This window comes from Muntiacus reevesi, chromosome 18 (assembly GCF_963930625.1).
Source record: "Muntiacus reevesi chromosome 18, mMunRee1.1, whole genome shotgun sequence".
In the NCBI taxonomy this organism is placed as follows: domain Eukaryota; kingdom Metazoa; phylum Chordata; class Mammalia; order Artiodactyla; family Cervidae; genus Muntiacus; species Muntiacus reevesi.
Genome location: NC_089266.1, coordinates 45968510 through 46039638, shown reverse-complemented (window position 1 = coordinate 46039638; position 71129 = coordinate 45968510). Strand labels below are relative to the sequence as shown.

General features: G+C 45.2%; 2 protein-coding genes and 1 long non-coding RNA gene across 4 annotated transcripts; 1 reads left to right on the top strand and 2 right to left on the bottom strand.

Moving 5' to 3' along the window:
* The first annotated feature begins 44570 nt into the window (after nucleotides 1–44570).
* On the top strand, nucleotides 44571–47243 carry CCL1 (C-C motif chemokine ligand 1). The gene is made up of 3 exons (XM_065910839.1): nucleotides 44571–44704; nucleotides 45886–46000; nucleotides 47103–47243. The coding sequence occupies exons 1-3, from the start codon at nucleotides 44629–44631 to the stop codon at nucleotides 47191–47193; spliced, it is 282 nt and encodes a 93-aa protein (XP_065766911.1). The 5' UTR covers nucleotides 44571–44628; the 3' UTR covers nucleotides 47194–47243.
* Nucleotides 47244–48217: 974 nt separating this feature from the next.
* Nucleotides 48218–54904, bottom strand: LOC136149884 (uncharacterized). 2 transcript variants are annotated; one of them, XR_010659718.1, is made up of 3 exons: nucleotides 54838–54904; nucleotides 52652–52761; nucleotides 48218–48759 (listed from the first exon to the last, which is right to left on the bottom strand). It is a non-coding gene; the product is annotated as an uncharacterized lncRNA (long non-coding RNA). The 2 variants fall into 2 exon arrangements; XR_010659717.1 differs by having other exon boundaries at nucleotides 52652–52801; nucleotides 54838–54883.
* A 9444-nt stretch (nucleotides 54905–64348) lies between these two features.
* On the bottom strand, nucleotides 64349–66367 carry LOC136149441 (C-C motif chemokine 8). Its single transcript, XM_065909689.1, has 3 exons — nucleotides 66203–66367; nucleotides 65281–65398; nucleotides 64349–64874 (listed from the first exon to the last, which is right to left on the bottom strand). Exons 1-3 carry the CDS (start codon nucleotides 66276–66278, stop codon nucleotides 64769–64771), a joined length of 300 nt encoding a protein of 99 aa, XP_065765761.1. The 5' UTR covers nucleotides 66279–66367; the 3' UTR covers nucleotides 64349–64768.
* Nucleotides 66368–71129: the final 4762 nt, after the last annotated feature.

Here is a 71129-nt window from a genome sequence, read left to right as displayed (position 1 = left end):
TATAATTAAGGTTTATTCTACAGGTACAAATGTGGGGGACAAGGGGCATGAGTGAACCTCAACTAAAAATCACAGCCATGAAGCGTGGACCCAGAAAATATACCCTTATCTGGGCTCTTTCCACTGCACTTCACTGCCTCGGGGAGTTAATTGTCAGACTTTCTCTGCAGTCTGCTAAACACAGAAGGTGAATGTAGACAGTGTACTATATCCCAAGGGGGAGGTTATCAACTTCCTGGGTAATGTTGAGACATTTGATGATATCCTTAACTGTTACAGCAGTACAATATGATAATTATAAACATGAATTTTGGGAACTAACAAATCTGGGTTCAAATCCTCACTTTGCCACTTCCTGGATAGATGACCTCGATTAACTAAATTTCTGAGTCTCAGTATCCTTCTCTGTAAAACGGGGATCATTAGAATTATAACTACCAATTGTGTTTGTCATGAAGTTTCACTGAGATAACAGTGCATGCAAACACTCAGTGCTACATGCCTGGCATAGAGTAAGCACTTCAGCTCAGTCGCTAAGTCGTGTCTGACTCTTTGGCACCCCATGGACTGCAACACCCCAGGCTTCCCTGTCCATCACCAACTCCCAGAGTTTACTGAAGCTCCTGTCCATACAGTCGGTGATGCCATCCAACCATCTCATTCTCTGTCGTCCCCTTCTCCTACCACCTTCAATCTTTCCCAGCATCTGGGTCTTTTCCAGTGAGTCAGTTCTTCGCATCAGGTGGCCAAACTATTGGAGTTTTAGCTTCAGCATCAGTGCTTCCAATGAATTTTCAGAATTGATCTCCTTTAGGATGGACTGGTTGGATCTCCTTGCAGTCCAAGGGACTCTCAAGGGTCTTCTCCAACACCACAGTTCAAAAGAATCAATTCTTTGGCACTCAGCTTTCTTATAGTCCAACTCTCACATCCATACATGACTACTGGAAAAACCATAGCTCTGATTAGACAGACCTTTGTTGACAAAGTAATGTCTCTGCTTTTTAATATGCATTCTAGGTTGGCCATAGCTTTTCTTTCAAGGAACAAGCATCTTTTAATTTCATGGCTGCGGTCACCATCTGCAGTGATTTTGGAGCTCAAGAAAATAAAGTCTGCCACTGTTTCCACTGTTTGCCCTTCTATTTGCCATGAAGTGATGGGACCAGATGCCATGATGTTAGTTTTCTGAATGTTGAGCTTTAAGCCAACTTTTTCACTCTCCTCTTTCACTTTCATCAAGAGGCTCTTTAGTTCTTCATTTTCGGCCATAAAGGTGGTGTCATCTACATATCTGAGGTTATTGATATTTCTCCTGGCAATCTTGATTCCAGCATGTGTTTCATCCGGCCTGGCATTTTGGATGATGTACTCTGCATATAAGTTAAATGAGCAGAGTGACAATATATAAAACTTTGACTTACTTCTTTCCCGATTTCGAACCAGTTTGTTGTTCCTTGCCCAGTTCTAACTGTTGCTTCTTGACCTGCATACAGATTTCTCAGGAGGCAGGTAAGGTGATCTTGTATTCCCATCTCTTTCAGAATTTTCCACAGTTTATTGTGATCCACACAGTCAAAGGCTTTGGCATAGTCAATAAAGCAGAAATAGATGTTTTTCTGGAACTCTCTTGCTTTTTTGATGATCCAGCAGATGTTGGCAATTTGATTTCTGGTTCCTCTGCCTTTTCTAAATCCAGCTTGAACATCTGGAAGTTCACGGTTCACGTATTGCTGAAGCCTGGCTTGGAGAATTTTGAGCATTACTTTACTAGCATGTTGAGATGAGTGCAATTGTGTGGTAGTTTGAACATTCTTTGGGGTTGCCTTTGTTTGGGATTGGAATGAAAACTGACATTTTCCAGTCCTGTGGCCACTGCTGAGTTTTCCAAATTTGCTGGCATATTGAGTGCAGCACTTGCACAGCATCATCTTTTAGGATTTGAAATAGCTCAACTGGAATTCCATCACCTCCACTAGCTTTGTTTATAGTGATGCTTCCTAAGGCCCACTTGACTTTGCATTCCAGGATGTCTGGCTCTAGGTGAATGATCACACCATCATGGTTATCTAGATCATGAAGATCTTTTTTGTATAGTTCTTCTGTGTATTTTTGCCTCTTCTTAATATTTTCTGCTTCTGTTAGGTCCATACCATTTCTGTCCATTATTGAGCCCATCTTTGCATGAAATATTCCCTTGGTATCTATAATTTTCTTGGAGAGATCTCTAGTCTATCCCATTCTATTGTTTTCCTCTATTTCTTTGCACTGATCACTGAAGAAGGCTTTCTTGTTTCTCCTTGCTAGTCTCTGAAACTCTGCATTCAAATGGGAATATCTTTTCTTTACTCCTTTGGCTTTTGCATCTCTTCTTTTCTCAGCTATTTGTAAGGCCTCCTCAGATAACCATTTTGCCTTTTTCTTGGATGGTCTTGATCACTGCCTCCTGTACAATGCCACAAAACTCTGTCCATAGTTCTTCAGGCACTCTATCAGACCTAATCCCTTGACTCTATTTGTTACTTCTACTGTATAATCATAAAGGATTTGATTTAGGTCATACCTGAATGACCTAGGTTTTCCCTACTTTCTTCAACTTAAGTCTGAATTTGGCAATAATGAGTTCATGATCTGAGCCACAGTCAACTCCCTAGTTAAGGCTATGGTTTTTCCAGCAATCATGTATGGATGTGAGAGTTGGACCATAAAGAAAGCTGGGCACCGAAGAATTGATTCTTTTGAACTGTGGTGTTGGAGAAAACTCTTGAGAGTCCCTTTGGACTCCAAGGAGGTCCAACCAGTCCATCCTAAAGGAGATCAGTCCTGAGTGTTCATTGGAAGGACTGATGTTGAAGCTGAAACTCCAATACTTTGGCCATTTGATGTGAAAAGCTGACTCATTGGAAAAGACCCTGATGATGAGGAAGATTGAAGGCGGTAGGAGAAGGGGATGACAGAGGATGAGATGGTTGGATGGCATCACTGACTCAGTGGACATGAGTTTGGGTAAATTCTGGGGGTTGGTGATGGACAGGGAGGCATGGTGTGCTGCAGTCCATGAGGTTGCAAGGAGTCAGACATGACTGTGGACTGAACTGAACTGAACTGAACTGAACTGTGGGGTCTCTGGGTCCTGGTGCGCACAAGGTTTGTTTGAGCTCTCCGAGTGTCTCTGGTGGGTATGGAATTTATTTCTAAAAGTGATTTTGCGCCTCCTACCATCTTTCTGGGGCTTCTCCTTTGTCCTTGGACATGGGGTATCTTTTTTGGTGGGATCCCACATTCTCCTGTCGATGATTGTTCAGCAGTGAGTTGTAATCTTGGAGTTCTTGCAGAAGAAGATGAGCACACAGCCTTCTACTCTACCATCTTGGAGTCTTCTGACTCCACCTTGGAGTAAGCACTTGGTGAGGACCTTTTTTTTTCCCCATTTATTTTTATTAGTTGGAGGCTAATTACTTTACAATATTGTAGCAGTTTTGACCATACATTGACATGAATCAGCCATGGATTTACATGTGTTCCCCATCCCGATCCCCCCTCCCGCCTCCTTCCCCATCCCATCCCTCGGGGTCTTCCCAGTGCACCAGCCCTGAGCACTTGTCTCATGCATCCAACCTGGACTGGTGATCTGTTTCACACTTCATAGTATACTTGTTTCAATGCTGTTGTCTCTGAACATCCCACCCTCGCCTTCTCCCACAGAGTCCAAAAGTCTGTTCTGTACATCTGGGTCTCTTTTTCTGTTTTGCCTATAGCGTTAGCATTACCATCTTTTAAAATTTCATATATATGCGTTAGTATACTGTATTGGTCTTTATCTTTCTGGCTTACTTCACTCTGCATAATGGGCTCCAGTTTCATCCATCTCATTGGAACTGATTCAAATTAATTCTTTTTAATGGCTGAGTAATATTCCATTGTGTATATGTACCACAGCTTCCTTATCCGTTCGTCTGCTGATGGGCATCTAGGTTGCTTCCATGTCCTGGCTATTATAAACAGTGCTGCAATGAACATTGGGGTTCATGTGTCTCTTTCGGATTTGGTTTCCTCAGTGTGTATGCCCAGGAGTGGGATTGCTGGGTCATATGGCAGTTCTATTTCCAGTTTTTAAAGGAATCTCCACACTGTTCTCCATAGCGGCTGTATTAGTTTGCATTCCCACCAACGATGTAAGAGGGTTCCCTTTTCTCCACACCCTGTCCAGCTTTTATTGCTTGTAGACTTTTGGATAGCAGCCATCCTGACTGGCATGTAATGGTACCTCATTGTGGTTTTGATTTGCATTTCTCTGATAATGAGTGATGTTTAGCATCTTTTCATGTGTTTGTTAGCCATCTGTATGTCTTCTTTGGAGAAATGTCTGTTTAGTTCTTTGGCCCATTTTTTGATTGGGTCATTTATTTTTCTGGAACTGAGCTGCAGAAGTTGCTTGTATATTTTTGAGATTAATCCTTTGTCTGTTGCTTTGTTTGCTATTATTTTCTCCCATTCTGAAGGCTGTCTTTTCACCTTGCTTATAGTTTGCTTTGTTGTGCAAAAGCTTTTAAGTTTCATTAGGTCCCATTTGTTTATTTTTGCTTTTATTTCCAATATTCTGGGAGTTAGGTCATAGAGGATCCTGCTGTGATTTATGTCAGAGAGTGTTTTGCCTATATTCTCCTCTAGAAGTTTTGTAGTTTCTGGTCTTACATTTAGATCTTTAATCTATTTTGAGTTTATTTTTGTGTATGGTGTTAGAAAGTGTTCTAGTTTCATTCTTTTACAAGTGGCTGACCAATTTTCCCAGCACCACTTGTTAAAGAGGTTGTCTCTTTTCCATTGTATATTCTTGCCTCCTTTGTTGAAGATAAGGTGTCCATAGGTAGGTGGATTTATCTCTGGGCTTTCTATTCTGTTCCATTGATCTATATTTCTGTCTTTGTGCCAGTACCATACTGTCTTGATGAATGTGGCTTGTAGTAGAGCCTGAAGTCAGGCAGGTTGATTCCTCCAGTTCCCTTCTTCTTTCTCAAGACTGTTTTGGCTATTCGAGATTTTTTGTATTTCCATACAAATTGTGAAATTATTTGTTCTAGTTCTGTGAAGAATACCATTGGTAGCTTGATAGGGAGTTCATTGAATCTATAGATTGCTTTGAGTAGTATACTCATTTTTACAATATTGACTCTTCCAATCCATGAACACAGTATATTTCTCCATCGATTTGTGTCCTCTTTGATTTCTTTCATCAGTGTTTTATAGTTTTCCATGTATAGGTCTTTTGTTTCTTTAGGTAGATATACTCCTAAGTATTTTATTCTTTTTGTTGCAATGGTGAATGGCATTGTTTCCTTAATTTCTCTTTCTGTTTTCTCATTGTTAGTGTATAGGAATGCAAGGGATTTCTGTGTGTTAATTTTATATCCTGAAACTTTACTAAATTTGTTGATTAGCTCTAGTAATTTTCTGGTAGAGTCTTTAGGGTTTTCTATGTAGAGGATCATGTCATCTGCAAACAGTGAGAGTTTCACTTCTTCTTTTCCTATCTGGATTCCTTTTATTTCTTTTTCTTCTCTGATTGCTGTAACCAAAGCTTCCAAAACTATGTTGAATAGTAGTGGTGAGAGTGGACACCCTTGTCTTGTTCCTGATTTTAGGGGAAATGCTTTCAATTTTTCACCATTGAGGGTAATGTTTGCTGTGGGTTTGTCATATATAGCTTTAATTATGTTGAGGTATGTTCCTTCAATTCCTGGGTGAGGACCATTTTTAAGATGATGATGGTGATGGTGATGTTGATGACGATGACCAACACCAAGTTATTCATCTTGGCAGAATCACTGTGGCCTCCAAGCGGTTAATATGAAGCAATCCTATTCAACAAGTAGCCTGTTTAGTTTCCTGGCAGCTAGATATTAGGACTGTGAAGGAGATGGTACTGACGTGTGCTGTGGGGTGGGAGTGGTTGGTCCTGAGTGTCTTCATATTGTCCATTTATGTTTGCCTTTGCTATTGTTCATGGTAAAGACCTTTGGGGAGTTCCAGACAGCTAAGGTGACCAAGCCTTGGAGAACATCCAGAATGGCTTTGCAGAAAAGATTTTACCAGATGCTCTGCAGCTCAGCAGAGTCAGAATTAGTGGTGCTGTAGATAAGGCAGAGACCCCACTCAGACTCCTAGAGTCTCACCAAAGCATGTTTCTTTCATCTAACAGCAGAATCTCACAGCCCCCTGGGTTCGTTTTGGAAGCAAATCCAGTGGATGGGTCTTGTCTGCCAAGCAGTTGCTATTATTGAATAAAATTGCCACAACGAGGGCAAGTCAACTTCTCATCTTCTTTGGTGCCACTTCATGGAGCTGAGGATGAGAGTGCCAGGAGGGAGTCCCCACCTGAGGAGTGAGGTAAAACCCAAGCCTGGAGGCCAATCCCTAGCAGATCCCAGGACAGAAAATAATTGGATGTATGTAAGGGGGCTGTGAATGAGAACTGTCCCTCAGCCTGGACCACAATGCCACAAACGCTTTAAAGGTGGCTACAAAGGGAATTTTTTAAATCTCAAAGTTATTATATAATTTTAAATGTTTAATATTATGTACAATAAAAACCATATATTATTAATATTTAAATGCTGACCTTTTTCCTTATAAAGTATCTGGGAGAGAGAGAATGAGAGAGAGAGGGAGAAGAAGAGAGAGAAAGAGGCAAAGATAGAGACCAAAGCAGGAAGAGAGAAAGCTTTCAAATATCATTTAACACCTAAATGTCACAGGCTTAAAAAATTCAACAGAATTCTCATGAATTCTTTCCCACAGGGGGCTACCCTTTAAACAATGACCTTTCAAAAAACCCAAGCAAACAAACAGCCCTCATTCTGATGACGTGTGTTCTTTTTCAGCCTGGACATTCTGCTTTTGACAGGATGAATTTCATCAACCCAAATGGTCAGTGTTTGGGGTGGTTGATCAAGGGATCTAACAGATTCTTGTGAACTACATCTGTCTGGAGTAATTGAGTTCCTGGTTCTTTCGAGATAAGATGATTTAAATAATTATCTTTCCCTCTGGTTGTAAAAATTCCATCCTGCCCTTCCAGCTACTGTGATTTATCTGAAGACTCTGGGAGGCAGAGTTGGAGTCCAGAGTAAGCCATAGGAAAATGTATTAATTACATTGCAGGTGTAACTTCTCCAAAGATCTCAAAAAATGGCTCAAAAGGCAGTGTTTTGCTGTGAAAAAAGATAAAAAGGCATGGTACTTGAAATCTGAAGGTCTGGCTTGTTTTAGCATCACTAATAAACTCCCAGAGGGAACTACAGAGTGGCCAGACAGAGAAGTCTTTCAGGTAATTGCAGATCTTTTGCAAGGCTACTGGAGATAGTAACCCTCTTGAGAAAATAAGTAGTAAGAACTCTGCTTAAAATAAGAACTTTGGACAGTTGCAGGGATTTCCCTGGTGGTCCAGTGGTTAAGAATCTGATTTGCCATGCAGTGAACTTGAGTTCAATCCCTGGTCAGGGAACTAAGACCCCACATTCTGCAGAGCAACTCAGCCGACAAGCCACAACTACTGAGCCCACGCCCTCCAGAACCAGCGCATCACAGTGAAAGATCTCATGTGCTGCAACTAACATCCTACACAACCAAAAATCAAACAAATGTTTTTTTAAAAAATTGTATACTCAGAGACTGATAAATCTCTATAATTAATATTAAACATGTTTATATGTGGAAGTGACCTTCCCAACTCAGACTGGTGTAGAATCAGACCAGTTTGTGCCAAGTTCAGCAGATCCTAGAAATTTACACACAGAAATTCTTTTCCTAGCTAAGGGGTTCACAAGCTGTTGGTTAGGAGGACTGGAATTTAAGTATCTGAAGTTTGCTCTGTATGGTATGATTACAATTCTATTCTCAGTCCTTTGCCAATCCTCAAATATAGCAACCCTTTCAGGTATTAAGAGAAAGGTAAGCTCTGTAAATAGTTGTCCCTACTGTCTTCCATTGCTTTCTTCCATCCTCTCTTGAATCCATTCTAATAACTTTTCAAAGCCCCCAGGGACCAGTGATAAGTCCAGTGGTCAAGTCTCATACTCTCTGAACTTTCAAAAGCATTGGCTTGGTAGATCATCCCTTTCCTTCCTGAAATACTTTCTCCTCTTAGCTTCCAGGGACCATGGTCTGCTGGTTTTTCTATTGCTCCCCCACCCCACCCGCTTGCCCCATTCCTCCTTAGTGTCCTTTCCTGGTTTCTTTTGACCTTCTTGACATTTAAACTGTGGAGATTGCCAGGGCTCAGCCAATAGACCTTGTCTCTTCTTTGCCTACATCCAGTGCTTGGTGATTGAATCCAATGTAATGGTTTGAACAACCATCTCTAGGTTGATGCATAAGAAATCACTATTTCAGGCCTTCCCTGGTGGTCCAGTGGTTAAGACTTGGTGCTTCTAATGTAAGGGATGCAGGAACTAAGATCCCACGTCATGCAGCCAAATAGTAGCAAATAAATAAAAGTAGCAAAAAACTGTTTAAAAATAATAATAAATCTTTAGTTTAATAAAATAAATCACCATTTTATAGGTCCAAGTGGTTGAATATTGATACTTTCATATCGTTAAACCTAATAAATCCCAACATCACCACCCATGAACTCTAGATATCTTTATCTACCTGTGTATGGGGCTTGATATTTTCTCTAAATGTCCAAGACACATTATAAGCATAGCACTTTTGCTTATTTCTGTTAATGACAATTCCAGTTTTTGGAGTTGTTCAGCTAAAAATCCTTGAGTCCTTTGTTCCTCTGACAACCAACAAAGAATCCACCTGCAAATCCTTTTGATCAAATTTCAAAATATATCCAACGCTGACAACATCTATTGTCCCCTCCAAAAGTTGGCTCAGGGTGTTATAATCTCTCACCTGGCTCATGCCATGTTTTCTAACTTGTATCCTTGCTCCCTCCTTGCCCCCTATAGAAGCAGAGAACTCCTGTTAAAACACAATTTAGATCATGTCAATTCTTTGCCTAAAACCTCTGACTTAGAGTCAAAGTCCTTGCAATGGCTTCCCAGTCTCTGTAGAGACCTAGCTGCTGTTTTCTCCCTGGACTTAATCCTGAACTTCTCCCTCTCACCCATTCCAGGCACACTGGTTCCTTGTTCTCCTGGATAAGCTTCTGCCTTAAGACCTTTGCACTGGTTAGTTTTTCTGCCTGGAATGCTTCTTCCCTGGATAGCTATATGGTTCACTTTCCTATTGTTCTGTTTTGGAAAAAATAGAGATATTTCCACTACCTATTGCTATGTGTCTGTCTGTGTGCCAAGTGCTACGGATACAGTGACAGAAAAGCTATACAGTTCCTACCCTTGTGGAGCTTTTGCTTAATGGGGGAGACAGATACTAACCAAATAATCACATAAGCATGCATAAGTGGAGTTCAGATGAGTGCTGTAAAAGAGAGATACTCCTGCAATGAGAGCTTCAAGGAAGACTTCTCCGAGGAGATGATACTTGAGCGGGAAAGATGGAGGGACATGGTTCTCCTGGTGTGCTGACTGGTACAGATATGGGCATGTGACTCTTGCTGGGCCAATGACCGCTGCCAGGCCTCCATGCCCCAGGGGGTTTTCTAACAGGATGTGGGAGAAAGTGATCCCTTTTCTGATAGGCAGCCAAGCCTTTGGCTGTGACCCAGAGGGGCTGGTGGCTACATCTCTGTGGTGGGAAAGATGATTCCTTTCCTGCTGATAGAATCAAGACCACATTCGAAATAACTTAGATGAGCTGGATGGAGAGCTCTGACAGCTAGGGAGGCTGCTGGTCCAGTGTCCCCAAATACAGCTCTCTCCCTGGGTTACAGGAGCCATTAAGCTAGTGGGGCAGGAGGAGAAGGGGACAACAGAAGATGAGACGGTTGGATGGCATCCCCGACTCGATGGACATGAGGTTGAGCAAATTCTGGCAGTTGGTGACGGACAGGGAGCCCTGGTGTGCTGCAGTCCATGGGGTCGCAAAAAGTTGGACACAACTGAGTGACTGAACTGAAGCTAGTGGGGCATTTTTAGCAAGTTCAGTTTAGGGATTTCTGTCCCTTGAGATGTGGGCATCCTGACAAATCCTTTTCTGTCCCTAAGAGGAACAGAGGGTGAGACTCTGGGAGGAAGAGCCCAGCTTGACAAGATCCAGGGCTTCCTTCAGGTTCTCTCCTCCTCCTCAGCCTCTGGGGTCTCTTCCTTACCAGGGCTGGGCCAGGAGGGAGGAGGGTCATGGCTTCTGGGGGATTTGAGGAAAAACCCTCACAATGAACATGGACAGAGCTGAACCAGGCAAGGCCTCAGTTGCTTTTTCAAGAGGTCTCACCTTTTCTAAAAGGGGCAGTTAAGGTCCAGAGAAAAAAACTCTCTGAGCCCAAGACTAAATACTTTTCACATCATCTGTGGGTACCGACCTGTAGCGAACAAATGAACCTCCCTGAGCCTATAGCCCGGCCTCAAGCCCATAGTGTGCCCTTCAATCCGCCTTCAACAAACCTTCCAATGCCTACACTCTGATGGGAAAAGGTTAAATAACTCCACGTCTGAATTTCGCTCTAGATTTCCTCTGGGTCAAGGAGAACCTAATTACAAAAATGTCCCATGTTTCACTAGACACGGAAAGACATTAGAGGAAACCAAGACAATGGAGAAGTCTTTCCAAATAACCTATTTTAAAAAATTAGGGGTGGAGTTGCAACGAACAGATTAACTTCCTTTTAAAATGGAGCTGAATTTCAAAAGGAGAAAGGAGAACTGAGCCATTCAATTTTAGCAGAAGCTAAAGGAATCTGAAAGCAACATGAATATTCCGGATGCCATTTACAACAGGAAGTGGAGAGAAGTCTAAAACCCAACAACAATTAATACTAGATTAGTCACTTTTTAAAAATATGCAAGTATTTGAAACAAGAATATTCTGTCTTGTATTTCCAAAAAAAATACTTATCACAAAACGTTTCCCTTTTTTTCCCTTATCTCTTACTGTAGACCCTTCCTGGTATAATATGTAAGAAGCTCTTAGGGTAAAAACCAAGTCTTTCTTTTTCTCCTCAGGTCATCAGTTCCTCTCCTTAGAGATAGTTTCTCATGAATCCTTGCAGAGGGATTTTATACAGACAAGTGACTACATAAATCTGAGCGCCTATGATTCCACACACCTTCCTGCTATGCACACTCCTCTGTTTCTGACTCTTAGTACTTACTGTATTTTGGATATCCCTTCATATAAGTGCACAGTAAAGCTGCCTCATTCTTCTCATAAGTCCCAGAACATTCCACTGGGTAGAGGTAGATGTGCCTAACCTGCTTCCCAATTAATGGATTATTTCCATTACCAACGCTTTCCTGAGTGTTCAAAAAGTGATACACATATCTTTCAGTCTGCATGCCAGGCTCTCTGTAGAGTAAATGGAGGATGTTTTCCCTTTAATTTTCATTTTGTCCTTTTCTGGATCTGCAATACAGTCTTTCCCTTAGTCCAGAGAGAGAGTGTAATAATTAGAAGCAGATCATAGAACAAGTGATGAGCAAAGTCAGAATTGGGGCTTCCCAGGTGGCGCTAGTGATAAAGAACCTGCCTGCCAATTCCAAGAGATCCAACGGATGGGGGTTGGATCCCTGGGTCAGGAAGATCCCCTAGAGAAGGGAATGGCAACCCACTCCAGTATTCTTGCCTGGAGAATTCCACCGATGGAGGAGCCTGGTGGGCTACAGTCCGTGGGTTTACAAAGAGTTGGACAAGACTGAAGCGACTTAGCACGCAGCACGCACACAAAGCTGGAATTATAACTCAGCCATTGGATCTCCTCGTCCACCCAGTATGGCCCTGCCCACCTCCACGTGCCGCCCCCGCCCCATCACCGAGATAGAAATTTTAATATGGCGCTATAGAGATAGTACCACAAGGGAACGATGAAAGAAAAAAATTAAAGTACAAAAAAGCAGAGATTATCCTTTGTACCTTTTGCATAATGAGTTAACTAGTAAAAACTTAACAAAATGAATTTTAGCTAAGTACCCCGAAACCAGACGAGCTACTTACGAACAATTTATCGAGAACCAACTCATCTATGCAGCAAAATAGTGAGAAGATTTATAAGTAGAGGTGAAACGCCTAACGAGCCTGGTGATAGCTGGTTGTCCAGAAAATGAATATTAGTTCAGCTTTAAAAATACCAAAAATATAAACAAATTGCAATGTATTTTTAAAAGTTAGTCTAAAAAGGTACAGTCTTTTAGAAACGGATACAACCTTAACTAGAGAGTAAAACTTGACACATACCATAGTAGGCTTAAAAGCAGCCACCAATTAAGAAAGCGTTAAAGCTCAACAATAAAACAACATTAATTCCAACAATAGACAGTCAGTTCCTAACCCAATAGGCTCCCCAGAGAAGCAGGTAACAGTTGCTGAGCTGGGGACGGTGCAGGAGTGGGGCTGGGGTGGAAGGTGATTACACTTCAAGCTATTGATAAGACAGGGCACCAAGGGTGTTCAGGACCTGGGGAAGGAGAGGCTGAAGGTGCAGGGCCCAGAAAATGAACTTAGGAGTGAAAACCAAAGGCAGCTATCCATTTTTCTCTTTTAATATTGTAACAGAACTTCTAGCTGGGTTTATAGACATGGGAGGAAGGGGAGGAGGGGATGAATTGGGAGATTTGCTGTTGTTGTTCAGTGGCTAAGTCGTGCCCAACTCTTTGCAACCCCATGAACTGCAGCAAACCAGGCTTCTTTGTCCTCCAGTAGCTCCCGGTCCATTCATGTCCATCGAGTCAGTGATGCTATCTAACCATCTCATCCTCTGCCACCCGCTTCTCCTTTTGCCATCAATCTTCCCCAGCACGTGTGAAATAGATAGTTAATGGGAAACTGCTTTGTAGCACAGGGAGCTCAGCTTGGTGCTCTGACAACCCCACCTAGAGGGGTAGGATGGAGGTAGGTGGGGATCTAAGAGGAAGGAGACACATCTAAACATATAGCTGACTCAGTTTGTTGTACAGCAGAAACTAACACAAGATTGTAAATCGAATCTACTCCAATTTAAAAAAAGAAAGCAACTAGAGTGTAAAAGCTGGGCACGTTTTAAGTTTCTTTGTGTAGTTGCATTGAAACTTACCTGATGCCGAAGGCTGGCATGGTTGAGTGTGTTGAGATTTTACGATCCTGACAGTGGATTTGTCCTGGGCTACCTGAGCTCCGTTTGCTAGATCACCTGTCAGCCTTGGTCAGAGTGTAAATGGAGCCATGAGAGTGCTGTGGGCAGGCCTGAGGAGTCAAGACCCCTGGGTCCTCAGCTGTCTCTGCTGTTGCCTATACGTTACGTGGATTTATGCAAAGAATTCCCTTTCCCCGGGTCTCAGTTTCCTTATATCCAGAAAATGAGAAGTTTGAATCAGAAAATTTCTTTTTTTAAAAAAAATTTTTTCCATTTATTTTTATTAGCTGAAGGTTAATTACTTTACAATATTGTAGCGGTTTTAGCCATACATTGACATGAATCAGCCATGGATTTACATGTGTTCCCCATCCCGATTCTCCCTTCCGCCTCCCTCCGCATTCCATCCCTCTGGGTCTTCCCAGTGCACCAGCCCTGAGCACTTGTCTCATGCATCCAACCTGGGCTGGTGATCTGTCTCACCCTTGATAGTATACTTGTTTCAATGCTATTCTCTCTGAACATCCCACCCTCGCCTTCTCCCACAGAGTCCAAAAGTCTGTTCTGTACATTTGTGTCTCTTTTTCTGTTTTGTATATAGGATTATCATTACCATCTTTTAAAATTCCATATATATGCGTTAGTATACTGTATTGGTCTTTATCTTTCTGGCTTACTTCACTCTGCATAATGGGCTCCAGTTTCATCCATGTCATTGGAACTGATTCAAATGAATTCTTTTTAATGGCTGAGTAATATTCCATGTATGTACCACAGCTTCCTTATCCGTTCATCTGCTGATGGGCATCTAGGTTGCTTCCATGTCCTGGCTATTATAAACAGTGCTGCGATGAACATTGGGGTGCACGTGTCTCTTTCAGATCTGGTTTCTTCAGTGTGTATGCCCAAGGGTGGTATTGCTGGGTCATATGGCAGTTCTATTTCCAGTTTTTAAAGAAATCTCCACACTGTTTTCCATAGTGGCTGTACTAGTTTGCATTCCCACCAACAGTGTAAGAGGGTTCCCTTTTCTCCACACCCTCTCCAGCATTTATTGCTTGTAGACTTTTGGATAGCAGCCATCCTGACTGGCGTGTAATGGTACCTCACTGAGGTTTTGTGAATCAGAAAATTTCTAAAAGTCCCTTCCAACTGTGATGCTCAGAGCTCTGGGCCAGATGTTTGACTGGATCTCCCTCTCTTCCCAACTCTCTCCTCTGAACTCCCCATGGCATTTCAGTGGTCCCACCCCTAAACCACTGTCAAATTTCACCTTTCATCTCTCTTCTCCTTGAAGTCCTCTGAGGTCAGACTCTCAGGCTTCTTCCTGTCACGTCCTTGTCTAGCTTCTAGAATAGCACCTTGGGTATGATGTGTGTTCATACACCTTGTCAAATAGATGATTCTTGGGTACAGACATGTTCTAGTTCCAGACAGAATGGAGACCAAAGTGTAGACAAAGGTCTGACCATGAAGGAAACACTCTGTGGGGCTCTACTGTGGTCGGTCTGACAGCACTGCCTCCAATGACAGATGGGTTCCTGGGGGTCCTTGTGTAAAGAAAGTGTTTGGGGAGATTTAGGAGTTTGGTGGCTGACTTTATTTTTCTGGGCTCCAAAATCACTGTAGATGGTGACTGCAGCAATGAACCTAAAAGACGCTTACTCCTTGGAAGGAAAGTTATGACCAACCTAGACAGCATGTTAAAAAGCAGAGACATTACTTTGCCAACAAAGGTCCGTCTAGTCAAGGCTGTGGTTTTTCCAGTAGTCATGTATGGATGTGAGAGTTGGACTATAAAGAAAGCTGAGCACCGAAGAATTGATGGTTTTGAACTGTGGTGTTGGAGAAGACTCTTGAGAGTCCCTTGGACTGCAAGGAGATCCAACCAGTCCAACCTAAAGGGGATCAGTCCTGGGTGTTCATTGGAAGGACTGATGTTGAAGCTGAAACTCCAATACTTTGGCCACCTGATGCGAAGAGCTGACTCATTGGAAAAGACCCTGATGCTGGGAAAGACTGAGGGCAGGAGGAGAAGGGGATGACAGAGGATGAGATGGTTGGATGGCATCACTGACTCAATGGACATGGGTTTGGGTGGACTCCAGGAGTTGGTGATGGACATGGAGGCCTGGCGTGCTGCAGTTCATGGGGTCGCAAAGAGTTGGACACGACTGAGTGACTGAACTGAACTCAACTGAGGAGTTTGGTATAAACAGATACACACTCAGTTCAGTTCAGTCGCTCAGTCATGTCCGACTCTTTGCAACCCTATGGACTGTAGCCCAGCTGGCTCCTCTGTTGCTGGGATTCTCCAGGCAAGAATACTGGAGCAAGTTTCCATGCCCTCCTCCAGGGCATCTTCCCAACCCAGGGATCAAACCTGTGTCTCTTGAGTCTCCTGCCTTGGCAGGTGGATTCATTACCACTAGCACCACAATTTTTAAAAAAGTGTTTTGTTTTTTTTTCTTAGAGAAAAGAAAGAGTGTATGGCATTCAGGTCAGATGGGCCACTCTGTCCCTGTGCCAGCTGCTGGCCTTTGATGAACTTCTTTACACATTAGTGCAAGGAACTTTCTCCTGGGGGAATGTCAATACCTGCTCTCCATGTTGCTGCCTTGATGACGAGGCTGATGTCAAGCTTTTATTTTAGCCCCTGGCACATGACAGGAAAGTCCATTCTCTTTCTTCCTATATCCCAAAGCATCCTTGCAACATCTTGTTGGGGGAGAAAAAGGACCCAGAGGCAAAGCCCAGAGCTGCTTGCTTTCTCCTGGGGAGGGCTGTGCTGTGCATAGTCGCTCAGTCGTGTCTGACTCTTTGCAACCCCGAGGACTGTAGCCCGCCAGGCTCCTCTGTCCATGGTGATCCTCCAGGCAACAATACTGGAGCGGGTTGCCATGCCCTCCTACAGGGGATCTTCCCAACCCAGGGATCGAGTCCAGGTCTCCCACATTGCAGGCGGATTCTTTACAGTCTGAACCACCAGGGAAGGGGAGAGTTAGGGTCACGAGTAATCCCTAGAAGGAATCTTTCTGATGCACCTTCCGCTTGCACCTCAACTGGACCTTTTGGAGTTCCCTATCAACCATGATCTCATGCTTCAACACACTGGCAGACAAAACAAGCTGCATTTCAGATGATCTGGCTGCTAGATCACAGATATGAAGTTCATTCTGGGTCATCTACTTCCTCCTGTTAGATTACCTGCCTTTCTGTCAGTAGCATGGGCGTGTGTGGAACCAGCCAGATGCACGAGCCAGGAGCAAGTAGCAATCAGGGTCAGGAGATCACATACCTGGCTCCTCTGCTGACAGCCCCTGAGGCAGGGGTCTACACCAGGAATCTTGGGTCCCTGATCAAGCCTGGGGAGTGATACCAGCCACCCCTGGGGATGGGGTGGGGGCCAGGGGAGGGACTTCAGAGGGGAAAATGAATTACCATTTCTCAGTTTCTGTATGGCTCTGAAGTATCAATAAAGCCCCACACACCTAGGGTCTGATATATAGTTGGATGTTTACCAGCTGTGTGGTGTGGCCAAGTCCCATAACCTCTCTGCGCTGTTCCCTTCTCTGTAAATGGGAGTGAAAGCAATCACGTGGCAGGGTTGTTGTAAAGATGAATGAAATAACATGCACCCTGGCCTGTCCCAGGAGGTACTGTTCTTACAGCTGTGTTTTCTCCTTCCAGCTATTGAGAGATAGCTTTTATCATCCCATTTCAGAGGTGAGAAAATAAAGGCTCCGTCCTCTACAGCACATGGAACTCTGCTGAAGGTTATGTGGCAGCGTGGATGGGAGAGGGTGTTTGGGAGAGAATGGGCCCATGTGTGTATGTATGGCTGAGTTCCTTCATTGTTCACCAGAAACTACTACAATGTTGTTAATTGACTATACCCCAATACAAAAAAAAAAAGAAAGGCTCAGGAAATGTGTCTTGCCTACAGCCACACAACTGGAATATTTTCCCAGATCGTTCATGCCTCGCCGCCCCCCGCCTCCACCGCAGTACATTGTGGTTCCACTCTGTTCCTGCGGAAACCGGCAGAGAGCAGGGGGCCCGGGATCCGTGGTCCACACCCACCTTCCCCCGGCCACAGCCCTGCTTCCCTCCGACCTGCACCCACGCAGGGTTTCCCTGCTCCACCCTGTTGCTAATTTCAGCGGCATCCCTGCTCCACTGGTTGCTAATTTCAGTCTCTGTGGCTGGGCCCTCCCCCGATTCACCTTCCTGTGAAGTCCTCCTGTGGCCCCCACCTCCCAGCAAGGGCCAAAGGTGGGGAGATACCATTGAATTCCCCACCTTGGAGTGGGAGTTCTTTGCTGAGGCCTTCTGTCTTTCCTTTCCAGTTCTTTCTTCCTATTATCGTCATCCCTCCCACCTAAGAGCTTTGTGGTCATCCCTTTCTCTTAGTGGGGAGACCAAAAAGAAAAGGAACAGGGTGGGTGAGCAACTTCCCTCAGGTTTACACAGTGGGAAGATCTCTGCAGGCTGCCTTAAGCAGAAGATGACAGAATAGGATAAAGACCCCGATCCTGTAAGGCTCCCACTCATCTTTGCTCTGTGCCTATCAGAATCTCTCTCTCTGTGGCTAGGGAAATGCCCACTTTGGTTTAGCAGGAGGGTTTGGATCTTTCTGGGCATCTACAATTTCTTCCGCGCCCCTTCCCCTCTCCTCCTCAAGGCCCACAGGTCGTCAGTCTAGTCCACCACAGGGAAATTTCAGGCCCTTCCTCCGGGTCTCTGGCCCTTTCTGAACCATGCTAGGGGCTGTCATCTGCACGATGGGCCACCATTACCTTGCGCCGTCAGCAGCATCACCACCCTCATGCTAGAATGAAGGTGCTAATATTCGGAGACATCTAGTGACCTGCCGAAGGTCACACCGTGGGTAAGGCAGACAGCCCGGCTCTGAACTCAGGTCTTTAGCTCCCAAATCCAGGGCTCTTTCCTCTGCAGCCAACACCAAGTGGAGGGCGCCAGGCTTTCTTCCACTCTCCCGAGGAGTGCCTTTTCTGGAGAAGAACACGAGCTCCTTCACTGACGTACATGGAGCACTTACCCTGCACTTGGCTCGGCTCGAGTTCCTTCATTCCCCATGACCCCCTATGTGGTGGGTACCGCTACTCTCTGTGGTTTACAGCCAGGGAAACTGAGGCTCAGACAGATGGGCCCACAGTCCAAATTAACATAACTAGCCGTTGGCAGACGTGTGAACTCGAACCCAGGACTGACAGCCCCAGTCCTTAAGCATGGTGCTGACACTGACATCAGTCGCTCAGTCCTCTCCAACTCTTTGTGACCCCATGGACTGTAGCCCAGCAGCCTCCTCTGTTGATAGAATTCTCAAGGCTAAGTTCTGGCCCTGGGCTCAGGGTAGAGGCTCAGCCAACTCGAGTTCCTTTCCTCTCTTTCTAGGCTTCAGCGAGGGTTCATTGACCTCAGACCACGAAAGAAGGATCTTCAGTGAAAGTGAAGAGGATGTTCTACTGACGTTGGAGCCGGTTTCTCCCCAGGGCCAGGCAGCTTGCTCTTTTCATCTTCCTAGACCTCGCTCCCAGGGGGCGGTGGGAGATCCTGTGCCCCAGATCTCCCTCTGTTTCCCAGCCTGAATGTAATCTCCTCACCTCCTTGGCCATCCTGGCGTCTTCTTTGAACCTCCCACCGTGGAAAGACCCTTCTGCCCAAACTCCTATCTGCTTCCTGTGGTTAGTATCGGGGCAGGTTCTCTGATGGGAACATTGCCTGAGTCACGGTCCCCTCCCCAGGACCCACTGACTCAGCATTGCGCTTCCCTTCCTGTCCCCATCCCCACCAAAGTGACCTGCTCCCGGCTCTGCTCTGACCGCAGACTCCTCCTTCACCAGACGCCTCTGAGAGGAGGCGGGGCCCAATTTCAAGACCCCAGTCCTCCCTAGCATCTGCCCTGAGCCAGACTTTGTGCTCAGCCTTTTCCTTACATCATCTTATTTGACTCTCAAAGCGTTGCTCTGTGGTCACCATTAGTTAGTGACTGTTTCCTCTTAGAGGTTCAGGGAGGTTGAGGAATTTACCCCCAAGTCACATAGTCAGGTGGAGCCACTACACAAACCCATGTCCGGCTGACTCCCGAACCCAGGTTCTTAAACACACTGTCCCGCCACAACTAAGCCCCAGTGCAACCAAATAAATAAGTCAATAAGTAAATATTTTAAAAAACACAAAATGCACTGTCCCGTGTGATATTTGGTTCTGAAGCAGAGGGAAAGACAGATAGGAATCCTTCTGCCTGGGAGAATTTGAATACCTCCTTGCTCACTCAACTTGGGGGGAAAATTTGACTCCTGGACACCCACTTAGAGGCCAGAAATTGCCCTGGGGTTTCCCAAAGGCCAGAGAGGTCCACCACGTGTGGGAGGGAGGAGGTGTGAATCTCCAGGGGCCAGCAGGGTTCTCAATGCTTGGAGTTCTCAGTGGTTTGGGGCAGAGTGGGGAGTGTTCTCGGCTCCTCTGAGGTCTGGGTTTCCTGGACTGGGCTCTTCATTCCCCATCAGGCCTTCACAGAGAGCCCTGCACAAACTCACACTCTGCCATCAGGGCCTTTTGGGTATCACAGGAGACAGACATGGCAGCAAGCGTCGGCAGGGCTGGCGGCAAGGTCTGGGATGAAAGCAGGAGAGAAGGGACTTAGAGCCTTGAGGAAGGCTCTGGAGAAGGGCAGGGACCCACACTCCCCCAGGCCTAGTGTAGTGTGATGGAGGGTGAGAGAGTGCTGGGTTCAAATCCGGGCTCTGCCGCTTCTGATCTGGGGGACCTCCAGCAAATTTTCTCTGAGCCTCAGTTTTGCCATCATGAAATGGGGCTAATCCCACCTACTTCACTGGGGTGTTGTGAGTGTTAAATAAGGTGGGTTTTAAAGCACCGAGAGGTATCAGAGGCTACTCCCTCTTTCCATCCCCACCTTGTCCCATCATCAAACTAACACCTGCAGGAACCATCTTTCCAGCAGCCATGGTTGCTGTCAAAGTCAGTGGCTTGACCCTCAGGTTAGACAGTAGCTCTGGACTCTGTTCTCTTGTCCAGATCACAGAGGGTATTAGATAAGAGACTGAGGAAGACTGGGGGCCACTCACACACCTCTTCTTAAAACAAAGGGAAACAAAACAAAAAACCCCAACCCAAAAAGGTGAGTGGTGCAAGGTCTACTGATGGAGATTCAGAAACTTTAAATCCAAACAATACCACTTAACCCTCAAACTGGGAGGCTTAAAGGGTGGGTTCAGAACACAGACTCTAGAGCCAGACTACCGAGGTTTGCTTCTTGGCTCCATGATGTTCAAGCTGAATGAAATTGAGCACACTTCTTTAAAATCCTTTAAATATCCTTTTTTTTTTTTTTTTTTTAATCCTTTAAATATCCTTTTATGGGTGGCCCAGGTGGCCCAGGGACAAAGTGTCCGCCTGCCAATACAGGAGATGCAGGAGATGCAGGTTCAATCCCTGGTTCGGGAAGGTCCCCTGGAGTAGGAAATGGCACCCCACTCCATGGAAAATCTTATGCACAGGGGAGCCTGATGGGCTACAGTCCATGAGGCCATGAAGAGCTGGATATGACTGAGCCTCTAAGCACACACGCACATCCTTTCATCGAGTCTTGTATTCCTCATCTGTAGAGTGGGGATTCCAACAGTACTATTAGGGTCTTCCCCATGGAAAACACATGAGGACAAAATGAAATAAGATGTGTCAGGATTTAAGTACAGAACCTGGAGTAAGGGAAGCTCTCATTAAACAGCTGGTTTGTGACTACTCGGAAACTGTGCCTTCGAGTGTGGCTGTGCTGGCCAGACTTTGGGGTCATCTAGATGCATGGTTTTCACCCAGGGGGCTCCAAGGTATGTGGACATGTTCCAGGAGCCCCTTGTCAGAGTCAGAGATGGGGAGTGGGCACCACACATTTTCTACCTCTGCCCCCATCTGTTTCATAGTTTGGGGTTCCCTGTGAAAATAGTTTAGATAAAAGTGTGTGTGTGTGTGTACGTGTGTTGCTGGGGTTGAGGAGTGGCGGTGGGGAAGTGCTATTGGTTTTTTAGAAGTCTGAAATCTGCAGATTTGTCCCAGTGATTTCTAGCTCCCTCCACCACATGAGAACTTTGAATATCTTTTCATCATAAGCCCCGTGGTTTGAAGAGTTTGGTCTACCTCCAAACTGCACGTATTCAGCAATGTGAGATTCAGTTTGAAATTTTTTAGCTCTGATCAAGGCAAAATTTTAGAAAGACCTTTGGCAAACTTATAGTTCGGAGCCTTCATTGTCTATTTCAGGGTCTGAGAAGAGACTGGGTCCCTGGATCTGGGACCTGGATCCCCTTCACTCCTTTTCTTACGGGGGCCGTGTCTTGTGAGCACTTTCTGTAAGCATCATCTTATTTAACTTTCACAAGCATGCTTTATTCTGATCGCCATTTTAGATTCAGAGGACAGAGGCATGGGTGGGGATTAGTGGTGGTGGTGGTATGTGGTCTGCGCAGTATTGCTCATTTGATAAACATTTTTCAAAGCCCCAGCCCACTGAAGCGTTATCTATTTTCTGTATGAAAATTAGAGCCTTGTAGGATCCATCTACTCTTTTTCCAAATGGTCCCAACTCTCCTAAACATTTTATTGCTATTTGGAATTTGTTAATTTGTTCCCTATGTTAGCAAAGCTATGTGAGAAGGCGCAGATGAAAAATTTGTGTTAAGTCAAGAGCAGTCTGTGTTTGATTTCGATCCTTATATCACATCCATGATCTTACACTACAGTTTATTCACACATACACAGGAGCATATTCCAAAGACTATGTGCTCAGAAACTCAATGTTTGCAGCAGACCCCAAGACATATAGACTCCACAACACATGTGTTCTTTGAATCATAAACATGGAAGAAGATGCACAGAGACGGTCAGATACTCAGACACATATATGTATCCAGGCACACAAAACCATATCTACGCAGCATGCACACACATACACAGACACCCTGTGTGTGTGCTCAGGCGTGGCCGACTCTTTGAGACTCTATGGACTGTAACCCACTAGGCTTCTCTGTCCGTGGGATTTCCCGGGCAAGAATACTGGAGTGGGTTGCTATTTCCTTCTCCAGGGGATCTTCCTGACCCAGGAATCGAACCTGCACCCCCTGCATTGCAGATAGATTCTTTTATCTCTGAGCCAACAGGGAAGCCCACACAGACGCACCAATTGAAATGAATTCTCTTTGAAAGCCAGTTTGACAAGATGTCTTTGGGAAGAAGAAGGGATGTAGGATTTACAAGTAAGGAAAATGGCAACAATAACAGGGTAAACTTACATTCTCAATAAATTGGCAAAACAAACAAACAAACAAAAAAAAAACAAAAAGCAGGAGGAAAGTGGAATAATGATACCCAATCCTGAGGGCTACCTTTTATAAAACAAGTGTCTTTATACATTACCACTAACAAATTGCTATTTCTTTTTAGAAACATCTATCTTATTGCTCCAGTAGTCAGATGTGTTCAGACTCTTTTCCTGTAACTCCACTTCTAGGGAGTTGCTGTAAAGAAAAACATCAACAAAAAGAAAATGTGACTTACAGAAAAGTAGTCACAACATTATTATTTAGGAAATACTGGTAGCCAGATAAATACCTTCAATCAAATCAAATGTCAGTTTCAGGGAATATTTTCTAGCCATCATCATGGCAATTTTGAGGACTAGGGGGCATCACAGAAAATAGTTATGATAAAACCAGTGAAAAAAAGAAAAAACACAAAATTGGGAGTCACTGTGAATGGGATAGGATGAAGATTTGTGTATAAAGAACTAATGAAAGTGAGAAATGAACAGTACTTTGAGGAAGATATGACTACTATTGACTTGGTTTTTTTAAAATTTTTGTTTACTTTAAAGTTGCTATGATAAAGATTTTGGTTCCCAAAGCTTTCTGTAATATAAAAGATAAGCCTAAGGTAAGCCAATCTGAAACCTGCAGTAGAGATTTAACCTACTTGCAGATAATGGACCTTTAGCAATTCATCCATGAGGGCCCGTATACACGACATGTGTATCTCTCAGAATGTCACATGTACATTGGAACTGGTGATCCTCCCAGCCTCAAAGTGTCATTTAAGTGAGTCCATGGTGCTTCACAGACCTAAGTTTCACTCTGTTATTCTTCTAAGCCCTGGATTGATTATTTCCAGGTAATATATTTAATACCAATATCTGACTTTGCAGCTAATCTTTCCAGCTGGGAAGCTCTTGATCCTTGGAGATAAAGCTCAGTTGGTGGGAAAAGTTATCCAGGAGGGCCAGAGACCAAGAAATGCCAGGCCTTTCCATGAACAAGTTCTGTGACCTTTGACCAAACTTGCTAGTGTCCATTGAGAATTGACCAAGTTGGATGCCATGGTAGATGCCTCTATATCAGTGATTCTCAAACTTCCGGGGCACCAGAATCACCTGCAGGGGGTTTCTTGTTGACACAGACAGAGATTACTGGTCCTCACCTCCTGTGGTAAGACTCAGAAAGGGACTTGCCTGGTGCTCCAATGGTTAACAATCTGCCTGCCAATGCAGCGGACACAGATTAGATCCCTGGTCTGGGAGTATCCCACCTGCCACAGGACGAATAAGCCTGTGTACCACAACTACTGAGTCCATGCTCTAGAGTCCAAGCTCTGCAGTAAGAGAAGTCACTGCAGCGAGAAGCTCACGCAAGCAACCAGACAGTAGCCCTCACTCACTGCAACTACAGAAAGCCCGTGTGCAGTAACAAAGACACAGCACATCAAAATAAATAAATGAATAAATAAAGGGTTAAGGAAAAGACTCAATAAGACTGGAGTGAGGCCAAAGAATTTGCATTTCCAAGTTCCCTAGTGATGCTGAGCCTGCTGACCTACTATGGAGGGCCACCGCTGTACGCATATTTTGCTCAAAATAACCTTGCAAATGAAGTACCTTAAATATTACTCCCACAAACCAAGAGCATAGAAAAGGTGGATGACTTGAAAAGTCTTTTAGCCTTCTTGGTATAATAAGATTACCTCCTTTAAGAACTAAAATATAGAATGAATGTGACAAATCAAGATATTAGTCATTTGCTGGGATGTGAATACCAACACAAACACACAAACCTCTCCTCTATTATGGAGACTCATCGCCAGAGTGCTTTCTTCTTTAAATATGAACCATGTCCAGGTGTCAGGGTCCTGCCTGTTTTGGGTGTTTTCTTTTCTTTTTAATCTGATGAGAATGAATTGACTTACGTGATCAACTTGGACTTAGAAGCTGCAGTTCCTGTTGTGCCCCGGGACCCTCAGCACAGAGGCAGCATGCAACGCCTGTGGCTCTGCAGACCCAGGGTTTGTGGTCTCAGGCTTAGCGGTGCATCCACCACGCTGCCTGGGGAGCTGGGTGCTGGGAGCTGCAGAAGCTGCTGCTTTGTAGCTATGGACCAGCCGTCCGTCTCTGCATCTCAGCTGCAGTTACGGGGAAAACAACAGCGACCTTCATCGGGTGATGGTGAGGGTTCAATGAGCACATATACAGAGCACAGCCTGGTACCCACCAGAGATCTTCCTGGAACTTGATGAGATGGCTCCAAATTTGACAAGCGAGAGTAAAAGGGTGAGCACAGCCAGAACACTTCTGGCTGAAACACACACACATGCACAAAAAGGGGGGGAACTTACTGAACCAAGTACCGTGACTTATTATGGTCAATGCAGTGATAAGCTATGAAGAGAAAGCCTAGAAACAGAACCATGTAGGTCTGATGCAATGGTATGTGATGCCAGGTTCACGTGTCACCTCAGTTCAAGAATTAGGCCTGGAAAATTGGCAGTCAATAAAGAAGAAAAAGTTAAATCAGATCCTCATACATATACCATATACAGAAATCAACTCCAGGTAATTACATGTTAAAAGTAAGTCCTTGAAAATTTTAATAGAAAACCTTAATAGAAATGTCTTTTGAACTTTGGAGAAGGGAAAGATCTCTTAAACATAAGGTACAAAACTGTTGACTCTAAGAGAAAAGAGTGATATATTTTTCTGTATTAAAATTGAGTTTTATTTCTTAGACAACTTGAAAATAAGCTACAAATAGAAGACTATATTGCAGTATACACCCTAACAAAAGATTATATAAGAATGTATCAAACGCTCTTTCACATCTGTGACAGATTATATTCTCATTCAGAGTATATTGGCTTACATCATTGGCTTTGGTCTTGGCCATATAACTTCCTTGAGTCAACGGAATGTAAGTAGTTAGGACGTGTCATAGCTTAGCAGAAGGTTTAAAAGCATTGCACGTTTCTTCTTCCTGGATCTTCTGACATACCCTAAACTAGAGTTATTCCTTTAGCCTGGGCCTAGAAGTGGGAAGACATCGAGCAAGGAGCTGATCCACAGTTTGGAGCAGAGATACAATTGACCTGCAGACTTAAGAACAAAAGAAAATACTCCTTGTTATAAGCCACTATTTGCAGGAGTTAGGGGATTGTTTGTTACTGTAGCGAAAGCTGATCGATATAGAAACTTAGTACCTAGAAGTGGGATGCTGTGCTAACTAAAGAATAGAATGTGTAGTTTTGGTTTGGGGGCTGAGTGGCAGACAGTGAGGTAATTATTATAGGGGGCTGGAGAACTATCAAGCTATGTAACGCAGTAGGGAAACATTTGGGGACATGGTTACACGTGATCATTTGGAAGGCAGAAAATATACCTACTGAATTCATGGCTTTGGGAGAAGAAATTTTGAGACAGAATGTTGTTCATGTGAGTTACTTGTCCCTAACTACATTTCATCAGATACAAGGAAGAGGTGACAGCAGGTAAGACTGGCTCCTTTGCAAGCAGAATTGAGAGAGAAAATAATAAGTCTTGAAATTCTAGAGTTTGCAGAATGGATAGGTGCAAACATCTGTCATTTCAACTTCTGCAGCCTGCAAAATATCCTCAAAATAGAAACCAGCTTTAGGGGCAAATTTCAAAACAAAAGTATGACCTGGGGTCAAGACCAAATCAAATGCATGACTGTCACTCCATTTGTTAACACCTCTGACAGTTAACACCTCTAACAGTCCCAGGGAATGAACGAGGTGGCACAGTGGGAAAGAATCAACCTGCCAATGCAGGAGATGCAAGAGATGTGGGTTCCATCCCTGGGTCAGGAAGATCCCCTGAAGTAGGAGATGGCAACCCACTCTGGAAAATTGCATGGACAGAAGAACCTGGTAGGCTACAGTCCATGGGGTCCCAAAGAGTCAGACAAACTGAGGGACTGAGCACGCACACACACACACACACACACACACACACGCACACGCACACACACGCACAGGAAATGGACAACCTCATTTCCTGGAAAAGAGACTGAATGAATCTCTTTAATCCTGATAGTGTTCAAATACTTAAAGAGTTACATCTAGAGACAGGCAGAGAGGTGTGCCTCAAAGCACACTGTGGCTACATACACTTCACAGGAAGTTTTTTCTTGTTCCATTGCCAGAAGTGCTACTGTTGTGAATTAAATAAGGCTGACTCTTTAGGACATAAAGCGGTCTTGAGCTCTGGCCTTTACAGGCAGGAAGCGCTCTGATGGTACTGATAAGAAAAATGCAGATACCCAGAAGAAAAATAGTGACAAGCAGGAACAGACGTTACACCAAAAAAGGAAGCACTCATGACTGATGGACAAGCAAAGAAAAGTTTAGCTTCATTACTGGTCAGGGCAATGCAAATCCAAACCAAAAAGAGATCTCAATTCAAAATAATTCGGCTGGCCCAAATGGGAAACTCAGTTGATACCTAGCATTGGAGAGAACGTGTATCTACATGATCTCTTACAGATGGCTATCTTCATGCAGCTACTTTAGAAAAAAGATTGAAGCTATCTCATAACAGCGGCTATCCTAAAGCAGCAACTCCACTTTTTTATATATAATAAAAGTCTTGCCTATACAAAGATGTTCATAGCTGCACTGTTTACAATGGCAAAGATCTGGGAAAACCCTCAAATGCCCTTAAGAGAGGGTGAATGGATAAATAATGTGTTTAACCAATACATTTAACAATATATTTAATGTTTAGCCACTCATTTTAACAGCAGTTAAAATGAACTGCAGTGCACACTCCATAAAATGGATGTATAATACCAAAACATTCTTGGCCAAAAAGTAAGTCCCTACAATTATAAATAGTATGATACACCTTTTTTGTAAAGCAAAAATATACACAACTTAGACACACATATCGATGAAAAACAAATAAGAGAGTTTAGGATGTTGGTTACCTTGGACTAAAGGAGTCAGGGTAAGTTGTACAGAGGAAAATATGGTTAGAAGCAGGTTATTGTCAAGGTACTAGCTTTTGTTCTGAGTAGTGATTCATATGGAGAAGGCAATGGCACCCCACTCCAGTACTCTTGCCTGAAAAATCCCATGGGCGGAGGAGCCTGGCAGGCTGCAGTCCATGGGGTCACAAAGAGTCGGACACGACTGAGCGACTTCACTTCACTTCATTGCATTATCAGAAAGAACTGCAACTTAAAGAAGAGATCGTTTTGAATACTTTTCAGAAATATTTTATTTTTTGCAATCTTTATAATATTTTATTGCTTTTTATGTCTAGCTATGATGGGTCTTTGCTGCTGTGCAGACTTTTCTCTCACTGCGGAGAATGGAGACTACTGTCTAGAAGCAGGGTTCAGGCTGCTCACTGCCGTGGCTTCTGTTGTTGGGGAGCACGGGGTCTAGGCATGGGGGCTTCAGTAGTTGCGGCTCCTGGGCTCTAGGGCACAGGCCTCAATAGCTGTGGCGCATGGGCTTAGATGCTCTGCGCCACGTGGGATCTTCCCTGATCAGGGATCAAACCCATGTCTCCTGAATTTGGCAGGTGGATTCTCTACCTCTGAGCCACCAGGGAAGCCCCCGTTTTGTTTTTAATTGATGTACAGTTGATTTACAGTGCTGAGTTAGTTTCAAGAGTACAGAAATGTGATTCAGTTATAAATATATATGTATATAGGTGATTGTTGTAGAGTCATAGACTATTAGAGGTAAAAGCACCCTTAGAAAGAAGTCAGTTAGTTCTATATTTCCCAAATGAGGAAACCAAGGACCAGATTGGAGGAGTGACTGATCCAGGTTACCCAATTCTTGAGTGGCACAACTTAACCTGCTCCTCTTGTAATCCTCCTACTTCAGGGCTCGTATGTTCAAGCCAGGGCTTTCTCTTTCCTCGCTCTCCCCCACGTCTCACTCAGCCCTTGTTCTGTTCTGCTCTGCTATGACACTCCTGGGTCCATCCACCTTGCACAGCACCTCCTGCCACCCAAAGCCACTGTTATCTCTCCCCCTCCACTTCTGCTAGTGCCTCCTGATTGGTCTTCCTACGTTCTCTCTTGCATGCAACTGAGAGAAGGATCTTCTTTTGTAAAAAAAGAAAGTCAGTTGTTATCTCTGACTGAATTTCTTAACTGTCTTCCCAAAGCACCTAGAATAAAATTCAAACTCATCACGGCTTCCCAGCTTCACCTGAATTGGTCTCTGCCTTCCTCTCAGGCTTCACTTCCTATCATTCCACCCCCACCGCAGTTTTATGTAGCACTCTCACTGACTTTCTTTCTGGACCATTCTAGCCTGGTCTCTGCCACTCTCCAGCTCATGTCCCTCAGCTAGGCTTTTCCATCCTAGTGCACACAAGCCGACTTCAGCCATGGAGGACAGCTCTGCCCATGAGCAGGCAAGCACAGCAGTGCCAGGGAGCAGGCCTCACCAGCGACAGACAGCAACTGGAGTATAAATATCCCAACTCCCTTGCTCTTAGGGGAGATAATTCAGCTGTGTGCTCTATATTGCATCTCAAAGTGTCCCTGGGGAGTCAGCCCCACCACTCACAAAGCAGCTGGCCTGATAACATGTTCTTTATTAAGTCCTTGTTTTGCTATCTGGTTCCCTTATTCATCTTTCCAGTACTTCCCAAATAAATTACTTTCTTTAAATCTTTGTCTTGGGTCCTATTCAAGGGTCATGTTAAAATACCACATTAGATCTTTGCACTCCCCATTCTCTCTGCCTAGAATAATCTACCTCTCCAAATCTCAGCTCAAATGCCAACTCTTTAATTCTCCCTCTTGTCATATCTCTTTGTTATGTGTCTTCATTGACTTATCCTATTTGAAATTATCTTGTTTATATAATTAGTTGAAAATTAATGGCTCTCTCAGGGGGTTAGCTCTACGAGGCAAATGTCTTGAGTATGTTGGTTCCCAGCACAGGGGGAGAGCCTGGCACATAGTAGGCACCCTTGAAATATTTGTTGACTTAGTTAATGAGTAACTTTTGCCAGGAGGGATGTCAAATACAGCATCAAGGGTAAGATTTATAGTAGTTGTTTGAGCTTATGCATTTCTAATTGGCAAGCAAATGGCTGGCGTGTAAATGGATACTGCTATTGTGTTTGAGTGGTGGATTCTCTTTAGTGGGTTTAATCTGCTTCCAACTACTCTAAAGTGTTTGCAATTGCTGTGCTAATTACGAATCCTGATAAACTCTCCATTAAAGTCTATCTTCTAAGTACCTTCAAAACAATAATACTGTTAGAAGGAATTATATATGGTTGGCAGTAAGAGAACCATATTTATTTAGTAATGGTCTTAAACTCAACTTGCCTTTCCATTGATGTAGCTGAATAAGTGAAACTAGACTACGTTTACCTGCTTGCTTATTTATGCAGGTAAGATGTTGGCAGAGGTTTGCCCTGGGGGATAGAGATGTGGACACCAGAAGGAAACTACATGGCGTTTCCTTGGAGAAAACTCCATTGGAGAAAACTCAATTCTTATGTGGCCTTGGCCCATCTCATGCTCACCTGGCATGAACACAAGGCAAGCAGTCATTTGGATTCATAGGGCCCAATCCTTTGCTGGGGGCATTTGAGTGCAGACCAGTGTGTGTGTATGGTATTAATAATAATCTCTATGTTTTTATTTCCTCATTTGTAAAATTGATTTGTAGGAACCCCTTCATGCCTTATTGTGATGCTCAAATTAACACAGAGTGTAAAGCACCAAGGAAGCTATAAATAGCTGTGAACACATAAAGACCTATTGTTGTAACTGGCAGCCACTGATTCCTATTTGGAGACAGTCCTGTCTGTGAAGCATGTCCTCAGTTGTCTCTTGTTTATAGAAAAGCTTTAGTCTCCCAGGCCTCCACTGAGTACCAAAAGGCTGGCTCAGGAATTAATGACTGGAAGAGTATGGACATGTAGTAACAAAAGACAGTAATTGGGCCAGGAGAACAGGTAATAATTTAAACAACAGATCAACTATATAGTAGAGTCACAGAAATCTTTATTTCCTCCCTGACGGACTTAGATAACAGTGTCTGACTCATATTCCTGAGTTGTCTTACAGACACTAAAACCCCCACTACATGGAAGGAGCTAAATGCATGATAACCATGAACACAGAGCCCCAAGATTGGGTGGAATTGGCAAGTTGATGATATTGACTCCTGATTAACCACCACTGACCGATCAGAAGAATGTCCACAACCTAATCAAACCTCACAAACCTGTTCCTTAAGGATAAGGGATCTTTGAAAACATTGTCCTCAAATGAGATCTGAGGCCCTCAGAATGCTAGCTTCTCCCATACTCCTTGCTTGCCTTTCAATAAATGTTGCACTTTGTTTCACCACCACCTGGTGTCAGTAGACCGGCCTGACTGAGATTGGGCGAATGGACCCAAGTTTGGTTTGGTAACATCAGGTTCCACTGAGACACAGGCCAGGTCTTTAGTTCACCTAAACATTCACCAGCAGGATCACATGTCTGTGTTAAGCCAGGAGCTCAGAGTCTAGACAGGAAGGCAGGCTCAGGAAGGGACAGATTACATCAGAAGGCAGTCTGTGCAAGCCCAGAAGGGAAATCATGGTGTCTGGGATCCAGGAAAGAAGGAGGGTTGGGAGAAAGGAGAGAAGGCTTCACTGAGGAGGTGATTTTGAACAAGAGTGGAACTCACCACATGAAAAAACAGCTCTCCTTAAAGAAAGGAGCATGTGCAAAGACCAGAGTGTATCTGGCAGGAGGGTGTGGAATCCAGTGTAGTGGCACAGAGTATAAATATGGGGTTACAAGTGATATAGGTTGTGGCCACATTAGGAGGCAGATTGCAGGATAAGCTAAGATGCTCAGGCAGTACCTGGGAGTGAACCTGCTGAGAGGCAGTGTGGAGTTCTGGTTCAGAACTGGAGCCAGAATGTCTTGCTTTTGAATCCCACCTTCCCGGTGACTAGCTGAGTAATCTTGGACAACTTCTCTGTACCTTGGTTTCCTCATTTGTGCAATGGGTGATAATAACAATAACTACTTCCCGGGCCATGAGGAAGAAAAGACAGCTTTAAATACATGAAGTGCTTAGAGTAGCTTAGCACATGTGAAGTATACAGAATGATGTTAGCTCAAAACTGCTGTTTTTCTATGGAGGGGCAAGATTAAGGGATGACCAGGAGCCTCTAACCAAGTCTCAGAAGTAACAACTTAGACGTTGGAGGAAAACCATGAGGGCCACCTGTCGTAGAAGCTATGGCAAGGGGATGTTTCCAGGAGGAAGGGTCAACAGGATCAAGGGTGCTAAGATGCCAGGCAAGATGGAAGCCAAGGTGGCCATGGATTTCGCAACAATGAGGTCACCAGTGACTTTAGCCATTGCAGCTTCTGGTGGTATGGTAGAGACAGAAGCCAGTTTGCAGTGTTTTGAAAGCATAGAGAGGGAAGAACTGGGGAGAGTGGGGCCAACACTTGCAGTTGTTTGCCTGTGGATGGGCCGAGGTGAGGGGCAGCAGAGGCAGAGAGACAGTAAGGCTGGTCACTCTGTGCTTTGCCAAATACCCACTACATCCCACCATGGTCTCCTGTGCGGCTCCCAACCTCTGATCGGTTAGCCAGGAGAAAGATCAGAATCAATAACTAATAGATGAGGACACTTCTGGTAGAGATCAAGAGGGGGCAGAACTGGGACTTCCCTGGTGGTCCAGTGGTTAGGAATCTGTCTGCCAATGCAGGGGACATGGGTTCAATCCCTGGTCTGAGAAGATCCTGCATGCCGCGGGGCAACTAAGCCCAAGGGCTGCAACTACTGAAGCCTATGTGCCCTAGGGTCAATGTTCTACAACAAGAGGAGCCCCTGCAATGATAAGCCCATTCATCACACAGTAACTAGATAGTAGCCCCTACTCATAGCAGTTAGAGAAAACGTCTGTGAGCAGCAATGAAAACCCAGCACAGTTGAGAGTAAAACAACCTCAATAAATAAATAAATAACATTAAAAAAATTTTTTTTAAAGAGTGACAGAGCTGGGACAAAGTCCAGGTTACTCATTTCCTCTCTTTTCATGATGTGATTGTGGGCAAGGGAGGGCTGGGCAAGAGGAGGCAGGATGCTCAGCACCATCTACCTGCTTTATTACATCCGGATCTAAAGGATCCATCTGTTGAAGGTGGATGGGGGCAGAAGAGACCGGTGACAGAGTCCTTTAAACTAACACAGGCTGGTTAAACATGCCCCATCCTACTGCATCACCTCCTATTGGGGGTGGTGGGAGAAATCTTTGGTTGAGATTGGTTCCAGCTAGAAACAGTGGGGCAGGATGGATCCCAGATCAGCAGAGGGAACAGTGTCTGTTTTCCACACCTGCCCCTTCTCCACAATCAATTCTTGGCCATTTTAGATGAATGTGGTTTTTCTTTGACTCTGCAGTTGGGGAGTTATGGGTGACTTGGAGCCTGATGAGTCACTCAGAATAGCAATGGTTGTGGGAAGAAAATGCATCCTTCTGATTTGTTTGGGCAATGGCTTTAAGTCAAAGACTTAAGAATGAGGAAACCATCACAATGGGATTTTGGGAAATCATGTTCCAAACCAGGGCAGAGGAGACCTAAAGAGGGCAGTGGGAGATTCCAGGGAATAAACCAATGGATGTCCATCCAATATGAGGCCGAAATATGGCAGGAGGGCTGAGAGGGGCAGGGCAGCCTTCAAGGCCTATGACTTGTGCAGTCTTTGCTGCTGCATACTTAAAACATTTAACTTTTAAACAAGGGATTCCCTCATTTTATTTTGCACCAGACCCTGAAGATTATGTGAACATCCTGGTCAGGGCTGCAGGCTTGGTGGAACACATGGACTGCGGACTTTGTCTAGGGCTAGCAGGCAAGCCCCGACTTCAGATGTTCCCCACGTGAACTTGGCTCTTGAAACTCACCCACCCCTGAGAAAGCTGAGCCAGCCAGCCAGAGTTAAGAGAGCGGACCTGGCCAATTTGCAATCAGAGCATAGCCAAGAGCTGCTGTAAGATGTACTGGACAAACCAAGCCGGGAGGGAGGAAACACAGACTACTCTCAGAAACCACGGACAATGAATGGGGCTCTGCGCTGCAAGCTTTCTCAAGCATTTCCATATTAATAAGATCCTAGTACACAGGCACTGGGGACCCAGTTTTAAGGATAATGACCCAGAGGTTCAGGAAGATGATCAGAACCAACGGTTCTAGTGTTAACACAAGTTGGTGAGCCCGATGCATAGTGAGGCCAAATAAATGGAAACTCTAGAGTTTTGAGCAGAAAAAGGTTTATTGCAAGGCCTTGCTAGGAGACAAGGTGGCTCGTACCCTCAAAAGCCAGGTAGGTGGTGGGAGGGAGGTTCAGAGGGAGGGGACATACGTATACTTATGGCTGATTCATGTTGATGTATGGCAGAACCCAACAGTGTTGTAAAGCAATTATCCTTCAATTAAAAATAAATAAATTTTTTAAAAAAGCCTGGAGCTCCCCAAAAGGTTTTGGCAAAGCACTTTTAAAAGCAGGTGAGGATACCTGTTTTAGAAAGTGTGTTTTCTTCACTTAACAAAATGCCATCTACATTGCTTGTTAAATCGCTGAACTCTCCTTAAGCTGTTATGGGTGGTCTTTCTGATTCTTCCTTTTATTAGTTGAGCTTCTCAAGATACTCTGGAGTGTGGGGTAGAATTTCTGTGTCAGATTCAAAATGTTGTACACATTTTAAAGAAAAATCCCCTAATTTACTTATTCCACATTCCAGTTTTTAAATGAATAAAGTGATTATTATGTCTAAGTGTGAATAATGTTTTAAAAAAAATAAAAAGCAGGTGAGGTGGAGACAGGTGCAGCTTACAACTTGTGCACAATTCTCAGACTGGCTGATGACGAGGAAACAGGACGGAGTCACAGGGTTAATTTGTCAGTCCTTAGACTCCAGAAGGCCTGGGAGTGTGCTCCTGGTCAGCACGTAGTTCACATCTTCCACTAGGTGAAGGGGTGGGGGAAGAGTTCACATCTGCAAAACAACTCAGGAAATTCACGTCAAATACTATTACCAAAGTATGTCAGAAAGGCGCTAAAGCAGAGGACAAGGGGGGAGGCCCCATAGGGTACTGCTCAATTACGCTAGTAAGTGGTGACCCGGATTAAAATGCAGGTGCCTGGACCCCACATCCAGTGCTTTCCTCACCACCCTACAGGATAGAGGGGAAGGTCAGGGGACCCAGATGTCCAGGCTCTTCAGGCCAGAACATCCCAGGCCCAGCTCCAGCTCTGAGCTGAATACACTGCCTGTGACCAGATCAGTTCACTCCGGACACCACGAGGCCAGACCCTGCAACAGGGGCATCTGTTTGGGTGGCCAGCTCTAAGCTGAGCCCAGGAGCCGGGCCTCAAGGGTGCTGACAGAACAGTGTCCCTGCCTGGGCTCCCCTGGGCGCCCAGGGCTGTGGTCCCAAGATGCAGTGGGAAACGGGCAGTGGCCGAGGTGGGGCCCAGGCCATCCAGCCACTGCCCCAGTGGGAGAGAGCTCCTTGGGGGACTTTCCTAGCGGCCAGTGGACAGGAGGCCTCAGTGGTTTGGGGGGACATATTTTGGGGTCAGACTGTTGCCATTTCCTGCCCCTGCATCCTTGCTCTGTGGGGTGGAAAGGCTGGGGCTTTTCCCCACCAGTCCCTGCAGAGGGGGCACCATGCCCTGGCTTCCAGGTGTGCCACGGGAATCCTGCAGCGTTTTCTGCTGTCTTAGGGGGCCCCCATAGGGCCCCGCTTCTCTCTCTGAGCACAGCCCAGCTCTGTGGTCCCGAGCATAAAGCCGAAAATCACAGAGGAAGAGCCCCGTCTGGGAGTGAAGGCGGGGCTGTCTTCAGGGGTCCCGGTGTGGAGCTCCCTTGTCCTTGACTTCTGCTCCTCATCTGTAATGTGAGATGAGATTTGTGTGTGTGTGTGTGTGTGTGTGTGTGTGTACGCGTGTGCATGCGTGTGTGTGTTTATATGTTAGTAGCTCAGTTGTGTCTGACTCTTTGCTACCCCATGGACTGTAGACTGCCAGTCTTCTTTGTCCTTGGAATTCTCCAGGCAAGAATACTCGAGTGGGTTGCTATGCTCTCCTCCAGGGGATCTTCCCGACCCAGGAATTGAACCCAAGCCTCCCTCGTTGTGGGCAGATTCTTTTACCATCTGAGTTACCAAGGAACCCAGTGAGATGCGATGGTTCACCCCAGGATGCCCTGGTAGTCCTCCTGGGGGCCGGGCTGATTCGGCTCACACTTGTCCCCTCAATACTCACAGGGACTTTACAAAGCGGGTATTTTTGGTTCAGGGCATGACAGCTCAACAACCGCAAAACTGAGGTGACAAACCATTCAAAATCCAAGTCCAGGTCTCACCTACCAGGCCTCTGAGCTTCTGGTTTTGTGGGAGCTTTCTAAATTTTAGATGGGCCTGGCTCCTCGGGTGGGTGGTGGGTGCTTGACCCCATGAACTGTAGCCCACCAGGCTCCTCTGTCCATTGCATTCTCCTGGCAAGAATACTTGAGCTGGGTACCATTTCCTCCTCCAGGGGATCTTGCCAACCCAGGAATCAAACCTGGGTCTCCTGCATTGGCAGGTGAATTCCTTACCACTGAGCCACAGGGAAAGCAGCTCTTAGGATGGGGTGGGACCCAAATCCTTAGAGGCTGCGATGAGCCCTGCTAAGCTCTGTTTCACTTAATCCTCATCAGAAAGGGCAGAGGGCTGCCCCAGAAGTTCCCTCAGTGGTTATGGCCTGCTAAGGCCTGATCCATAAGGCTACTGTTCCATATCAGATGGAAGAGGGGGCTGTTTAGGATGTAGCTTGTGGTTGGGGCTCTGTTTGCAGTTGGAGACCCAGAACATCATTTAATGCCAAACCAGAGAGGGTCTCAGTAGCCATCCAGTGAGGGCAGCAATAGGACTGGATTACCTGGAGAGCCCTTTCATGATACTCCAATGACCTTGAACTCAGAATGCAAAGGTCCACAGTGAGGTTTAAGCAAGTGTCTTTTGATAAAAGCTTCCTGAATCATCCTAATATGAATCTCATTTCCAGGGAAAGAGTCACTGATTTAGGCCAACCTCCCCAAGTGGTTCAGTGGTAAAGAATCCACCTGCCAAGCAGAAGACACGGGTTCAATCCCTGAGTCGGGAAGATCCTCTGAAGAAAGGAATGGCATCTCACTCTAGTATTCTTGCCTGGAAAATCCCATGGACAGAGGAGCCTGGTGGGCTACAGTCCAATGAGTTGCAGAGAGTTCAACATGACTTAGTGACTAAACAATAACAACCCCACATTTTATTTATTTTTTTAATAGTGTTTTCCCCTTTAATACAGTGAATAGGTTACTTCTCCAATGGGGGGAAAATTATAAAATTGGTTTGATCAAGGATTATCTTTCAAATTTTCTTACTAACAGTACAATTAATCTACAGTTGTAAATAACTTATTTCAATTCACCATTATATCAAAATTAAAAAGACAAGACCAGTAGTCTTGAAAGAAGATAAAAATTAAGTAGAAACAGCATAGGAATGGAAAGAAAGACAAAGCTCACCAAAGATAAGTAGAAATGACTGTTACCAATGTCCAACAAGAGAGCCAGCAGAGTGTGTTAAGAGTGTGGGCTCTGGTACCAGAATGTATAACAATGGCACATTTTCAGTGGGAGAACTAAGGCCCAGACAGGGGAAGTGACCTGCCCCAAATTTCACAGAAAACCAACAGCAGAGTCCAGAAACCCTGTCTCCTGATTTTTCACCCTTTTTCTGCAGAAGAATCACACCTCCTTACCTGTCACCATTCCTGGATTCTTTTTTTAGATTTTTAAAAATAAACTTATTGTTAATTAGAGGATAACGGCTATACCATATTCTGTTCCTGCTGTACATCACCATGAGTCAGCCATAGGTACATACATATGTCCCCTCCATCTTGAACATCCCTCTCAGCTCCCATCTCATCCCACCCCTTTAAGTTGCCACATAGCCCTGGGTTTGAGCTCCCTGATAAATACAGCAGATTCCCAAGACTATCTACTTTACATATGGTAATGCATATGTTTCAGAGTTACTCTTTCAATTGGTCCCTCCCTTCTCCTGGGCTCTTTCAAACCCCCTGGTCCTACCACCTTCTTCCATTCATTGGGTCCTGCAGGCACAAGCCCTCAGTGCAAACCACAAACCTGGCCTCATCCCTGGCCTGAGCCAAAGATGACTTAAGGCCCTTCCTCCACTGACAACAGTCCCAGGTCCCAAGGCTTGAGCCCAGCAAACAGAATCTTGTGAATAAGGCCCAGGTCCTCCCAGCTCCATTTCCAGCCTCTCAAGGCAGGTGCACTTCCTTTTCCCGTGCTCCGGACACATCCTCTCCACGTCATCTGTTAGCACGCCATCCAACAATTGTTCAACTTCCCTTAAGGGACACACCACGTTTATTCTCTAACAAGCCTGTGAGCAGATAGCATTATTTGGAGATGAGGTTGAGAGGTTAAGAAAGGAAAAGAAGTCACACAGATGGTGTACAGAGGAACTGGGGTTGGGGCCAGGCAGAGCCCACCCTCATAACCACACACAGCATGCTGTCCAACCCCCACAACCCCCGCCCTGACTCTGGTAAATCCCACCTTCATCCTTCCAGGCCCAGCTGAGAGGCCACATTGCACCCCAGTGATCGCCTCCTTCCCCCACCCCAGACACGTGCAGAGCCTGGTCTGCATGTTACAGCAGCCCTGACCGCCCCTACCCACTTGTTGGTTTGCATATCTGTTTCCCTTTCGAGACCCTGGCTGTGTGGTCAGCTCTCCTGTCTCACCTGACTGCCTGAGTATCAAGCAGGCCCTCAGAAGATGTTTGCTGAGTGACTGAGTGAGTGAACAGATGAATGAACCAGCACATCAGAAATTGAGATCTGTCAGCAGCATCCCACGTGTGGAATGGTGCCTATCAACACACTCGGGAAGTGGTCCGATGGCGTGTGCTAGAGGGTCCAGGGGAGTATAAACCAGCAAAGGGTTTGGGCCAGAGCTGTTCATCCTAACATTGTCACTTGCCACCCGTAGGAATCCTTTCACCTCCAGGGCATCCGCTACTCATCTGCGGCAGGGGGATGACAAGAGTCACTGTGCATCCACCCTGAGTCACTGTGCATCCACCCTGGATGGGATGCTGGGGCATGAAATGGGAACCATGACAGAGGCACTCCTGCCCTACAGGAGCTTCCAGACAAGAGAGGGGGGTGGAGCGCCAGGCAGTTCCTAGAGGGCAAGGAGGCTGCTGTGGGCAGCTCGGTGGTGGGGTGGGGTCGGGGGCAGCCTGCAGGGGGTCTGCCAGATAAAACTGGAAAAAGCATGGCAGGCTGAAGGGGCAGTGAGTTCCCAGCGCATGTGGGGTCAGAGCTCTGGGGACCACATCATCCAGGACCATGTAAGCTGAGCCAAGACATTCGGACCTCACCTCTGAGCAGTGGGCTGAGTGGCTGTCACTCAGGAGCTCCATGGCTATGGACACAAGTTGAAAAACTGGTACATGGATGGACCTGGAGAATGTCATCCTGAGTGAAATAAGTCAAACGGAGAAAGAAAAATATCATATGACAGCCCTTAAATGAGGAATCTAGAAAGAAACGATACAAATGAATTTATCTACAAAACAGAAACAGACTCATAGGCATAAAGAACAAACTTATGGCTGCCGGCAGGAAAGGATAGGGAGAAGAGATATTAGGTAATTTGGGATGGGATGTACACACAGCTGTATTTTAAATGGATAACCATCAAGGATCTACTGCCTAGCAAGGGAACTCTGCTCAATGTTACGTGGCAACCAGGATGGGAGGGGAGGCTGGGGGAGAATGGATACATGTATATGTAAGGTTGCTGTCAAACGGGACAGGTACCTTTGCTGTCCAACTGAAATTATCACAGCATGGTTAATTAGCTACTCCAATATAGAATAAAAAGTTAAAAACAACAAACCTAGTGACCTTCTCTGCTGTGACGTTCTTTGGGCATCCCCGGGTCGCGGCTGCTACAAGAGACACTTGATGCCTCTCTCGCTTTGTCACTGAGAGCTGGGTAACACGGGCCTCCTTAAAATCACAAACATGCTGAATGTTAGAGAGATGATGGGGGACAAGGGAACCCAGGCGGAGGGTAAGGGATGCTGGAGAGCACAAGAAATCATGTTCAGTTCAAGGGTTTTAGGTGCTGGGGGCTGTGCTTACGGGAAGTAGCCAGGTGCAGACGTGGGGACACTGCCCCTGGAGGGGACGCTGAGTTCCTGGGCGTCCAGCAACCCAGGATTAGAAAGAAGCCAGGATGCAGGTCCCGGGTGGGGACGTGATGTCACTGCCTGGGTCCTATAATGGAGCCCCAGATGGTCCAGCATTGAGGGACAAAGAGGGAGGGCGTGCGGCTTTATTGAGCCTCTACAATGCGTCAGGCCCCGGGGTAAGCACTTCCCCGGACTCTGCAGCTCACAGGAAAAGAGGTCTATTCTCAAGCACTGACCTCAGCTCCCAGTGCGTGCCTCCTGCAGTGAGCTACGAGCCCCACGGGGCAGGCCTGATATCCGTCTCATGCCTGCTGTGTCCCCAGGACCTGGCATGTGTTAGGTATTCCATGGCGGTCTTTTTTTTTTAACTTTAAACTTTTGACTTTGTATTGGAATATAGCCAATTAACAATGTTGTGATGGTTTCCGGTGGACAGCAAAGGGGCTTGTCCCTACACATACATGTATCCATCTCCCCCAAACTCCCCTCCCGTCCAGGCTGCCACATAACATTGAGCAGAATTTCACTTGCTCTACAGTGGGTCCTTGTTGATTATCCATTTTAAATAGATCAATGTGTACAGGACCACCCCAAACTCCATAACTATCCCTTCTCCCCACCCTTCACCCCAGGCAATCATAAGTTCATTCTCTAAGCCTCCGCAGTGATTTTGGATGATCCAACTTTCTTTTCCTCTGTCCTCCTTCCTGCTCTTGTTAGTTTTCTCTTTCCCTTCCTTTCTTCCTCCTGTGTTCCAAAATAAGGTGAGCCATCTCACTGAATCCTTTAAAGAGCCGGAAGTTAGGTTATGGTTGGGGAGTTTATTTTGAAAACAATGGAGAGTTTTATCAGATCCTTTAGGCAGTGGATTTGAAGAAGGAAGGAATTGAGGCTCAGAAGCATTAAGTTACTTACCCAAAGTCACACAGCTAAAAACGAGTGGGGCTGAAATCTGACCCACTTGCTTCTGAGGCCAAACACACTCCCTCCCTAAATGAGAGAACTCAGAAAACTTGACTCCAGAGATGGAAAATGGGAGGCCAGGATTGCCGCAGTTGTGTGATGTCAGGCAAATAACACCTCCCACCATTGGTTTCTACATCCAGGTCTGAAGAATCAGTCTGGAATGTAACTGGAAGGGTGGCGGGCAGGGCCAGGCTCCAGTGCCCCCAGGCCAGCAGGGTTTAGACAAGAACCTGGGGAGGAGGTGATCTTAAGATGACCTCACACCTGTTGAGCTCTGTCTGACCTCTAACCATCCTCAGTAAATTGGTCCCCATCTCACCCAAGATGACTAATAAGAAAACCTTTCTATAGGCACACGTTAGTTTTTAAACTTCTAACTAAGGAAAGGGTCGTTCCCGTGAGAAACTGGTTCAGAGTTGATGGTGCAGACCATTTCTTATCTCTCCATCATCTATGCAGTTCTGACCCATCTCATTCAAGGCCGTGAATTTTTTATTGAGTTATTACTTGGCCTGTGCTTTGCGCCAGGCCTGGGCAAGAAGAGATGGCGTTGGGGTGGGGGACATACCGTGTGGGATGCTAGATTTCCGTGTGGTAGGAGCCTCCGGCCGGTACCTCTTGATGCTGCGGGAGCTGGGAAGGGGGGAGGCATGACTAAGTCTTTCTGTCTTCTCTTTTTCTGTTCTGGGTTTGCGGTGGCCACAATGAGGGGGAGGAGGGGAAGTGAACTGCAGGAGGGGCAGCCCCGTCCTCGTGTCGAGTGGGCTGGGCAGCAAACCCAGAAGGAGGGGAGACTGAAAAATTTCCTGGGTGGCCACCTGGCTCCTCACTGGGTCCCAAGTGAGTCTAAAGGGTCTGTGGTTACCTTTGGCCAACTGACCACATCCCTTTATCTCCTCCCTCTTTGAGACCCACTAAAGTGACAGTCAAGGAATAAAAAAGGATCAGTCTGTGAGGGAAAAAGGAATAGGAGAGTGACTACAGTGTCTTCGAGATTTCAACTGCTTTAAGTGCTTTTTGGGTAGCAGGAAGCAGCTGGTCAATGAAAGAACTCGTGGAGCAAGGCAACCATTAGTGGCAGTCCTTCATGACAGTGTGTTCTCAGGGATGGCTGCGTGTGGCAGTCAGGTGGCCAGACACCCCAGGGTCCACCATTCCATCTGTGCAGTGAGGTCTCAGTATAACCTTGGCAAAGTCAGTTTCTTCCTTCGGAGACTCATTTCCTCCCATCAGTAATGGGAAGAGGCCCTACTGAATTCTTATCTGCTGGTGCCTGAATTACCTTGAGCTTCCCATTCCCACCCTGCAACGTGTACAGGCACATTTGTTTTGATGCTGCTTCTGAAATGAAGCGAAGGTATTTTTGCATTTTTTTTTTCCCCTCTCCCAGGACACTTTTCAAGCCACTGCTGCAGGTGGTCGTCAATGGGAATTTCATCTCTGACATGGCAGGACTCCCACCCAGGTGTTAGGGTGAGGAATACATGGAACGGAGGGCTTGTGAGGATATAAGACCTTCATGTGGAAGAGCCAGGCACAGACGGGCTTCAAAGGGGGCTGAAGGACTCTCTGCTGGGGATGGCAGAAGGGGCTGGACAGAGACACTGGTGTTTACAATGGGTAGAAAATTCAGAGGGAGACAATGAGGAGGGCCCTGTGGGTGGAGCTTACAGTACCAGCAAATCCTGGAGATAAGAAAGTATGTGACATCCGCAGAGAATTACAAATACTGTAACTATAGGAATCCATGGAGACATGACCTGAGTTACAAATGGCCAGGTCAGCAGTTTGCACTTCAGCCCACTGACCATGGGAACCTCTCAAGTTGGCATCGTGATTTTTTGAATAATTAATTAATTCATTAATTTGACAGTAACGGGTCTTAGCTGCAACACCCAGGATCTTCATTGTGGCCTATGGACTCTCTAGTTGTGGTATAGACTCAGCTGCTCCACAGCATGGGGGATCTTAGTTCTCTGATCAAGGATCGAACCCTGATCTTCTTAACCACTGGACCACCAGGGAAGTCCCAGCCTTGTGACTTTTTAAAAATTTATCTATTTGAAGTAATTGAAGTATGATTGCTTTACAGTCTTGTGTTGGTTTCTACCAAACATCGACATGAATCAGCCATAGTTTTACCCATGTCCCCTCGCTTTTGACCCTCCCTCCCCCCTCCCTCCCCAGCCCACCCCTCTAGGTTGTTACAGAGCCCTGGTTTCAGTTCCCTGAGTCAGACAGCAAATTCCCACAGGCTATCTGTTTTACAGATGGTGATGTATGTTTTCACGTTATTCTCTGTACATTCCACGCTCCCCTTCCTCCCCCGACCCCACCCTGTGTCCACAAGTCTATTCTCTATGTCTGTGTCTCCAGTGCTGCTCTGTGTCTCCAGCTCTTCTGCTCATTGGTACCATCTTTCTAGATTCCATATGTATGTGTCAGTATATAATATTTGCTTTTCCCTTTCTGACTTACTTCACTCTGAATAATAGTTTCTAGGTTCATCCACCTCATTAGGACTGACTCAGATGTGTTCCTTTTCATCAACCTTGTGATTTTAATACACAGATATGGCCCAGCTACCGCTCTTGAGCACCTACCATGTGCTACTTATTCCATGCCTCTGCACTGCACACCAAGTCTTCAGGACCTGGCCCCTGGGTCACTGGGCAGTCACATGTCTCTCTTGCCATTTCCTCACCGTCCTTCATGCCTAGCTGTCTTTACACAAGCTCCTTCCTCTATGGACAGGCCCCTTTCCACTTCACAGCCTTCCTGCTGGAGACTTTGCTTGAAGAACATTCCTCTGGGAGGCCTCTCCCCTGTGGGCAGTTCCCAGACCTCCCCTGTGCCCTCCACATGGCACATCCCCTACTGTCCTTGCACCAACTGGCTTTTCCTTATTTATCTGTGAGTGAAAGGGCAATGACTTGCATTTTCTTGGTAGCTGTCTTCCCTGAGGCTAACCAAGGACCGAGAACAGGGCAGACTGTTGAAAAGTGTTGAGATGGGAAAATAGAATTTGCAGCTATCTGGGCCAGGCCCTTGACATAGCAGATCTTATTTTTTAAATTTACTTATTTTTTTAAAATTACTTATTAGTACTTATTTGGCTTTGCTGGGTCTTAGTTGCAGCACGGGGCATCTTTAATTTTCATTGAGGCATGCAAACTCTTAGTGGTGGTATGCAGGGTCAAATTCCCTGATCAGGGATCAAACCTATGCCCCTGGAATTGGGAGCACAGAGTGTTAGCCACTGGACCACCAGTGAAGTCCTAGCAGATCTTATTTAATGCTCCCCTCACACCTGTGAGACTTGAGTTACTCTCCCCATTTTGCATGAGAGATGTGACTAAGGTGAGTTTATGCATCCGCTGATTTGCAGATGTGGGATTTAAACCCAGGTGTGTCTCCTCCGTGCTGCTGCAGAGCTCTTCTGCTCCACCATGCTCCTGGGACAGTGACTCCATTGCTAGATGGAAAGACATGAGGTCAGAGGAGGCACAGACAGGCCACTTCCTCTCATTCAGTTTTCTCTGTGCCCTACTCAGCTGGGACAGCTTCTACTCGGCCTCTCAAGATCCTTATCTGCACCTGCGCTTGGGGAACTTTTCCTACACCTCTCACACCCCCCAGGAGAGTTGGAGAAAGGAGTTTTCCACGTGGTCACTGGACATGAGTAACTGTGACTTCCCCTCCTCTGCACCCAGGCTTGGAAAACCCCACCCAGGTCTTCTGATAAAAGCCCTGGGCCCTGCAGGATAGACCAGAGGAGAACTCTTCACTTCACCAGACTTACTGAGACCCTTGCAGGGAGGTCTGAGCCAGACAACCCGAGATGAGGCTCATCATTGCCGCACTGGTGTGCCTGCTGCTGGCCGGGATGTGGTTACAGGATGCGGACGCCAAGAGCAGTGAGTTTGGCTGGAGTCACTGCTTCTCTTTGGGGAGGGCGGAGACTCAGGCGGGCACTCTGGGGTTGCAGGGTGGGGGAAACAGGATCACCTTGAGCTCCCTGCCTCCATCTCCACTCCTTCGGGAAGAATTCTACCTGAAGAGGAGGAAGGGAGGCCTTGGATGGGGGCAAGGGGCCAGCAAGAGAAACGTGAATCTGGAGTCCACACTGAACACTGAGCAACCCGCTTCAGTCAAAGGAGGTCTGCTTCGTCTAGACCCTGCAGATTGATGGATGGAAGTGGTGAGGTCATTTAGGCCAAGCTGGAGGCCTGAGGTCCAGAGGAGGAACTGACAGGGGTCTTGCCTCCACCAGGTAGAATCTGAGGTCAGGACAGATTGGCTAACCTTGGGCAAGTCACTTGACCTCCCAAACTCTGGTTTTGCCATCAGTAAATTGGAATTTGATTATGCCTACCCTCTAAAGCTGGTAAGAGAATACTGACCAAACGACAGACATGTGAAACGGGCTTTGCAAGCAGTTAAACTAGGAGGTCTGAAATGCAAGTCTTTTGAGGGTGGGTTGTGGGGTGGGGTTGCAAACCTCCAGAGTGGAACTTGGGGGTCAGAGCTGTGAATAGGGTAGAGGGCCTTCTGGAGTGGTTGGGGGTGGGAGGAAGCTTGTTGCTTCCCGGAAGCTCTTTCCTGATCACTTCTTCGAGTTTAAGCTCCTAAAACAGTCTCTAATCCCACCCCAAATAGCGGACTGCAGTTGAATCAGACTCACCAGGGCCCCAGGGCCCTCGAACCCAAATGTGGGAGCAGAACCATGCACTAGCAGGTGGGATGTCACAGCTAGAAGAGCCTTTAGAAATCAGTCTAAAAAGTCTCGTTTTACAGTTGGGAGGTCTGGAGTTCAGAGGGAAGTCTCCATTTTGACCAAAGCCACACAGCTGTTTTGTCGGGGCCTGGGACAAAACCCAGTGTCCTGACTCTGAACCCCACTGAACCCACTGAACCCCAGTGTCCTGACTCTGCGTGAATACTGAACGAGGTGGCTGATGAGACACTGGGGTCCTTTGGATGTGGCCCCAAAGCCTGAGCCTGTCCTGGAAGCGTTTTCCCCCCCTCCATCCTGGATGAGAGGAACTCAGTCCGGGCTGAGAAATGAATGCGACCCATTCTTGTGCTTTTCTTTTAGTGCACGTGTCATCCTCCAATTGCTGTTTCATAACAGTGAAGAGAAAGATTTCTTTGAAGAGAATCCAGTGTTACAAGAACATCAGCTCCACCTGCTCCTACAAAAACCGTCTGATGTAAGTGATGTATCGTCTTCCATCCCTAACTCGCTTCTCCAGAGAACAGAAACCGGTCCACCTGGGATTAGAATAGCAGACGCTAGATGGCGATGCTCCACTAGATTAAGGGTTTTTTTTTTTGTTTTTTAACCAAGCCTTTGAGCCTGCCAAAACCTTTGGTGCAGAACCAAGAGTGGACGCCAGGGAGAGCACCTGTGCTCCCGCAGTGACATGGGTTTCTTAAAGCTCCAAGGTGCCATGTATTATATTTTAATATTTTATGCCCAGAGTTTAAAAGCTCCAGGCACTACTGTGTGATGGTATGAGTGAGGGGGGTCTCAATTAGTTCCTGTCTCTGGATTTGCCAACCTATAACCTTGGGTGACTCCGGGCAGGCAACTTTTCTGAACCTGATTATCTGAGTAGCTCTCGGCACTCCTGACCTGTGAAGTGGCATAACCACAATAGCTGCATCACAGGGTCCTTGCAAAGCTCCAAGGAGGTATCTTACCCTTGACACGCGGTGTCTGTGAGACATGAGACACTTTCATGTGTGTCATCTCAGTCAGCTAACTATCCTGGGGCACGCATTTTCATCATCATGAAAACTGAGGTTCAGGGAATTAGAGAAATTTGTCTAAGGTAATGCAGATAACTAAAGGCAGAACTAATCTATGGTTTTTGGACAACAGCCAAGTGTGGGAGGTGGCCAGATCAGAAAAGAAACACACATACACACACCGAAAGCAATGACTGGGGGATCGCAAAAGGATACAGACGCATGAAAAGATGGAGCAGGTGAACTCTCAGAGATATTCTAGGAGAGGATTTGTTTCCAGGCTAACAGGTTGTCTACAGCCTTTGCTCTTCCCTGATACACTGAATTCACCAAAGGGTCCAGCAAATGCAATTTTAAGAACTACCAATCCTCCCCCCGCAACCACCAACCCCGCTGAAGCTTGGGTGTTCCCCCCAGTGTACAAATCATAGATCTTACATACACTTCATTTTACAGAACACCTCAGGGGCACCCAGGAGCAATGTGGGGGTCATGGGGCTTGCGTGTGGCCCCCAGGGGTGACTCAGGTGACTCAGTCCCTCTTCTATTCTCTGCCCACAGACTGAAGCTGACTGGAGGCCTAGAGGCTTGTGTCTTGCAAAAAGAATCATGGGTTCAGGCTTACTTAAAGAAGATAAATCTCTGCCAGTGAAAGGAAACATGAGCTGATCCCTTCTCACCCTGGACTCAAGACACCACGTGGCTTCACTTCCCTCCCAACGTCTAACTTCACACCAGTCCTTCTGCCCCGTCTTCACCAGGTCACGCCAAAGGGCCTGCTGGGTTCTAATAAGCTATGTTGTCGCACTTTATATATTTAAATTCTAGAATCTTTAACTTCTGTCCCCCCCCTCCCCCCATGCCTCTTGGACTTCACAGGGATTTCAAGGTGCAAAGTTGATTGACATCGAGGGGCTGGGGCCAGGGGGTGGAGAGGAGGGAAACAGGTTGGAATTGGTGCCAGGGGAACTGACTTCTTATATTATTATTTAATTTTTATTGGACTATAGATGCTTTACAATGTTGTGGTAGTTTCTACTCTATAGCAAGGTGAATTCTTGATACTGTGGAACTGACTTCTTGTCAATAGGAGCCAATAAATGACTCAACACAACTCAGCTGACTGCCTTTGTCCTGGGGGAATAAATATTGATTTGCCTTGTGATGTAGATTCTCTGCAGGGCTGGGTCCCCATCTCCCCATCTGCATGCTCTCCGCCCCTGCCCTGCCCTGCCCAGAGCCTTTGGAGGCTATTTTACCCAAAAGTTACAGCTGCCCTAGCTGCGGGGGGGTGGGGGGTGGGGGGTGGTTTGCCATCTGCCTGTAAGACATTGCTAGCCCTGCTGTAGAGAGGAGGTGGCTAAGGGCTGGAGAGATGGACACCTACAGGCCTGAGGACACATAGCAAGTCAGGATTGGATCTGGCCTTAGAGCTCAGGGTTCCTGCTACGGTCAAATCACATCCTACTGCTTGGCTGCCTACAAAGCCAAACTCTCAAGTGTTGACAGAAAGGAAAATTGCCTTTAACCAGAACGCCAGCAATCTGGGGAGATGGTGGACTCAGTGCCCCCCCCAAAACCATCTCGGAAGATTCTGCTCAGCCATGAAAGCTTCTAACGGGAAACAGGGAAGTCATCTCAGTTAATCATTCGATGCGATGGCAGTCAGAGTCCTCACCATCCCCCACTGTGTGCAATGCTTGTTGACAGCTCATGATCTTTTTTTAGATGCTATCTTTTGACATAGTGTGTTCTTGAGATTCCTGAAGGAATGAGAAGAACTGGGGAAGAGATCTGGTTATCTGTTACTTATTCTTTATTTCTACTTCTCTGATTTATGGAAAAAGCAACAAGTTAGGTAACCTATTGTATGATCAAAAGATTTGAAAGGTGTGCTAAGGCTGGAGATGAGAGAGCATGGGATGCCTGGATTAAGGATAATGACAAGACAAAAGTGGTCTCCTGAAGAGAGCTCTTTTCTGCCAAAAGTTGCTTACACTGCCTTCCAGGGTGGAAATCTTTCCCAAGTCCCCATGTGCCAAGGGACTGCCTGGCACAGTGTGTCGCAGGGGCCCTGTGTCCACTGGACAGGGCCTGGGGAGTTAATTAGCAGGATCCTTTCCTGGGGAGGGGCCAGGCAGGTGGGTCCATGCCTGATGGAGATGCCGACAGAGGTCATCCAGAGGAGGGAGGCAGTCTCGAGAAGAAACAGGCGAACCTGCAGGGGACAGAGAGGAAGAGGAGGCCCTGTCCCTTTAAAAGGGGCAATCACATGCTCCGACTTGTGTAACCTGCGACTCTAGGGAGACTAGTGTCAACTACACATTGGCACTTACCAAGAGCACTGCCAACAACTGAACAACAAAGACATTTGCCATCTGCCTCTACAGAGATGGCTTCCCTGGTGGCGCAGAGGTTAATGCGTCTGCCTGCAATGCGGGAGAACTGGACTCAATCCCTGGGTCAGAAATATCCCCTGGAGAAGGAAATGGCAACCCACTCCAGTATTCTCGCCTGGAGAATCCCATGAACAGAGGAGCCTGGTGGACTACAGTCCACGGGGTCACAAAGAGTTGGACACGACTGAGCAACTTGACTTGACTTTTTCACTTCTATGGAGATTGAACCCCATGCTGCTATAGCTGTTGACCTTCGACAACCCCTGAAGGACTTCAGGGTGGAGGGAGGCACTCTGTGTTCCAGGGGATCTGGTGGGACAGGTCTTTAGCTATTTGGATGCTTTTAGGAACAGATTTTATGATCTCAATTCTTGTATTTGCTCATATCTAGAGAAGCACTAAATTCCTTTATGGTGACATCAGATCCTCATGACTAAGAAAAACCTTTTGTAAAATGAGTGCTTCATAGCAATGAACTCCCCCTTCACCAAAACTTTATATATTGATTTACTCCCACTGCCGGTTTGGAGCAGTCTCTCAGAGCTATCTGAGATGCTGTCCCACAGGCTGCAGTCCTCATTTTGACTCAAATAAAACTTAACTCACAACTCTCAAGTTATACCTCTTTTCTTAGCCATCACTAGCAAAGGAAGGCGTGAATTCTGGGTCTTGGATACGCTGGCTTTAGGAGAGAAAGTCTTGTGTCCTGAGTCTCAGGGCTTCTCCCACTTTCTCCAGCAACATTCAGGCTCATCTTAAGCACCTCCTCCTTCTGCCCCCAAGACTGCCCTGCTTCCTGGGCTCCCCCTCACCCAGAACACTGCAGTAGGCAGCTCTCAGTCACCTTGTTGCAAGAAGGGGAACCTGTTCCAGGGCACGAAAGTGGGCTCTTGTCTAATACTCAGAAATGGGTTGTCCGAGGAGACACATGTGCTGACGAAGCTACAGACTTTATTGGGAAGGGGAGCCCGGGGGGGAGGGCAGGAGGGAAGGGAACCCAGGAGAACTGCTCTGCTCTGCCACCTGACTCGCAGTCCCGCGGTTTTATGGTGATGAGATTAGTTTCCGGTGGTCTTTAACCAATCATTCTGACTCAGAGTCCTTCCGGGTTCAGCCAAGATGGATGCCAGTGAGAAGGATTCTGGGAGGTGGTCGGACGTGTGGTGTCACTTTTTGCGCTTTCCTGAACTCTCCCAGTTGGTGGTGGCTTACTAGTTCCGGGTTCCTTACTGCGAATGGTTCCTATGGTGCCTGGCCGGGGTGGGCGGTTTCAGTCAGTATGCTTTCCCTAACACCCTCTTGCCAACCCTGTCCCGCCCTTGGGCCCTGCCCCAGACTACTCTTCCTAGCACCTCCCACCCTCCACCCTCCCCATTGCTCCAAGGCCTTCAGAGCTGAGTCCAAACTCCCATCCTGACATTCCAATTCCCTCGTAAGCACGTCTCAACCCTCCTTTCCAAAGGTCTGCGGCATTTCATTTCTGAATCCCACACGCTGACTCTCTGGGGGTGTTCGCTGTAAGCCCTCTCCCATCTCTTCCATCTTGCATCTCTTCCACAAGAGTCTTTGCTCTGAAGGTGCTACACCATCCTCCAAGGCCCATTCTCTCCAAGTCCCACGTTAGATATCAAATCCGATACTAATCAGCACTGTGTCATCTATTTCCCCCTGGGGCTCAAGTGTACTTAATGGCTGCACTACTCCGGGGTGGGTGGAGGACTGCTCAGAGCTGGGAGGCATGGGCCCAAGGAGACCCGTTGGAAGCTGATGCTGGGGACTGATGCCATTGTTCTAGAATATCCTGGGCTGGTGAGCCAGACGCTCCCTGACATAACAGATGAGCTCAGTCAAGTCACACAGTCAGGGCCTGGCTACATCTGTATGTAGGGCGCCTCAAAGCGCCCCCTACTGGTTGGGAGTTTTCCCTGAAGAAAACACTATGCTGTATTGGAGATTTTATTTATTTATTTGTTTATCTGGCTGCACTGGGTCTTGGGTGCAACATGCAGGATCTTTAGTTGCAGCATGTGAAATGCTTAGCTGTGGAATCTGGGATCTGGTTCCCTGAGCAGTGATCAAAACCAGGCCCCCTGTGTGGGGAGTGCGGAGTCTGAGCCACTGAACCACCAGGAAAACCCTTGCATTTGCGATTTTAAACAAAATGTATTTTCTGCAAAAAGAGTCAGCAGTCCTAAAACTGTATACATCTTTCCATAATAACTTCCCCTGTTGGCTCAGGCAGTAAGGAATCTGCCTGCTAATGCAGAAGATCCGGATTTGATTCCTGGATCAGGAAGATCTCCTGGAGAAGGGAGTGGCTACTCACTCCAGTATTCTTGCCTGGAGAATTTCATGGACAGAGGAGCCTACGGTCCATGGGGAGGCAAGGAGTTGGACATGACTGAGTGATTAACACTTCCATGCTTTTCCATAATAATATATTTAGCAATACCTCACACTCATCAGGCACTGCCCTCCTTAGATTGCAATGGCCCTTCAAACCCATAGCTCACTAGCCATGTTCATTACCCGCTGGGGAGGGAGGCAGGAGGGAGACCCACTACCTATAGCTTACAGGAGAAGTTGTGGCTCCTGCCAGGAATCAAGTGGCTCAAGACCTTACTTTAAAAAAAGAGAGATCACCAATATTCAAAATAAATCCCCAACCAGCCACAATCCAAATAATATTAAATATTATTTAAGACATGGTACATTTTGCATCAGGAAACCAAAAGCACTCCAGTTGAAAATTAAGGTCAAATTAGTCCAGGGTAGGGACAGAAGGCCCTGGGGAAGAACATTCTCATCCTCTGGTTTGGTCTTAGTGTGACTGGAATAGTTCAAGTCTTCAGGGTGTGATTATTTTAAAAATATTTAATATTTGAATATTTAAATATTTTCAAATATTTAAAATATTTATTTATTTGGCTGTATCGGATCTTTATTTCCCCATGAGGGATATTTCATTGTGGTGCACAGACTCTCTAATTGTATTGTACAGGCTCAGTAGTTGCAGCCTGTGGGGTTAGTTGCTCTGTGGCATGTAGGTGTGGATCTTAGTTCCCGGACTAGAGATCAAACCCATGCCCCCTGCATCGCAAAGTAGATTCTTAACCACTGAACCATCATGGAAGTCCTGGGTGTGAGTTTTTGATCCAGAATTTTCACATAATTCTCCTTTGGGTTGGCACCCACATCCTTGGCCAGTTGGTTCTAAAGCTGTGGATGAGGGTTGGCTGGCAGGGTCAAGTGACATGTTGGAGGGTTTTATCTCAGGGATAACTCCTTGGATGCTAAAATCTGCCAAGCCCACCTGCTACAGGGAGGGGTCCTCCCTGGGACAGGAAGTCAGAGGGGAGTAGTAGGGAGAGACCCTCTGGAGGTGGTCACTGTACATGCCAACTGCCCTACCTCCAAGAGAAGCTGGCCAGGCATCCACCAAAGTAACTACAGAAGTGTGAGCTGACACCCATTCAGGGAGCAGGATGTGGGATGTTACCAGCCCTCTCTGGGCCTGTCCCTGGTGTAATAACAGGAAGTTTTGGATTACATAGTCGGGTTGGATCTTATCCCCTGAGCGTCATGCTTCAAATTTGTCTGATGTCTGTCTGGTGAGGCAGAATTTAGACTGAGGGGATGGAGGAGTGGATGTGGAGTGGGGGAGGGGTAAGACAAGGTGGGAGTGGAGGGGAGCAGGATTTTTCTACTTACATGACAGCTTCCCAGGGACCCCGGCTGCTGGTGATGCAACTGTTCTTCAGCCTCTGCAAGGGAACCTTCTTAGGCTTCTTTAACCACGAGGAATCTGCTGTTTCTTACGGCTAAATGGGAAACAGCAGGTGACCAAGATGTGGAGTGTGTCTAGAAATAAAGTCACAGAGAAGAAGCACTGGAGGAGATGCCAGGTTGTTCTCAGCTTGAATGCAGCAGGGGAAGGCAAGCACAGAGGTAGAAGTGGGTCTCAGCCACCCCAGGTCCAGTGCTCCTGCCCACTGCCCTGACGGCGGGGGTAAGGCCAGGAATGTGTGCCTCAAGATTGTTGAGGTTGATTCCGCGTGGAGGGGACACATCATTGCTGATTGAGGAAGGCTGGTGTGACAGGACCCGGATATGGACCCTGACCTACAGGGTTTGGAAAGATTCATTGTATTTAGACACCAAGTCATGTCTGACTCTTTTGCCACCCCGTGGACTATAACCCACCCAGCTTTTCTGTCCATGGGATTTCCCACGCAAGAATACTTGAGTGGGTTGCCATTTCCTTCTCCAGGGGTTGTTCCCAACCCATGGATCCTACCGGCATTTCTACATTCACAGGTGGATTCTTTACCATCTGAGCCACCAGGGAAGCCCTTGGGAAGATTAGCTGGCATCAAAGAACGGGCCTTGGATTTGGAGTGGGCAGTGTAGGCTTTATTCTGGCTCTGCCGTGGCCTGGAGGTGGGAGAGGGCAGGTAGGATGCCTGCTGTCCCCAACATGGGCTCTTGCTTCTGTCTCCAGAATTAGAAGTTGAAACCTTGAGGGTCCCTGATGCTCTGATAGGGTCAGAAGTGAAGGGCTTTGTCTTAGGCTTTCCTAGAAGATGAGAAACTGAGAGAGAAGTGAGAGAGGAAGGGAAGGGGGAAGAGAGACTGAGCTTACCTGGCTGAGTCAGCACCTGGGTGCTGAAGGCATCTGCTGTGAGCCGCAGACACAGAGGTGCTGCGGAGACCTTCCCATGGGAAGGGGTGGATGCCAACTTCACCCTGAAAGTCACTGGTTTCTGATTTTTTCTGATTTTGTCTCAGCCCCTCAGTAGCTCTAGCTGCCCTGCCTGCCTGTGTAGGTAGCAGAGAGGATGGGGTAGCAGGGATCCCAGAGGGATGTTTACCTGGCCGGGGTCATGGTCAAGTCAAGATGGAAAGGGGGAGTGGGTCTTGAGTCTGCTAAGCTGGAGACTGAGCTGCCAAATCGTTTTCCAGGAAATGCAAGATGGAAGTTGTGAAAGATGTAGCCGGGTAGGCACTGTTTCCCCCTTAGCTGCTCAGACCGCAGAAAGGAAGATGCAACACATATGTGCTGGCAGTCGCCCTAGGAAGTGACCCAAGGAGCTGCTGCCTCCAAAATGAAGAGGGAAACCATAGAAAATACTTCTGGTGCTAGGGACTTTCCCCTGTTACGTATTTAGTCCCGTCAAGGTAAGCACTGTTTACAGATGGGGACACTGAGGAGCAGAGAGCTTAAATAACTTGCCCAAAATGTCTTGGGGAATAAGGGGTGAGGCTGGGAGAAACAGCTATAAGTTTACATATAATCACCAAGTGTTTCATGTCGCTGATGTCTTTTTCCAAGGTAAGTGCTAAGTAGAAGTCTCATGCGCATGCTCAGTTGCTCAGTCGTATCCGACTCTTTGCCCGACCCCATGGACTACAGCCCGCCAGGATCCTGTGTCCGTGGGATTTTCCAGGCAAGAGTACTAGAGTGGGTTGCCAGCAGGAGGTGTGGGTTCGATCCCTGGGTTGGGAAGATCCCCTGGAGGAGGAAGTCTCGTCCTGGAGAAAAATTAAAGCTGGCTCCTGGTGACTGGGCTCCTCCCATCATATAGGTGCTCCCTTCTGCTGCTCAGACCTAGAGGGTTATGGTTCGAAAACCACTGATTTGTCTAAGTCCCTCGTTTTCAGGAAGGTTTTTTGATGGGAGAGGACGGGGAACAGAACAAAGATGTGGGCTCCTTGCTCCTGAACCTAGCTGCCTCCTGCAAGGAGCCTGAGCTAAGAATTTGGGAGGTGGGTGAGGAGTACCAAAAGGCAGGGTGGCAAGGAGGGAAGAGCTTGCACTCTGATGGAAAACCTAGCAAGTCTCTTGGCCTGAATATTTCTATCCCCATGCTCACTCCTGACTCCCAGATTTTGCTTACCTTTTGTACCTGCTTGGAATAGTCTCCCATCCAACCTCCATTCTTGCGAGTCTTTCTACTCTCAAACAAGCCCAGTGAGGGTGAAGGAAATGAAACAAAGAGCTAAGATTAGTGAAAGGAAATGAAACAAAGAGCTAAGATTAGCAGACAAACGTGGTTCTTTGACAAGCCTATGATGAAGCTGAAACTCTCCTGAGGCTGAGCAGGAGAACAGGAAAAAACAAAGGCCCCAGTAAGGGCGGTCGCTGCAGAGTCCACAGATCCCAGGAAGAAAATAAGAGCCTTCTGCCAAAAACTTTAATTTAGATGAAATGGATGAATTTCTTAAAATCTGACTTACCAGATTGCAAAAAAAATTTTTTTAATTCTCAAACTATTAAAAAAATTGAGTAATGGAAAATTTTCCACAACATCCTCCAGTCTCCAAAAGCTTTAGCAACTCTTCCTCCAAGCATTCCAAGACTACTAATTCTAATCTTACACAATTGCTTCCAGAGAATACCAAATACATGCGCTCTTCCGCTCATTTTATGAGTCTTTGACATAAAAACTTGTCAGGAATTACATGAGAAAAGATTGCAGCTTGTCCCAGCAGACACATTCCATTCTATTATTCCACCCTCTTCTCTGGCCCAGAAAGCCAACCTATGTGGATCACATCAATGAGATTGCAGGTCTCCTGGCTTCGGGTTGGGTTTGGACACGGGAGCCCTTCAGGGTGTTGGCAAGAGGGAGTCATTAGGGTGAAGAACTGATTTCTCTGCCGCCCTGGATGAAGCCCTTGATCAGTGGTTTTCACTTGCTCTCCAGGTGACCCTCTCCATGACTCTCTTCATCCATGTTCAGGGGAACTACATTGTCCTTGCACCTTTGGGTCCAGCGGCAGTCACCGTGCTGTTACTAGCCTCAAAGAACCAAGCAGCTTTATGGTTTCTCCACACCTAGCCAAACACTCAATTGCATTTTTACTATTAAACTCTCCTCAAATCATTCCAACATCAATGTCATTCACTTCTTCCTGACTGACATAGTTTTGGGTACCAGAAGTGGCTCCTAGCAACAGACCCTCCAAATAGGATTCTGGAACTGGGTCGCTCATATATTTTAGGAGTATAATAATGGCATTTGCTGGCATCATGATTACTTAAATTATCACCAATAGTAGGATGGCAGACTGTGTTGTATCAAGCCCTCCAGGTGATTCTTAATGGGCACTAAAATTAGAGAACCAGGTGATTACAGCATATCCCATGGCCATCCCTGATCTACAGTGAGTAGACTGTAGCGGGCTCTTAAGGACTGCCCTCCTCTCATGGCCCCATCAAGGCATCTCTTAATCTGTGTAGTCAAAGCTATGCTTTTTCCAGTAATCTTGTAGGGATGTGAGAGTTGGACCATAAAGAAGACTGAGTGCCAAAGGACTGATGCTTTCCAATTGTGATGCTGGAGAAGATTCTTGAGAGTCCTATGGACTGCAGCAAGAACAACCCAGCCAATACTAAAGGAAATCAACCCTGAATATTGATGGGAAGGACGGATGCTGAAGCTGAAGCTCCAATACTTTGGCTACTTGATGGGAAGAGCTGACTCATTGGAAAAGACCCTGATGCTGGGAAAGATTGAGGGCAGGAGGAGAAGAGGGTGGCAGAGGATGAGATGATTAGATAGCATCACTGACTCAATGGACATGAAATTGAGCAAACTCTGGGAGATAGTGAAGGACAGGGAAGCCTGGTGTGCTGCAGTCCCTGGGGTTGCAAAGGGTCAGAAAAGACTGAGCAACTGAACGACAGAGGAAGTGTCCGCTGGCCTTCTCATGGAGTACAGTTAGGGATGGCTGGGTGCTTGCACATAATAGATACTTTTCAACAGCTCCAGTTCCCTGAGCTTTTGGACACCTTCCTAATGTCCCAGGGAGTTCTGGCGTTTCAACTTCATCAACTGCAGGCTTCTTTTGAAGTCTAGATTCCAATCGGCCAATCTAGCTAAATAGTCATCCCTCCCACTACTTGCGCTAATGCACTGAATTATGAGTTCTGGACAAGCTCGTTCACACCCATGAATTTGACAAACTGAGTCTTACATGTTAATGTTCTCTTACAATTCAGTGCTCCACACGCCCCCCCAAACTCTCCTCCAAATTGAGTGAGTGGGGGGACTTTCATACCCTTCCAGCAGGGACTCCTGTCTGTCCTTCCCTCTGTTTCAGGACCTATTATCTTATAAGAGAATACGTTTAGGAGCCTGGGGTCCGGAGTCAGCCAGACAGGAACTTAAATCCTGTGTTCAAACTATTTACTTGTTATGTGGTTTGGAGCAAATTGTTTACCTTTCTGAGCCTTTAAGAGGAACTGGTTGCTGATTATTACGTCATTGTGATGCTCCGAGAATCTAATAAATAACGAAAGCGTGGCAAGTGCTCAATCCAGTGCCAATAATTTCTATTTAAAAATAGAATCTTAAAAATCTTTTTTTAAATTTTCTTTAAAGTATAGTTGATTCATAATGTTGTATAGTTTCTGGTACACAGCAAAGTAATTCAGTTATACATATATATAATATGAAAAAGAATATGTAATTATTCTTATATTATTTCCCATTATGTTATTCATGATATGGAATATAGTTCCTTATACTACATAGTAGGAGCTTATGTGTATTTATTTTCTTATTTTTGTATTTTTTATAATTTATAATAATGTATTTATTTATTATTATTTATGTATTTTTATACATAGTACTACTAATTTCACTACTAATTTACTACTAATTTTTATCTACTAATTTCACACTCTTTTCTCTCCCCTACCTCTTTTCCCTTTTGTAACAGTAAGCTTGTTTTCTGTGTCAGTCTGTTTCTATGCCATAATTAAGTTCATTTGCACCATATTTTAGATCCCACATATGTGATAGCATATGCCATTTGTCTTTCTCTTTCTGAATCATTGCATTTAGTATGATAATCTCTAGGCATATCCATGTTGCTGCAAATGGCATTGTTTTATTCTTGTTTATGGCTGAGTAATATTCCATTATATATATGTATATATGTGTGTGTGTATATATGTGTATATATACATATACATATGTATATTTACCACATCTTTATCCATTCATCTGTCAATGGCCATTTAAGTTGCCTCCATGTCTTGGCTACTGAAAATAGCACTGCTATGAACATTGGGATGCATGTATCTTTTCAAATTGGGGTTTATTCCAGGTACATGACCAGGAGTGGGATTGCTGGATCATATGGCAACTCTATTTTTATTTCTTTGAGGAACCTCCATAGTGTTCACCATAATGGCCGTACAATTTACAAATCCCCCAACAATGTAAGGAGGGCTCCCTTTTCTCCATACCCTCTTCAGTATTTGTTATTTGTGGACTTTTATTGATGGCCATTTTGACCAGTGTGAGTTGATACCTCATTGTAGCTTTGATTTGCATTTTTCTAATGATTAGTGATGGTGAGCCTCTTTTCATGTGCCAGTTTGGTCATCTGGCTGTCCTCTTTGAAGGACACTGACTGGCATTCTCTGCCCCTCAGGCTGGGTATCTGCAGAGAAAGGAGAGACTGCAGTGGAAAGGAACAATGACATTGTGATGGAAGAAGGAGCCCATCCACCACCCCGAACATGATGCAAGTCAGCTTGCCTCCCTTCTTTCTTCACACCACCTTCTCTCCTATTTCTGTCTTTACTTATAATATCCCATCCTCCTACAATTTTCATCTTTCTTCTTTTTTTAAACGAGCAGCACTTTTATTTACTTCTGGCTGTGCTGGGTCTTCATTGACGCACGAGTTTTCTCTAGTTGTAGTGAGTGGGGGCTGCTCTCGAGTTGTAGCGCGCGTCTCATTGCAGCGGCTCCTCTTGTTGCAGAGCACAGGCTCTAGGCTTGCGGGCTTCCGTTGCTGCAGTTCCCAGGCTCCAGAGCAGTTGGCTCAGTAGTTGTGGGGCTCAGGCTTAGCTGCTTCAAGGCATGTGGGATCTTCCTGGACCAGGGATCGAACCCGTGTCTCTTGAATTAGCAGGTGGATTCTTTACCGCTGAGCCACCAGGGAAGCCCCCAACATTTGTCTTTCCATCTGACCCATATAGGAATTATTTGAGGTCTGGCTTATGCTGCATCTGGCTTCACAGGGGATCGAATCTGGCTCTGAGATGGATGGCTGATAATTTTCCAGGTCAAACCTTCCTACTTCTACCCTAGAAAACAGATTTCTTGTCACGTTCTTGACCAGTATATCTTCAAAATGAATACTTACCAATGATCCAGGGAGCTTAAAAAGACATAGTGGGAAGATTATCATGTAATTGATCCTCCTAGCCAGACAGGTGAAGCAGGATTGTCATAGGCAAGCTGAGGGGTACAGTCTCCCTATCCGCTGAGCTGTTGGTTTTAACCTGTTGTTGCTTTACTAATTGAGGTGCTTATAGTGTTTAGTTTTTGCTGCCTTCTTTTTGGGAGAACTCCTAGGATAAATACTTGATGCCATCCCTTCCCAAGACTAAATAAAAAGTGCAGGCAGAAAAACTTCATATTTGGCACATTATCATGCTGTGACCAAAGAAACAGAAGTTTTTCTGTCCACAGGTGAGTGGACCCAAGTTTGGTTCAGTTACAAATTTTCTTCCCAATTCAATGTAATCCCAATTATTAATACAATCCAAACAGAAATTTTGTGGAGACTAATAAGCTAATTCTGAACTTTTAGAGGAGAAGTAAAAAAAAGAAAAACAAAAACAAAAATAGTCAAGACAACTTTAAAGAAGAACAAAGTTGTTGGGCTTACACTCCTAGATATTAACAATTTTTAGAAAGCATTAGTCATTATGACATGGTGCCATTGTTCCAAGAATGGATGAATGTGCCAAGGGAACAGATTAGAATGCAGAAATTGAACCATACGTATACTGATGTTGAATATATATCAAAGTTTGCACTCCGGAGTAGTTAAGGAAAAAATACCCTTTTGAATAACTGATCAATCCATTATTCAGTGTGCTGAATCAGTTTGATATTTATAAGGAAGAATAAAATCTTGATCCCTAACTTTCAGCACACTGAAATATATATATATATATATATATATATATATATATATATATATATATATATATAAAATCAGTTTCAGGTAGATTGTAGCTCTAAATGTGAATGACAAAAATAATGTTTTTTGAAGATAAGAGAAGATCTTTGTGACATCTGTTTTGAAAACGTTTGCTTAAACAGAAAACAAAAGCACTTACCATAAAGGAACATGTTGATAAATGGGCTATTTTAAAATCAGGAAGCTGTATCATCAAAAGGTAGAAAGGGAATGAAAAAGAAAATCACAGATTATGAGAAGATGTTTCTGTTCACATGTTTGTCAAAAGATTCTGATTCAGAGGATAGAAAATGCTTCCACAATTTCATAATAAAAAGATAGGCAATCTAAAAAAATACACAAGATCCATCAAGTCTAAACAATCAAAAATGGGTATAGGATATGATGAACTGGACCTTCATAAAAAAAGATATCCAATAAACATTTAGCAAGATATTCAAGCTTATCTGTCATGAGTAAAACACAAACTTAAACCACAATTATATGAAATTATACACATAATTAGAATGGCTAGATTAAGAAGAATGACAGTACCAAGTGTTGCAATAAGATATGAACTGACTCAAAGTCTCATACATTGCAGGTGGGAGTGAATGTAAACTGGTGAAACAGATTTGGAAAATATTTAGCCATAGCTGGAAAAGTGTTTGATGGTTGAGTTTATGCTTAATATATGCATATCCTGTCAACCATGTATCCATTTCTTTCTTTATTCTTTCTCTCTTTCTTATCTATATATCCATATTTATTTCTATCTATCTGTTTATTTGCCATCTACCTGCAAAACCATAAGTTCACACTGATAACTTTTAACTGCAATCGAACCCCACAGAGTTTTTCTAGCCTCCAACATTCTATATCTCTCTATAGAAGCTTCTCCAACAGTAAGGGAGTTGGCTTCCATTATCTTCAATACATTTGTTTATTTGCTAAATCCTTCTTCAGGTCACCATTCTCTTAAGTACATGGCTAACTCAGTCCTGGTGCTATTGATTCTAACTTGTGGACTGCTCTCTTGAGCCCAGTCCTACTGAACATACTAGCTGAGTTCTCCACAGTCTTGGCTCAGTCCTGGTCCCAAAGAACTTACTGGGATCCCTGATCCTTGTCCCAGCCCCAGCCTTGGTAAACACACCAACTGAATGCCCAGCTAAATCCCTGGCCCTGAGCTAGTGAACTTGCCTGGTGAAATCCAGGCATCACCTGGAGGAAGGAGAACAAATATTGATGGTAAAAAACAATGAGTCAATAAGATAGAGCCTGAGATGAGAACGTCTGTGCAGATAGTTCCTTCAAGAAGTGACCCCAGGGATGTAGACTGAGAGGCACCCCAGTGAGATGGAAAAGGAGAAAGCAACAGAAGCATGCATAATTAAGGGCAGAATAGTGGGCAATGGGGACTGCTTCTCCTGGAAATACCCGATGAGCCTACAGAATGGCTCCCAGAATCAACTGCTGGTAGGAAGAGTGGCAGAAGCTTTTAAACATCTGCTCTGTACTTCGCTGGTGGTACAGAGGATAAAACTCCACCTGCCAGTGCAGGGGACACAGGTTCAATCCCTGATCCAGGAAGATCCCACATGCCGCAGGGCAACTAAGCCCAGGAGCCACAACTACTGACCCCATGTGCCGTAACTACTGAACGCCTCGCAGCTAGAGCCTGCACTCCACGGCAGGAGAAGTCAGTGCAATGAGCAGTCCGTGCGCTGAAATGAAGAGCAGGCCCAGTTCACCACAACCAGAGAGAGCCCACATGCAGCAAAGAGCCAGCACAACCAAAAACAAACAAATTAATAAATTTTAAAAAATCTGCCCCACTCTTCGTTGGTGGAAAGTTGGCACCCACAGTGTCCACTCCCCTGCATGGTGTCAGACGAATGTGCAGGCTGAGCCAACTCCTGACCTGAGATGGCATCCAAGGAGAAGCCTGTGGACAGAACGCAAGAAGTGAGGAGGCACAGACCACATGTTGAGAGAGTGAAGTGAATCCAAGCCTGCAGCAAGCTGTCTGCTCGAGGCATGGATGAAATCAGTGGTGAGTCCAACAGGAGGCTTGTCAGCTTCCTGTGACCTCACCAGTTCTTTGCCCCCAACTGACAGAGGAATGAATTGTGTTCACAGAAATGAACCCATTAGCAGAAGGATGAGGATTTTCAAAACACAACTATTCCAGTTGAGGCACATAAAGCATCAGTAACTTAAATAAGGTGACATATCACTTGCCACGTTTATGTTTCATGTCATTAACGAAGTTCATTGTGATTTGAAATACAACAACATAATCCCAGAGTGTCTCTGGGTGACACTTGGGGAGGACAAATGGACTGTGTCTTGTACTGTAGTCTGGTGACAGTTTAGGATGAGTCTCATGCCTTTGGAATTTAGGACTTGTGTCCAGGGAGTTCATGAAACCCTGGGCCCAGATCTTTGCAGCCAGCCTGACCTTGAGGCTGTGAAAGAGCGCAGTTAAGAATCAGATGGAGCCTTTATGGTTGGAAGGCACTCTTTTTACCCAGCTGACATTTAGATGCCTTATTTTAGACACCTGGGGTTTCGGTGTGTTACTTTGGTCTTTGGTGGAAAGCTTATTTTCAGACAGGTAATATATCTAACTTGGGAGTATTTGCTACTAGGCTGGGCTCCTGGCTGGCTCGGTGGTTTTAATTCTTGGCACTTTCTTCCTGACCCTTCCCTAGCCAGTAGGCATGACCAAATTCCCAAGAAACATGGCTCCTAGGGTAGGAAGGAGCTTGTGAAGCCATCTCCCAGACCCTCTTACTTCCTGCATGTGATACAGAATGATTTTCACTTTTATATGGGGTGTCTTAGTGCCAGAGAGAGAAACTGACTTGCTTTAAGTGACTCAGAGAGTCAGAACCAGTTCTGGGATCAGAACCCAAGTCTCTTGCCTTGCCGTGTTTCCATGTGTGTAATTGAATCAGGGCATCTCTCCAACCTGTGACAGGCTCCATGGACCTGGGCAAGCCGGACAATAGTTCTCTTCCTTCAGGAGGGGTCTTGGTCTCTGCGCCTCAGTACAGTGGGACTCATGTCTAAAAAAGGAGCCGACTGTGGTGGCTCAGAGGGTAAAAAATCCACCTGCAATGCGGGAGACCTGGGTTTGGTCCCTGGGTTGGGAAGATTCCCTGGAGAAGAGAACAGCTAACCACTCCAGTATCCTTGCCTAGAGAATTCCATGGACACAGGAGCCTGGCAGGCCACAGTCCACGGGGTCGCAAAGAGTTGGACATGACTGAGTGACTTTCACTCACTCACTCATGCTCAAGAAGTACAAGAGAATCTGGACCTTAAGAGGCTATTAAGGAAAGCAGATTCCATGCCTTCAAAAGGATTTTGCAAATTCTTGGGACTGGGGTTGAGGGTATAGTGATGGAGATGAATTCATTCTGTATCTCAAGGGTAACAGCCCTGTGGATAGTCGACTTGCAAGATCATAAAAGAAGGGTCTATGTCTTGGTCAATAACTCTCTTCTTCTATAGCACTTAACATATCACTCTGTCTGGCCCATTCTTCCTCACCTCATCCCACTCCCACGGTGCACCACTTATGTTCCTATCATTTCTCTGCTCTATGGCGGCAGTCTGCTCTCAGACCTTCCCCCTCACACTCCATCTTGTATTCAGACATGAAGTTATTCTTCCTGATGCTCACCTCTGCATGTGAGATTTTCCTTCGCTCCTATTTCAGCACTCTCAGTGCATCTCTATTATCTGCTGAAGTTCCAATCTGAAATTCAAGAGCCACTACAATCTGGCTTTAAGCTGTATTCCTAAAATCTCAACTCCTCTGTTTTCCTAAAGCCCAGCCAGGTGGGATTCCTTCCCCTGGCCCACTCCCCTCATCTCTCTCCTCTATCAGCTCTGAAGAATCCTTTCCTTTTCCATCACATTCGAATCTCTCATGACCTGTCTGATTGAAGACTCATCTCCAAGGAATAGTCTTAAGTGGATCTCTGGGCTATAGGCATCTAGTTTTCTCTTGGATTCCATTTCATTCCTGGGATGTTATTCTAGGTTTGAGAATGAATGAAACAGAAAACCTTGGGTTATGGGGAAATGGTTAAAGACTGTTGCAAGAGATCAAGAGAGAGACCAGGCAAAAGTCAATGCAGAGAGAAAAGAAATGGGAATCTAGATGCTATTATGCGTGAGTGACTTAGGGATTGGAGCCAGAAGAGTGGAACAGCTTGGTCATTCTAGGTTCTCCCTAATCCTAAATTGAGTCCAAAAGATGTCTTAGAGGATGACTTTTACACTCCAAATTGTCATTCATCGCTACCATTTTCTTCCTCCCCACGAAATGTTATCCCATGAAAAATAAGACCAAGTAGCTTGAAATTATATATATATATATATATTTCTTTGAAAATTCCATAGCCATGTAATAACATTACTTTCCATCACAATACTACATAGTACACATCCACTTACAGGAGCACTGATTTCCTAAGATTCCAGAGGTGTTTCACTCTGATGACCAGTGGAAGGACCTCACCATCCTACAGACAGTAGGATGGGGAACAGCACCAGCTTGCTATGAACTTAATCAAGCTCACAGGAAACTCATCACCAGATATTGTATGTTACATTCATTAGGATTTATGACAGATAAAGTTAAAACAACAATAACTTAAACATAATTAAATATTATTTAAGAAACTATGTGTTTAAATTATTTTTTTTTTAAAAATAACCTCTTTTTGGCCACTATAATAAAATAAGACACTTGGGGAAGGTTGGGAAGAAATAAATAAGATTTTCCAAGATTCTGTCTCTCAGTCCAGGTATGAAGGTTCAAGGCTTCGGTGTTCGGGACTTTTGGTCCAGGAGCTTTATGGAATTCTGGACCCACTTCTGTTTGGGGTCAGCACAGACTTCCTTGTCCGCTTTGGTCTTGAAGCTGTGGGGAAGAGAGGACAGAGTTAAATGGAGTGTCTTGAGGATTTTTCCCAGGAGTCTGATCCATTGGTCCCTAAAGCTGATTAGCCCTTGCTCCCTGGTTGAGGAGCCTGAATGGGGACAAGAAGAAGGGGAAATGGGAGGAAGAAACCTCTTTTCCAGAAAAGAAGTTCTGCTGTCACTGCCAGAGGGGAAGCCCTCCAGACCCTTGGCTAAAGGAACTTGGATGATCTGACCAAGCTCCTAGAAAAGGAGCCCGGAGTGTATATATTTTCCTTCTTGTGGGTTCAGTTTGTCTATGGAGTGAAGGGTCCTTTGGCTTAGGTGTTTCATTTATCTGACTCATCTGGACACACAGAGCTCAGATAGAACTTTTGGCTGTGGGTGCCAGGGCATGGTCCACTTACATCACAGCTTCCTGGGGACACTGGCTGTTGGTGATTCTCGTGTAGCTGTCCAGCTTCTTGAAGGGGATCTTCCCATTTATCACATGAAAGCAGCAGGTGATTGGGATAGAAACTGAATCTGAAAAACATTTTGCAAAGAACCAGAGAGTTATGATGTGTTGTAAGCACACATGTGTCAGAGAAAATGAAGAAGACAGGAGATAAAGCTAGTGCTGGAATTCTAGCTAGGACCCACCACTCCCACATTCAGAGCCTTAGTCCAGATCACACAGGTAAAATGGTACCCGTGAGTCAGTTTCTTCTACTGAACTGTGGGGTCTCTCATTGTTGACTGCAAATGGGGAACTCTTGAGTAACAAGATTAATCCTTGTAGTGTGATTCAGAGATTCTATTGATCCAAAACCTCTAAACCTGGGAAGATTCTAAAAACTTGCTTCCCAGCTCTATCCCCATGGGCTTAGAGCCAACCTATGTCACATGCTGAGGTAGATGCCCATGGGTCTTTATCCTTCACAGTCACCATTCTGGAAGTTACGCTGGACCATAATCCAACATTGGAAGCCTCCAGCAAGAATTTCCTCCTCTCTACTATTGCCTGAAATGTCTTTTCCATCCACAATGAGAAATGATCCTTCCTTCTGTGCCCCATCCCCAAACAAGATGAGGATTGTTGAGATTGCATTTAGTGTCCCAAAGGTGGTACTGGGCAAGATAATGGAGCCTGGCCCCAGGGGCCTCAGCTTCTAGTTTTGGTCCTGCCTCTGACCAGCTGTGAGGTGCCAGCTCTTCTTAATTCCTCCCTTACTTTCACTTTCTCCATCCTTGCAATGGAGGTGACGCAGCAAGCATGGGGTGACTTATGCCTGGGGTTAGTAGCTGGGGTAGTGAAATCGTTAAGGCTGAAGAAGAGAGGAGCCTTACCTGGCTGAGCGAGCACCTGGGTGCTGAAGGCGGCTGCCACGAGCAGCAGACACAGAATCCCAGCGGAGACCTTCATGTTGGAGGGTGAGCACCAGGGGCTTCAGTCTGAGAGTTGGTGGTTGCTGAATTGGTCTCAGTCTCTGGAAATCTGGCTCCTCTGACTGATCTGCCTGCCTTTTATAGGGAGCAGAGTGCATGGGTAGCGTCATGCTTAAGGAAGGACCGAAGAAGCCCCTGAATGTGCTGAGTAAGCACCAGATCCTGGTGGTGATTTCCGAACACCAAGAAAAGGAAGTTGTGCAGTTTCCATCATCTGTTGGGGCGGTGGAGCAGAGGTGAAAGGATGTGTGGCCATGCCAGCAAAATGTACAAAGTGACGTCATTAGACTATTAAGAGCTCTGATTTCTTTGAAACGGAACATGATCTGTTGGAAAGGAAGAGTGGAAGCTGAGTTCCTAGTGGGGTGGGAAGAATCAAGGGTCTGGGGCCTCCTCAAGGTCCAGGAGGTCAGGGAAGGGGCTCTAAGTCTTTGCCTGGGCTATTTGTCCATCTCTGGTCTCTGCCATCCTAAGCCAGTTGCACTCCTTTAATATCTCACATAGGTAGCTTGAGAGAATCTTGGCAGAATGGTAAATCCAAGCATCTTCAAGTCTTCAGGCTCTGGAATGTTCTGTCATGGAGCCTAAGAACTGGATAACACATACTGATCTTGTAGGATTGCTGTTGTTTTAGTTGCTAAGTTCTGTCCCACTCTTTGTAACACCATGGACTGTAGCCCATCAGGCTCCTCTGTCCATGGAATTTCCCAGGCAAGAGTACTGGAGCAGGCTGACATTTCCTTCTCCAGGGGATCTTCCAGACCCAGAAATTGAACCTGCATCTCCTGCATTGGCAGGTAGATTCTTTACCACTGAGCCCCCAGGGAAGCCTACAATCTTGCCACGTGGTGATTTCCAAATATTTTATCAGACACTAAAGTTTCTTTCCAAGAGAAATGATACAAAGAAATCCAGTATTTCATGCAGATTCGGATAGAACAGATCTGTTTGAAAAATGCCATTTACTTTTGGTGTCCAGTGTTTTGCCTGCTTAAAAAATTAGGTTGTTTGTTTCCTTACAACTGACTTTGAAAACTTCTTTTTACATTTTGCATTCAAATCCTTTACCAGCTATGTGCATTGCAAATATTTTCTCCACAGTTTGTAGCTTATTTTCTTAACAATATTTTTCACAGAGCAAAAGTTTTAAATTTTAATAAAGTTCAATTTATCAATTTTTCCTTTCATAGATGTTCATTTTGGTATTCTAGCTAAAATCTCTTCATCAAATCCAAGTTCGCATATTGCCTTTTCAATGAACATTTCCAGACTTTTCACAAATCATTCAATATTCCCCAATAATCTTGAATGTTAAATATTCCATAAGGGTCCATATATAAAGTCACCATAATTAAGTGAAGCCTTTCTCTACAGTTGGAAATTACACAATTTCCACTTTTTCACAATCATAAACAACAATTATGAGAAAACTGATGTAACATAATCATTATTGTCTCCCATTCTATAGCTAAAGGATTAATAAATCAAGTTATATGGCTATTATTAAGGCTCTTAATCAAATTACATCATTATTACAGTGCTGGAAGATTTCCATCTTCATTAAAATGTGAGTTTATTGTTCTTAAAAATATTTGACAATTGCTAAGAAAAAGATATTTATCTTGTTAAAGGGTAAAACTAAGCAATGGAATAGCAGTTTCCTTTGTGGTGCTGACATCATGCAGAAGTCTTTTTAGAGGCAGGCATGTTCTTTATCTTACTCAGAGGGGTACTTAAGCAGATGTCTACTAAAAATTCATGAAATTGTACACTTAAAGTGTCTGCACTTTATTGTATATAAATTAAGCTTCCACATAAAGTAAATAAAAAGCACAGCACTATTTTGCTTACATTCTAATGTATTTGTTGTTTTTAGCAAGTGCGTTAATTATTTTTTTCTTGTGATTAACTCATTCATGTTTCTATAATATATGGCCTTTTATTGTTCTTACTGATTCCCAAGAGACTTTAGAACATTTATATCATGCATTTTCCTTTTATTATACTGTGCAGACTTATAAGAGTAGAGAATTTGCAGAACATGGGATAAATCACTGTCATCAGAATTTCTTATGACCAGAAGGGAACTTGAGTTCTTCCAGACAGTCCTCTTGCCAGATGTACCTTGTAGCCCTGACCTCTGTGGGAGTGTGTTGTCTAAGAGGTCATTTGCACACATTTTTTTGTTCAGAAATAAAGTCACTGTCTCACACAAAACTTTCAAGACCCTATTAATTTCTCCCCTGAGCTGCCTTCATATGGAAAGTTCATCCATAAGCAGATGACACAATTAGTAGCAAAAATGATATTGTTGAGAATCAACAAGCGTTAGTCAAATGAAGGGAACTAATGGTCAAGTAACTCAATTCTAATCCTGATGGAGCCAATAATGAGCCAATGACCTGCCCAGTCTGACCATGGATAAATCTTGATTCCTAAATTCATTGTCCTTATCTATCAAATAGAAAGGTTTGACAAGTTCAGGGATGACAAATCGTTTTCAATAATTTTTTAACTTAATGGATTGATGGCAGATAAACAGGAAGGCTTGTTGGAAAAAAAAAAAAACAAAAAAAAAACAAAAGAACCAAACAAAAGCTCCAGTGAAGCCTTACCTTGGGTTATTGAATGCAATGTTGTGATTGATTAGTGATGTCTGCCAAGGATGCAGCAATAGAAAGTGGTACTATCTGTATAACACAGATGTTGTTCCTGGATTAAATCATATTTAATCTCTTCTGTAACTTAATTCATCTATGTTTGGGAAGTATCCACTCAGAGACTAAGAAGCTAGCATGCCAAGAGAACTGGCAGAGAAATGTACTTAGCTGTCAGCCCTAGGAGAAGATGAATAGCATGGTGGTTAAAAGTCTGGATCTGGATACAAGGAATACTAGTTAATATCTGTGTCAGATATTCTTTACTCGCCTATTCTTATGTGGAAATGGGGTTTATTGTGAATATTAAGTGATCTGATATCCAAAACTTGCTTTGCAGAGTGAGTAACATATGTGTGCATGCATTCTCAGCTGCTCAGCTATGTTCGACTCTTTGCGACGCCATGGACTGTAGCCTCTCGGGTTCCTCTGTGCATGGAATTTTCCCAGCAAGAATACTGGAGTGGGTTGCCATTTCCTCTTCCAGGGGATGTCCTCAATTCAGGGATTGAACTCATGTCTCCTGCACTACAAGGTGGATTTTTTACTGCTGAGCCACTGGGGAAACCCTCAGTAACATATGATGAGTGATCAATAAGCTAGCTGTTATTAATAGTCAAATAAGAAAGGTATTGTGTCTAGATCGTGCTAGAAAGGGACCCACAGTGTGGTCCCTGGTCTCTTGTATTAATTGTCCTTAAAATTGCTTCCAACTAAGATATGTGGTAAAAATAGACTGCTAGGAATGTCTGGATTGTAGATGAGGGGAAAAAAAGAGACCCCCAGAGGAAGAGAAGTGTGGTCGTGGGATCCTGCCATGAATCAGACACATAGAATGTTCTGGGGTCCACAGTGGGGATGAAGGTCGAACCCCAGGGCTGACACACCAAGAGGCACCAAGTCTTAATTCTTCAAGGAGCTCAGAGACCTCAAGTGGTGAGTCAGTTTGATTATGCAATTTCCCTCTATTGTTTTGTCCTCAAGTTGAATTCAAGAAATCCCAACATAAAAAGTTAAAACGAAACTTTAGGCCATGCAAGTTCAGCAGCTGTTCTTTCCAGTAGCGTGGTTATGCTGTTGTTTAAGGAAGTGGTCACTCTGCCTTCTCTCTTTTCTCCTTAGCATCCTTCCAACGTGCATGTTCCTTAAGCAGTTTTGACAGCTCACTTAGGGGTCAGTGGCTGTGAAGGGGCACCAGAGATCAGAAACAACCTCTGTTAAAAGAGGGCCAGAAGTGGGTACCCTGCTGTGGAAGTGGATCTGAGTTCTTATGTACTTTGTTTTGTTTTTGTGCTAATTGTTTTGCTTCATTTTGTTTGTTTTTTACTGCTTCCTTCTTTTTTAAAGAATTTTTCTTAGCGTCTAGCTGATTCACAATGTTGTAGTAGCTTCTGCTATCCAGCAAAGTGAATAAGTTATACACATGCATATATCCACTCTTTTTTAGATTCTTCTCCCATATAGGTAGTTATCAAGTATTGAAAAGAGTTCTCTGTGCTATACAGTAGGTCTTTATTAGTTATCTGTTGTAGTTTGTATATGTCGGTCTTAAGCTCCCAGTTTATCTCTCCCCCATTTCTTCCTCCCCTGGTAACCATAAGTTCGCTTTCTACAGCTGTAACTCTATTCCTGTTTTGCAAATGAGTTCATTTGTACTATTTTTTTAGATTCCACATATTAGCAACATCATATTATATTTGTCTTTCTCTGTTTGACTTACTTCACTCAGTATAACAATCTCTAGGTCTATTCATACTACTACAAATGATATTATTGCATCCTTTTTTATGGCTGAGTAATATTCCATCATATATATGTGTGTTCAACTCTGCTGTGATCCCATGGACTGTAGCCTGCCAGGCTCCCCTATCCAAGGGATTCTCCAGGCAAGAATACTGGAGTGGGTTGCCCTTCGCTTCTCCAGAGGATCTTCCCAACCCCGGGATCAAACCTGGCTCTTCTGCATTGTAGGCAGATTCTTTACCGTCTGAGCCACCAGGGAAGCCCTGTACCTGTGGACCACATCCTTTTTATCCATTCCTCTGTTGATAGACATTTAGGTTGCTTCCGTGTCCCGGCTATTGTAAATAGTTCTTCAATGAACATTAAGGTGCATGTATCATTTCAAACTGTGATTCTCTCTGAATATATGCCCAGAAGTTGGATCACAG

Bases quoted from the DNA above. Each gene is read 5' to 3' on its own strand.
- CCL1 (XM_065910839.1), top strand. From the start codon at position 44,629: ATGAGGCTCATCATTGCCGCACTGGTGTGCCTGCTGCTGGCCGGGATG. The intron at 44,705-45,885 runs GTGAGTTTGGCT...CTTTTCTTTTAG, and splicing joins GGATGCGGACGCCAAGAGCA to TGCACGTGTCATCCTCCAAT. The intron at 46,001-47,102 runs GTAAGTGATGTA...CTCTGCCCACAG, and splicing joins TCCTACAAAAACCGTCTGAT to ACTGAAGCTGACTGGAGGCC.
- LOC136149441 (XM_065909689.1), bottom strand. From the start codon at position 66,278: ATGAAGGTCTCCGCTGGGATTCTGTGTCTGCTGCTCGTGGCAGCCGCC. The intron at 65,399-66,202 runs GTAAGGCTCCTC...AATGTTTTTCAG, and splicing joins CCAGGTGCTCGCTCAGCCAG to ATTCAGTTTCTATCCCAATC. The intron at 64,875-65,280 runs GTAAGTGGACCA...TCTTCCCCACAG, and splicing joins TGTCCCCAGGAAGCTGTGAT to CTTCAAGACCAAAGCGGACA.